General features: G+C 40.7%; 2 protein-coding genes across 2 annotated transcripts; one reads left to right on the top strand and one right to left on the bottom strand.

The window, feature by feature from the left end:
- Positions 1-13,763: 13,763 nt before the first annotated feature.
- NDC80 (NDC80 kinetochore complex component) lies at positions 13,764-31,819 on the bottom strand. The gene is made up of 17 exons (XM_075415280.1): positions 31,733-31,819; positions 30,484-30,594; positions 29,943-30,029; positions 29,085-29,208; positions 28,786-28,958; positions 26,274-26,376; positions 25,342-25,431; positions 24,559-24,652; positions 23,314-23,420; positions 22,310-22,454; positions 21,822-22,027; positions 20,449-20,601; positions 20,085-20,174; positions 19,153-19,245; positions 17,560-17,690; positions 16,912-17,014; positions 13,764-16,567 (listed from the first exon to the last, which is right to left on the bottom strand). Exons 2-17 carry the CDS (start codon positions 30,582-30,584, stop codon positions 16,445-16,447), a joined length of 1,923 nt encoding a protein of 640 aa, XP_075271395.1. The 5' UTR covers positions 30,585-30,594; positions 31,733-31,819; the 3' UTR covers positions 13,764-16,444.
- A 69-nt stretch (positions 31,820-31,888) lies between these two features.
- Positions 31,889-53,467, top strand: METTL4 (methyltransferase 4, N6-adenosine). The gene is made up of 9 exons (XM_075416388.1): positions 31,889-31,962; positions 32,604-33,115; positions 34,018-34,080; positions 39,824-40,190; positions 42,415-42,484; positions 44,344-44,518; positions 44,732-44,838; positions 45,434-45,522; positions 52,207-53,467. The coding sequence occupies exons 2-9, from the start codon at positions 32,687-32,689 to the stop codon at positions 52,350-52,352; spliced, it is 1,446 nt and encodes a 481-aa protein (XP_075272503.1). The 5' UTR covers positions 31,889-31,962; positions 32,604-32,686; the 3' UTR covers positions 52,353-53,467.
- Positions 53,468-71,873: the final 18,406 nt, after the last annotated feature.

The following is a 71,873-nucleotide window of genomic DNA, read 5'->3' as shown; positions in this document are numbered from 1 at the left end:
GTTCTTAGGAATATGTCTGACAAAGTCAGAGGTGCGACTCTTACCAAAAAGGTGTCCCTTCTTTGTTGGGGTCGATGTAGCTTGAGAATTAGCACGACAAGGCTGCTTAAGCAAAACAGCATAACTGAACAGGCTGCTGGAAAAGACAGCTAAGAATAGCCATTGAGAAAGTTCTGATAGTGCACATGGTGTGGGTTAGCAAAAACAAGATGTGTTCAAGGATGTGGAGGCAGTCTGTTGCTACTGGCGTTAGTGCATAGTTACCAATCATAAGGGAATGTGGGGCATGTGAACAGTGTGTGATTCATGTCTGTAGCCTATCCAAATAAGCATAATCGCATGTACAGATATGGAAAATGTATATAACCGCACAAGCGGAATAATAAAGGAACCGACTGTGCATCGTATCAGTGTGTGTTTGAGAGTCGTTCCTGTCCTTGCACGGATGCTGAAACTCGGCATTGTGGTGACCCTGAGGATTTATTGCAGCCGAAGAATGCAGGGGACTGCTGGCTGGCGAGGTAAGCCGGGCTGCCCGAGAAAAGCAGGAGCGGATCCGCGGCACACCGGGGGGGTGCGTGAACATCGGCAGCATGGGTTCCACTGTATCAGCGTTGGAAAACACGGCGCTGAAAAGCCTGTTGGAATTGGTGGATCGAAACAACGCTAAGTTAACTGAAGGAGACATATCGGGACTATTATTGTGGTGCCGCCGCCGAAAGCTGATAACAACAATGGATCAGTTGTTCGATCCGGATGCGTGGCACAGAGTTGGGATGGACTTGTGGGACTCTGTGCAGGTTGGAAACAAAGAGACGCGACAATTAGCCCCTGTTTTCCGAACTGTTAAAAATATGATTGCTGATACGAAGGACGATGCTACTGTAGCTGCAGCCACCGCGAGAGCTGTTTATGCAATCAGCCAGCCTGCTGGAGAGTATCAAGATCCCTGTACGGCGCCTCACGCTTATCCCGTTCGTCCTAGTGAAAAGGAGTTCTGGGGGGGACCGAGTATTGAATTGGGAGACTGGGCACCAGTGCCACCTACAGCTCCACCACTGCCAGAGAACGTGCCGCTCCCAGACTCTGATTTTCAAGAAGTGGATAGTGACTCGCCCGAAAGACCAACATCGCTATTATACCCAAAGATTCATAAAAGTGAACTTACGGACACATTGAGAAAGCAACAGGATCAAATGACAAAGCTGTTGGACGAGATGCAACGACTAGATAAAGGATCCCGTAACGCCACGATTAAACAGGCATATCGAAAGGCTCACCAGGCCACAACGGATGGTTTGCGAGTAGTCGAGCAGCACATATGTGGGGAGTCAGACGGGATGGGGGAGGTGATTTCAGGGGAGTCAAATAATGGAAGCATTAATGAAAGTGTGCCACCAGAGCATTCGCAAAGGCGCTGGGTTAGGCTGATGCTGGAAGATGGGGAAATGAGCTTAGCTGACGCTGATCACTATTTATGAAGTAAATACGGTAAGGGGGTGGGGGATGACGAACATGAGGTGTGGAAGAGGGGCGTGAAGTGGAGAGAGCAAGGAGGGGGGTTATCCGCTGTTCAAAAGCTTGATTGCGCGCGTGGTGGGTGTGGTCTGCAGGGACCCGGCAGTACAGAGGGGGGTGGTGTGGCCGCTGGAGGTCGGAGTGGAGATGGGACGCCCCCGATACGCGACCCTAATTTTAATATGGGACAACGATGGAGGGGGGTAATAGAAAATGCTGTAATTGAAGGACAAATGCTACCAAACAGTTTAACAGCATTCCCGGTGTTTACGCAGGGGAATCAACGGATATGGGCTCCTTTTGACTGGAAAACAGTGAGTCAGTTACAAAAAATCATAATGAACTATGGTTTGGATAACAAGCAAGTTATGACGCTGGTTACCACCTTTTTCAAAAATCAGATATTAGTGCCAGCTGATGCCCGAGCCTTGTTAGAATTGGTGTTGCCCCCCACTGCCTTTATGTTGTGGAAGGATAAGTGGCGGAATAAATGTGAGGTTGCAATGATGCAAAACCTTCAGCTAGGTGCCGATGATCCTTTACGTGTAGTTACACTAGACCAGCTCATGGGTACTGGTGCTTTCTGCGAGGGGGCGGCTCAAGCAGCGCTACACCCTCGAATATTGCAGCAGTCACAGAGCTTAGCCCTGGTCGCTTCAACTGAGTTACCACAGATTGGGAAGCCTGTATTACCTTATACGCAGATTCGTCAGGGTCCTGATGAGCCGTACATGCACTTTATAGACCGATTAAAGGAAGCATTAGATGCGGCACCAAATCTGCCAAGTGAAGCAAAAGGTGCAGTAGGAAAGGATTTAGCTTTTCAAAATGCCAGCACTCAATGTCAACAGATAATTGCGTCCCTACCTAGTGGGTCTACCCTTAGTCAGTACGTGGAGGCTTGTTCCCTATTACCTCGCTTAGCGGAGGAAAGAGAGAAGGCCAGAATACATGCGGCTGCTACGGCCGCTGCTTTACGACCTGCCATGCAAACGGGGAAAGGGGATCGAGGTGTTAAAGCAAAAACTGGTTGTCTTATTTGCGGAGAGGAAGACCATTACAAAAGAAACTGTCCTCAGATCAAGAAGCAAAAGGTGGTGGCTGACAAATTTGTAGGGACATGCCATAGATGTGACAAGTTTGGGCATAAAGCAGCTCAATGCAGGTCGCAGTTTAAAAAGGATGGTACCCACCTGTCGGGAAATGGGCAGAGCAGCGCCAGGATGGGGGGTGCGAGGACAAGAAAGTTCCCCACAGCTATGGCTGTCTCGATGAGCTCCGAGCTGCCACAAGCGGCTCTGCAGGAGTCGATCTGGTCGTGGGACAAGGCATCACTATAGAAGACGATAAGGTGCATGTCGTCCCCTCGGTAGCCACAGGACCTTTAGGTCATGGGCTGAGTGCATTGTTGTTGGGGCGATCCTCTGCATCTAGACAGGGAATTTTTGTCCTACCAGGGGTAATTGATGCAGATTTCACAGGCCCAATAGGGATTATGTTAAAGGTATTCACACCACCATTAACCATCAAACAAGGCAGCAAGGTTGCCCAACTGATTCCTTTTATTGTTCAGGTCCCCCTAACTGACCCTAACTATAGGGGAAGTGACGCCTTTGGCTCAAGTGGACCCCCCTTGGTGGCATTTGTACAATCTCTTTCCAAAGAACAGCCCATAAGAAAGATCACTATTAAAGGACCGAACCGCATTGTACTAAAAGACCAGAAAATGTTGTTAGACTCTGGAGCGGATGTTACTATAATCCCGAGGGCCCAATGGCCAGAGTCATGGCCATTGACGGTAGTGTCAGTCATGGTGATAGGAATCGGTGTTGCAACAGCGACATAAATGAGTACTGAGTTCATTACCTTTGTAGACCAAGATGGTAAGTTGCTGGCACAAGCACACCCTTATGTCTTGAATACCACTATTTGGCTATTAGGCAGAGACATACTATCACAATGGGGTTGTGTCATTCAGATGCCTTTTTGACAGCGGCCATTGAAGCGAGCACATCCAGGCCTACACTGAAGCTCACGTGGTTGACAAAAAAGCTGATCTGGGTGGACCAATGGCCGCTGTCTACTGAAAAGCTCACCCGTCTCCAAGAATTGGTGGATGAACAAGTGAAGTTGGGGCACTTGGTCCCGTCCACTAGTCCTTTGAATGCTCCTGTGTTTACCATTCAGAAAAAGTCCGGAAAATGCAGACTCTTACAAGACCTAAGAGCACTTAATGCAGTAATGCAGGATATGGGGCCGCTAAAACCTGGACTACTGTCGCCAGCTATGATACCTGAACAATGGGATATCCTGATTCTAGATTTGAAGGATTGCTTTTTTACCATCCCGTTACATCCGGATGATTGTGAAAAGTTTGCATTTACAGTACCCGCCATTAACAGACCATCAACCATGAAGCAGTACCAATGGGTAGTGCTACCACAAGGTATGAAAAACTCACCAACAATGTGCCAATGGTATGTGGATTTGGCACTGCAACCTTTCTGGCGATCTCATCAGGAACTAATTTTGTATCATTACATGGATGACTTATTATTGGCCTCACGATGTCCAATCCAAGATTACATTGTTCTTGAATTAAAGGGGATGTTGGAAGATTGGGGTTTAGTGGTGGCTCCTGAAAAGATTCAACGACAACCCCCATGGAAATATTTGGGCATGACTTTAACTGAAACCGTGATTAGGCCGCAAAAGTTGACTATATGTGCTGACAACGTCAAAACCCTTAATGATGTCCAAAAGTTGGTGGGACACCTTCAGTAGATTCGGAATGTTTGTGGAATAACCAATACGGATTTACAGCCCTTGTATGAACTATTGCAGGACGGAAAGGATCCTCACGAACCACGCCAATTAACACAACCAGCAGAGGCAGCATTTCAAATTATCACGCAGAAGATTTCACACGGTTCTATCTCCCGGATACTTGAAGGCTCCCCGATCCAGTTATATATATATGACTTTCGGGAAGAGATCATTGGGATATTGGCTCAATGGAGGGAGCAACAATCAGACCCATTATGCATCCTGGAATGGATTTTCAGTCCTAGCCATTTCAAACGAACTGTGACCACAAGGATTGAGGCTATTGCGGCTATAATCCATAAAGGATGCCAATGAGCAAAAATTATTGCTGGAGCTGTACCACACCAAGTAATAATGCCACTTATATCCCAATTGGTCGTACAGTTTTGTCAAACTAATGATGAATTTGCGGCGGCTGTATTGAACCAACCGTTTGTAATAGATAATCACTACCCGCATCACCCATTGTTTAAGACATGTTTACGGTTGTTGCCACGGAATATTGTGACTGATTGCCCGCTAGACACATTGACAGTGTTTACGGATGCGAGCAGCAAATTGAAACGTGCTGGGTTTGTGTGGCAACTACATGGCTACTGGTACTCGCACAGCCTTGTGGCGGAAGGATCTGCTCAAATTTTAGAACTTTTAGCAGTAGTGGAAGTATTGAAACGGTGGCCTCAACAACCTCTTAATATTGTGATTGACTCACTATATGTCGTTAGTATCGTACAAAGGTTACATTTTGCATTTATGGGTAAGATACAAACCCCATTGCTGTTCAGTGCCATAACTCAGTTATGGCACATGCTTCAACAGCAGCAAGAATCACTATTTGTAGCTCATATTAGAAGTCATACTTCCATTCCTGGGGGCCTAACAGAAGGTAACCACCGTGCGGACCAACTAGTGACAGCCACTCCTGTACAGCTGTCCACAAGCTTTGATGCTGCATGAGCAGCGCATGATTTTTTCCATCAGTCTGCGGCGGCGCTGCAACGACAGTTTTCATTATCTAAAGCAGATGCGCGTGCTGTTGTTGCAGCCTGCCCTGACTGTGTGAGACTCACTCCTATACAGGATGGTGGTGTAAATCCTCGAGGTCTACAGCCCAGACAAATTTGGCAAACCGATGTGACCGAGTTCCCCCAGTTTGGGCGTTTGAAGCACATCCATGTCTCTGTCGATACGTGTTCGGCTGCCATCTGGGCAACAGCAGCTATTTCTACCAATGCCAAAGCAACCCAACGACATTGGGCGCAAGCCTTTGCTGTGTTGGGAGTACCTGAACAAATTAAAACTGATAATGGCCCAGCCTACAGGTCTCAGGTGGTGGCCCGTTTCCTTTAGCAGTGGGGTGTTAAGCATGTACGGGGCATCCCGTACAACTCCACCGGTCAAGCTATTGTTGAGTGTTCCCATCGCTTACTAAAAGATCATTTAAATATTTTAAAAAAAGGGGGGAGAGCAATCCCCGATAGACTGTCTACACAAAACCCTTTTTGTCCTGAATTGGTCGAATGTTAGAGGAGGTCATAGTGACCCCCTGTGGAGTCCTGGCTGGACGAGGAGGGACATAGTTTGGTGCCGTTGAACAACCCAGACTTTCGAACTAGAAATGGGCCTTGAGTGCGGCGAACACAGAACCCTGTTGGGAAGGTAGAGTGACGAGCTCGGAACACTGGAGCAGTGGGACTGTTACATTGCCACTTCCTGCCATGCTGTTTCTTCCTGTCATATCACTGCTTCCGCATCGAGAAATGAAGCTTTGCACCAATCGCAGCGAGTTATAGCAGTTTTGCCTATATATGGTTAAGGGTATCTAACCAGTCAGATGCTGTTATTGCTTTGCTATATAAACCCTGTTTTGCTGACTAATAAAAGAGAACGATCGTACTCATCGTGGGATTGTATCGTTACTACCGTTTTCTGTCTCCCACGCCAACAACCCCCCAGCTGTTCGGCACAGGGGAACAAACAAAAATGTCTATGACAATGATGTAGTGTTAGTATCGGTATTCCACCCGGATAAAGGGGTTTGGGAAGGTCCAGTACGACTACTCACTTGGGGGAGGGGATATGCTTGTATTTCTGCAGATAATGGACAGATGGAGTGGGTGCCGGCAAAATCGATCAAACCCATCTTGAATGAACAAGGAAGAAGAAGGGGAGGTGATAAAAAGACAGTGGGCCCGGTTAACAAAGATGCTACATCCTAACGATGTATAGCTGTTATCTGTACTATCTGACGAGTGTCAATATGAGTGCCTGCTTTCTAGGGCTCCGGGGTTAAGTTTTGGAGAGTGAATTATTTTGCTCCTTTCTGTTAGTAGAGTTTGGGTACCCAGGTAGGACCCTGCTCTTGAACATCAATGGTCCCAGGGATCGCAGGACCTTCAGCCGGCACCGAGGGATTCTCGGGGAGAACCTCTGATCACTGGACCAAAAAGTTCTGAGCAGGGACTATTAATAAGACAAAGGCATTCTTCCAGTATTACTTTTGTTGCCTGCCTGCTGTCTGTTCATAAGTCTTTGTAATATTTGGATTTATGTTGAAAACTTGGTGTGCCTCTGTGTGTGTGTGTGTGTGTGTGTGTGTGTGTGTGGTCGCGACCATAAATGTGTGATTTTGTGTTATGGTGTTTGTATTTATGTGACCTGATGGACTGATTTGGTTTTTGTGATCTAATGGATTTGTCTGGACTAAGTAACTGCCTTTGCATCTTCTGGTTTGGTAAGTTTTCCGATTTTTGACTTTAGACTATTGTATCTGCATTCTGATTTATTGGGGCTGCGGAAGTATTTGAGGCAGCAGGAAACAGATGGGGAATTTCTGGCTGGTTAATGTCACTAATGAAAATGTTATTGCTTATTGTTGTAATGATTATGGCAGTGATTATGTTGGTCCCGTGTATAATACGCATAACACAAAAGGCACTAGAGGTAACTGTGAAGAAAATTTTTGTGATGCAACTAACACAAACTGAGCAAATGTTTTTAAGGCAATGATAAGATAGCTTAGCTTTTTTTGAAAAGAAAAAGGGGGAGATGTTGGGGTCGATGTAGCTTGAGAATTAGCACGACAAGGCCGCTTAAGCAAAACAGCATAACTGAACAGGCTGCTGGAAAAGACAGCTAAGAATAGCCATTGAGAAAGTTCTGATAGTGCACATGGTGTGGGTTAGCAAAAACAAGATGTGTTCAAGGATGTGGAGGCAGTCTGTTGCTATTGGCGTTAGTGCATAGTTATCAATCATAAGGGAATGTGGGGCGTGTGAACAGTGTGTGATTCATGTCTGTAGCCTATCCGAATAAGCATAATCGCATGTACAGATATGGAAAATGTATATAACCGCACAAGCGGAATAATAAAGGAACCGACTGTGCATCGTATCAGTGTGTGTTTGAGAGTCGTTCCTGTCCTTGCATGGATGCTGAAACTCGGCACTTCTTGGGGGGGGAAGAGAGTTTCAGGCTCGTCAGCCTGTCCGTCAGGTAAAGTTCTCACTTGGCTCCTCCTCCCAAAGAGAGTTTTCAAGTGCCAATTTTTATATGTTTGAAAATCTTTTTGCGAGGTGGGACTAAGTCAATTATTATGTGTTGATTGGCTCTTGGCATAGAATGTTGTGTCGTCACAAGCGGGACTCAGCAGCTTGACACACCTATGGAGCGGGCATCTTGGTATGCGCTTCCGCAGGCCGTCTGTTCTTTATCTGAATCAATCTCTGGCCTCCACTGCCCCCCACAGATTACTTGATTTACAGTGATGGGCTATCCCCGCTTACTTCTGTCTGATAAGATAAGCGCAAGTTAATTGCTCCATTTGTTAACTCTTTGGCTCTTGGCACCTCAGTCCAAGCATGGCTTTCGTCTTGCATTGACGAGTCCAGCAAGGCCATTGATTACACTCTGTGAGAAAAAGAAACATGAGTGATTCCTGAAAAAGTACATGAAAACATGTATCTGGCAAATACATGTTGGGAGGAACCACAGTTTTTAACCTGTGAAAAGGCTGCTAGAGTATAACATTAATGTCTTCAAGATTAATGATTTAATAGAACACTATTGCTGTTAAGCTTGCAAAGATACATATTTTTAAGACTGCATCTGAAAAAGTCCCTCCAATCACACCCTTACAAGTCACAAAGACTGTGAACAAATGCATCATTCTCCTCTGTATGATGTGGAAGAAGTAGGAAAACATAAATACACTGTCACAGAAAAGGTCCTACTACATGTGTGGGACATTATGCTTTTCGATTCAAGATGATATTGCTGCTACAGGGTGTAATTTTAGTATCTTCCAGCCTTTGTGTAGCTGAGCATCATTACTACTTGCTTTTTCTCTGGAAGGCTGCTTCCTCCTCTTACTCTTTCTATCATGTTGGCTTTTGGCACTCTTCTCATTCCTCCTCTTACCCCAGCTGCTTTCTCCTGAACCATCAAGCAGTTCCTTCATCCCCAGTTCCAGTAGCAGTGGCACCATGGAGTCCAAGCCATTAGGCTAGGAAAGACCAATTGACTGCTTAGTCATTTAAGTTTCTCTGCAGGGTGTTGCCCCATGCTCCGGATTTTGGGATGGTGTCGTGGTTTAACCTGTCTGCCAGCAGCTAAGCACTAGGCAGCCGCTCACTCACCCCTCCCCTTCCCCCACAGCGGGATGGGGTGGAGAAATGGACAAAAGGTAAGACTTGTGGGTTGAAATACAGTTTAATAAAGCAACAAAGGAAATACTACTACTACTACTACTAATATTAATAATAATAATGCAAAACAAATTATATACCATATAATTTTCTCACCACCTGACGACTGATTTGCAGCCAGTCCCCGAGCAGCGATCGTGGAACCCAGAACTCTTGGATTTCACCAATTTTGTGAAACTCCTGAAAAAGACTGAACTCTCGGAAAAGTTCGAAGTCCTGGACAAGAGAGAATTCAAACTCATGGAAAAGAGAACAGAAAGCCTGCCCCCCGACCAATGCCCATTCATAAACAGAGGATGAAGTCCATGCTATGGAATATTTCCCTTGGCCAGCTTGGGCTGGCTGCCTGGCTATGCTCCCTCCCAGGTCCTGCACACCTGCTCATTAGCTGAACATGGGAGACTGGAACAAGTCCTTGCTTTTATAGCAACAACTAAAACCAGCAGTGTTATCAACATTCTTCTTGTACTAAATCCAAAGCCCAGCAGCTACTGGGAAGAAAATTAAATCTATCCCAGCCAAAACCAGGACAGATGATGACACAGTAACCACTACCCTGTCTTTCTCACCATGGGCATCTTTTACTGTGTAGAGATTCTGTAAGCACATATCACTGAGTTTTTGTGGTAGCGCATGCAAAAGACAGCTAGGATTTAAGGAGCTACTAGACTAAGCATTTGTGTGCTCAGCACCCATGATAAAACACCTGAGGAACATCTTCTGAGTAATCAGTCAGGCGGGAAATGTTGATCTTTGCTGGTTGCTGGAAGAGATCCTCAGTGATGCTGAATTTCCATTCTGTGATTTCTTGTTTATTCCTTTACAAGTTTATATCTTTCAAGTTGATGGCTTTCCTATTAAAATAACTACACTTGTCTGAACAGTGCAACCTCTGGTTGTAGTTTTCCCTTTCTTATGTTGTGTGACTGTCGTGGTTTAACCCCAGCCGGCAACCAGGACCATGCAGCTGTTCGCTCACTTTTCCCCTCTCCAGTGGGATGGGGAGGAGAATGAAAAAAAAAGGTAAAACTCATGGGCTGACATAAAGACAGTTTAGTAGGAAAGCAAAGGAAGAGATAATAATAAATAGGACAAGTGATGCACAGTGCAATTGCTCACCACCCGATGAATGATACCCAGACCATCCCTGAGCAGCGATTGCTGCCCCTGGGCCAACTCCCCCAGCTTGTATGCTGAGCATGACATCGTATGGAATAAAATATCCCTTTTGCCAGTTTGGGTCAGCTGTCCCGGCTGTGTCATCTCCCAGCTTCATGCGCGCCTGGCAGCATGAGAAGCTGAAAAGTCCTTGACCGCCTAGCAACTAAAAACATCAGTATGTTTTTCATCCCAGATCCAAAACATGGCACTAGACCAGCTACCAGAAAGATTAGCTCTATCCCAGCTGAAACCAGGACAGTGGCTCTAATTTACAGCTTTCCATATGGCTTTTCTACAACTGATGGCCAAACCCTTGGGAGGGGGAGAGGACAGTAAGTCACTACACTGTATTAGTCAAGTGGATCCCATTACGTTGGTGTCCTCTCTGCGCTTCAAATGTAATGTAATGCTCTGTGCTAATTAAGACCGGCCAGATAACTAGAACTGGTAACTCCAGATGCTCTTTTCCAGGCAGAATAGCGAAGGACTTTCCTCTCAGCTAGGTGCACAGTAGTCACACACAACTGTGCTGGTGTTCAGTGTTCTCAGCAAGGCCATGTGATTTCTACTGATACAAAGGCATTGACTATTTTGAATCCTGGTGTGAAAAGTGAAACAAAATTCAATACAGTTTGCTAGTTTCAAAATATTTATACATATTCTATCACCACCTTTCTTCTGCTTTAGAGTCTTGCCAAACTAATGAATATTTCAGTGGAGGTGAAATTGGAGTAACAGTCAATTTCATGTGCTTTTTAAATCTTAGCCCTGTGCAAAGGGTTCCTAAGACTAAAACAGTGATCAGATAAGACACTGCCAATTAAAATTGTGATCTCACACATGAGGGAAAGTATCATACAGACCACATATCACAAAGACTCCTTGTTATCATGAAGCTGTTGATAAGGACTTCAGGAATGGAGGGACAACACAATCTATCACTATGTAGACAGACACGTGATCCTATCTACTTCGGGCAAATGCTGAGACTGGGAGACCCTTATGAACAGGGGTTCCCAAAGGGTCCTCTCTCCAGAGGGGAGTAGTGCAGAACAGACCTGGCAAATGTAATGTTAGATACAGTACCCTGTGGTCAGACCAGTATCATCGGATTGTCTCAAGTGTGAGCTGTGATCTAGAGCATGTTCTCTGCTTGCCAATCGTGAATGTTGCCTGACCTGTGAGAAGTAACAACCGCCTTTTCTTCCTCTAGCCATTTTTCAATCTGAAAATCTGAAAAACAGCGCAGAACAGTATGCAGATACTCTTCTGCCACATCTTGCTGTTGTACTGATGCAAACTGACATCTGCTAGAAAAAAAACTGTAAACAAATGAAGTTCTACAGACAAAGCCTGCAATATAATTTGTTTTCTCAGGCTGACTGAGCAGTCTCTACCAACCTCCTGATACAGGACTGAAGATGTCAGTGCGCTTCTCTGAGATGTAGCATTGGGTAAGGCATCACTCGTCCCTTATCCAGTGAGGACACTGAGGGCTGTGTGAGTCTTCTGTGCTCCTTCCATTCCTGAAAAAGGAATGGATACCATCAAAAACTTTCAACACGCACCTAAAACGTAAAACTCCAATGAAGATAAAATAGGCCCGTAGGGTGCAGATCTTTGCAAGGAAAGGGATCTCAACGATACATGATTTCATCATGTCGGGACCCTATCACAGCCAAAAATGTGAAGAGCAAGAGTTGAAAAAACAGGTCAATTCCCTGTCCTATACCACTGCTGAAAGAGAAGGGTTAACTGACTCAAAAGGAAACGTTAAGGTTTCTAGTATGAAAACAAAACAGTGCTCCTGAGAGGAGTGGAAAGGTAATACATTTAGTCTCTTCAGATTCTTCACAGTACCTAAAATACTTACATAGCAAATAACCTATAGAGTAGAAATAGGCAAGTAGTAGCCAGTACCCTTGTCTGCAAAATCTCCATTGCTTTGCATGTCACTTGGCATGACAGAGCATGGACTTCTTTCTTACTGTAAAGCATTGCTGCAAGGAGTTTCCACTCATCTTGTTGAAAAGGGAGTGTCTTCAGCTGTTGGCCTGTTGTTCTTTTGTCCTCTTTCCACAAATAAGAAGATAAAAATACATACAGGGTTTTTTAATTCTATCACAAAAGGTAGAGCAGGGATGAGAACTCCAATTAAAGGCCAACGTACGCAAAATATTAGAAGTATTACAGAACCAACAGAGAACAGCATATTGTTAACCAGGCTTGGAACTAAAGACTTGTGTAGACATTCAGTACTGTACCTTGGCAAAACCAATGAGCAGTGTCTGAGTAGCCTCATGCATGTGAGTTGAATAGACACTGCAACATTAAAAAATCCTTATCAGGCTCATACGATGCACTCAAGAAGTACTCAAAAAAAACCTTACCCAGTTCTTGACATTGATGTGAGTTTTTGACAACAAAATGTGAAAAATAACATACTCCATAGAACAGAACAAAGGTATACACAGAGTTCTACAGCATCAAGTGTTATTTTTTTATAACTAGGTAAAAAAAAAAAATCAGTTGGAAGAGTGGTGATGTAAAGGAAATAATCTTTTGATGCTTAAGACAGCAAAAGGCTGGTTGGGAAGATTAACGCCAGAGATACCTATGCATATAAATGTCCTGGTTTCAGCTGGGACAGATTTAATTTTTCTCCCAGTAGCTGCTGGGTTTTGGATTTAGTGCAAGAAGAACATTTTTAACACTGTTGTTTTTAGTTGTTGCTAAGAAATCAAGGACTTGTTCCAGTCTCCTAGATTCAGCTGATGACCAGGAATGCAGGAGGTGGGAGGGCGCAGCGCCAGGCAGCCAGACCAAGCTGGCCAAGGGAAATATTCCATACCATAGACATCCGCTCAGTTTATGAATGAGCGTTGTCCTGGGGGCAGGACTTCTCTTTTTCCCCCGAGTTCAAATCCTCTCTTGTCCAGAAGTTTGAACTTTTCCAGGAGTTTGGTCTTTTTCAGGAGTTCTGCAAAATCTGCGAGTTCTGGGTTCCACAATTGCTGCTCAGGAACTGTTGTTGAATCAGTCGTCAGGCAGTGAGAAAATTGTATTTCATATAGTCTGTTTTGCTCATTCATTATTATTAGTAGTAGCAGTAGTATTAACTTCATTATTTTATTAAACTGTCTTTATCTCAACCCATGAGTTCTACTTTTTCCCATTCTCCTCCCCATCCCACGCAAGGGAGGAGCGAGTGAGCAGCTGCATGGTCCTAGTTGCTGGCTGCTGGGTTAAACCACAACGAGAAATCGGTTGTCAAAGTAGCTTGCACTTCTGTTCCTTGGAGTTTCTAAAAAGCCATCTATTTTTAAAAAGGTTAAGACAATTTTTATTCCTTTGCAGTTTAGAGAAGACTGATGTTTCTATATTTATTTTTCCCCTATATAATGCATGTTTAACAGCAAGAATAGCAGCAGATACTAATTCCCTAAGAGAATCATTAATTACCTACTTCCTCCAGGAAAATCAAATTAAGTGCGCTTTTTATGTCATGTTTCTATACTTGCAGTAAGAACCTGTCCTTCAGAGAAACAGGTTTAAGAAATTTTATTGAGCATAAAAATACATAAACTTAAGGCATATTAAGTAAACTGTACAAAAGATACACTAGCAATAAATGAGGCAACTGTATCCATACAAAGGCCAAAAAATTTACAAATTACTTTTACTACTGAGATGTGCAGGTGTCAGTGGTACATTCTGATTAAGACTTTACATTCTGGTAAAAAAAGAAACAAAACCAAAATCAAGAGTAGTAACTGTGTTCTAATGTCTATTGCCTAAATTTAAAAGCCACATTCCAGAACACAAATCAAAAATAACTGACTACCTGACTTCAAATATCTCACAGAAGCCATTTTCAAGAAGCATTGAAAAATTCCCTCAGTTTTAAAATGTGAAGACATATCACCTAGTAAATATTGGCCGATGTTAATCTATGTTATACTATGACATAAAAATCCCCACAGTATTTTACAGTTCTAAAGTCTATTCAGTTTAGCTGACATACAGACCAATAGTTCAGCCCAATAACAAAACCATGTTGCCAACATTACAAATGTGGTCTTTTTATTACTCAGACTACCGAGTCTTTAATTTCACAATATTACATTTGCCAGGACATGAAGGAAAGCTGTTGTGACCTTTATTCTTTAACCAATTACCACTGGTTTAGTATTAGTCCTTGGAAATAATATTTCTTTTGCTTTCATTTACTCAGTCAACCGACTACTCCACATGGCAAAGAACTTACAGATGCTAATAAACACACACACAGTCAGTTATATAGCCAGAGACAAAGAGGTATCAGGCAGCCAAGCCACAGCATAGCCCCTAAATAAGCACATATTTTAAAGGAACATGATTATTCTGTATGGCCTACGGTTTTGCTTAATTAGAAGAATATTGCTTCAGATAACAAAAATATTAGAAAGATCACAAAATAAGAAAGCTTCTAAAGGAAGGGATGGATAGTTGATAAGGATTAGGCTGTTACAAAACAAAAAAAAAAGTAAGAGTTTGTAAAGGTAAAATGAAAGAGGACAACAGAAGAAAGCAGAAATACTACCCACCTGTCAGAAAACTTTTATAGCTGTCAAATTAAACTTCTGAGGTACAAAAGAGCAGAAAGTTAGAAGCTTAAATAATGCCATCAGTATCATAATATCCTAAACAAAATACTCATAACCAGAGCCAGAAGATTCACACACCATATTAAGGACAACTGAGTTTTATGGCCTAGAATTAAAGACTACTCAGTTTTTATTTGCAGTCTGTGTTCAGACAGTCCAGTTTAAGTTTTGTTGTGTATCCTAGGGATCTGCGTATCATTCAAATATTTTGTCTAATTATAGAATTAAGGATCAACTCATTTAGCTATCAGCTGCTAAAAACTTCTGAACAGGCTGCAAAGTTGTTTTTATTGCGTATTTGAATCAGTGATATTTATCACTGAACCCTTTTAAAAACACTCAAATACCTCAATGCTTTTATAAGGAAATACCATCATAAACTAAACTATCCAAGACACAAATGCTGATTTTTGTTTTTTAATATTTTTTTTTTAAACACAAAGGTATATATAGAGCAGATAAGAAGATGCTACTTCCACATAGCACCGAACAAAGAGAAGTACATGTTCAAGAGATGGGGATACATTTTCTTCAATGTATTTGGACTGGAGTTCCCCATGCACAAATTTTACTGCTACATTCCCACGGAAGAAAAAAAATCAAATAGAGTCTGTCCTGCAGGTCTAACAAGAATGCAGACTCATTTTAGACTATTTTTATGTACTCGACATTAGCCAAATCTACAACTGATTAGCTATATTGCCAGAATTCATATGTTGTCCTACTTAGAGCTATCTCTAGTATATATATTCAGAATTACAGTGAGGTTTCATCTGGGACTATGAGCAGTTGGAGACAGAACTTTGTTTTCAAACTGACTATCCTTCTTTCTCTAGACTATTTACAAGACTACTGTATAACTACTACTGATCTTTTCAAAGAGGTTTTTGTTAAAAAAAAACCCCAAACTTACTCATGTAAGAGAGGTCTCTGGGCAGTTTCACAGATAACTGAATAAGTGGGAGACCGACATTTACATTTGGTCTTGCTACTAAAAGAAAGGCTTGGGGAATTATGTGCCCTGTCATGGATGTGCACTGAATACGTATGTATATTATGAAATGCACAAACTATACTCCAGAAAGAAAAGTGTAACTCTCTTCTGAGTTAGCAATCTCACAAGTTTACAAAAACCACTAGTTATTTTTAAGTGGCAGTATTTCAGGTTGTCAGTACCCTCTGCATTTGTGGTGTCACTTGCAGTTCCATCTTTAAGTCCACTCTGGCTTGTTATTTTAACAGGTTAACTGTACTCTTGTCTTAGTAATGTTCCTACAAGAGCACAAATTATTTGATTATAAAGAAAAAACAAAAGTAACTTGTTCCACAGTTGTCTTGTCACAGATGTTTGTAAATATGTATAATATATTGCAAGGAGGAAGTGTAAGCAAAGCCTTTTTTAGGAAAATACAAATATATTGTTTAATTCTTTAATGTATTTGCGGCAATAAAACACAGGTAGTTCATAAACATTTCCTTATGCTTAAAACCAGTTTCACTGCTCAACACAGGAAGTACCTGTCCGTTTAGCAAGCGCCATACCAGAGCTTCAGAAATGCAAAGTTTTCATCTTCACCTTTTTGGCAATTACAAACTTCCAGCCTTCTTTTTGTAACTGTCTAGAATTCTGGTCAAGACTGACATTAGATCTTCAGACATGAATTCTTCATAGTCTCTGTCAATTTTTGCATTCTGTTCATCAAGATATTTCTAGAAAAGTTACAGAAAGTTTATTAGAACTATCATGATCTTTATTGTACTGGTTCTGTGAAAGCATTTTAAGCAGTCATTGCACAGGTTAAGTGATTTCAGTTAAACACTTCTCTGAAAGACGTCTACCAGAAGCAGATTAAACCTGACAGGATGCTAGTGCCGAAATTTAGTGATCAATTCTGATTATTTATACCAAAGCTTTTGTCAACAAATTTATTTAACTGGAATCCACAGACTCAGTGCAGCAGCCCTAAATAACTGATACTTTATTGGAAAGAGTAAGTTCTAATGTCCATATGTTTAACTGCGGATTTAATTCTGAATATCAAATTTTAGCTTACCTCTATAGATACTACGTGAGTAGCAACCACTTCTAAAAGACGATTCAAGTTATCACCAGCTTTCCTGCTCTCTTCTGTTGTTGTTTGCATAACAACTTGATATCTAAAAAGTAAAGACACTCAGAAAGTCACGGCCATAATTATAAAATTCTTGACATCTAAAACAACCACCTCTCTGATATATCGTCATGCTTAGCCATATTTTTTGCTATTAGTATTAACTTCAACCAATTTAGATTTGTATATTAATACTCAATTTAGAAGAGAAAGGACCATATCGTGCTAACCTGTAAGAAACAAAGTACTTCAGAGCCAGAACAGAGTGTGAATAGTCTTTCCAGACTTCAGGCCGTAAAATGTAGTTGTCACATAAGTTTGGAAACAAACTAATTTCATTACTACAACCATATACATGAAAAAGAATTACGTGGAAACCTGGAGTTCTGATACAGCAGACAAATATTCTAGCAAAATATTAAGTGTCAAGGAGAAACTTCTTTCAACTGTGACTTAATGAAATTAATATACTGAGATGGATACCCAACTCACCAAAGAATTTTACGTTAGGATTCAAGAAAATATCTTTATCCTTAACACAGATAAAACCCAAAATAAACTACACAAACAACTTGAAGTTATAGGCCTTACTGTCGTTGAAGATCATGCAATTCGTTTGTGGCTTCACTGAGACCTTCATTGATGCCACTCTCAAGTAATTGTTTATGCTTCTCTAACAATTCCAGTTCATTTGCACATTTTTGCTCTTCCTCTTCTGCCTCCTGTAAACAGAAGAGGAAAAAAAATATTCCATAACGCAGGAATAATTAGGATTTTTTTTTCTCCTTGTGTTACCTGATTACATCTTGATACTTGAATTCAGAATTCACACAATTAACTCCAAACTCAGAACTAAAAAACCCCAAGGGCATCCCCCCAAACCTAAAGTTTCAGGTATTTTCTGTATCGTCTTCCACCCAAACCCAGCCTAACATTCCCTTTATTTCTCTAACCATATTTCAAGCTATTTTCACTTCAAACTTCATCTCAAAAAGTGTTATTCACATACTTTAAATAGTTTAGAAATGGATCATTATAAACAACTGTTTCTAGGTTAAAAAAATAAAATCACATTTGAGTAAGAAAAGTGCTTTCCCTTTATTGAGTACAAAATCTAAGTAATCATCTCTTCAGGGAGAATGACACTGTTGACACTATACTTAGCACAATACCAAACTAAATTCTGCCATCAACTAAACATGCAATTCTGGTAAATTACTGAAACATCATTCTTCAAAAATAATTTTAATACTGAAATCTTATGGATTTCATGATAATACGAGGAGTTATATGACTATGTCTTATTATAACCATCCAGTTGCAACTGAGTATTTTATGATCTCACCTTAAGAGAAAAGCATATCCAACAGCATAGATCAAAAGCTAAATTTCAGGTGTTTTTGAAAGCAATAAACTAAATGAATTGCCTTCAGCCATCTAAGCAGGTATTAGCAATGAAATAACCCTGTTTTGTGGTTACAGCACAGAAGTCTGGATTTCAAAGAGCAGATATATCCAACACTAGCTTGGTTCAAAATGCATTTTTCTCCTGGGCACCACAGCCCCACAAAAGCCATGCGGTTAGACAAGTTGGGAGGTACTGAAGCAGCTGCTTAGTTGTTAACCGAGGAGGCTGTGTTTTCTTGCTAAACTAGAAGTGAGGAAAAGGATAGGGACTGCTCCCCCACTGGGGAAGAAAAACAAAGAAAGCAACAATTTTATATCATTAAAATGTTTAATGTGCTTTTAGTCAAATAATGTTTTCCTTATTTATTAATGTGATGGAACATGTTTGCTAAAAGTGGAAGTGTATTTATTATATACAAACTGAATAGACAAGGCAGACACCGTTAACTCTAAAATCTCCTTCATGCACGTGATTTGAGACATCCTGAGGTCAGGAGATGATTCCTCCTGCTTTTATTACTGGATGTAGTAGCTTATGATTTACAGGATCTGCCAAAGTATGATGCCAGATTCCCTTATGAGAAAGTGAAAACTGACTCACTTAAGGTAGCACTCAAACGTTTCTGAAAAGAAAGAGAATCCTGCAAGGGGAATGGAAGGAGGCAAGGGCAGAGGTCCAAACAAACAAAAAAAAAGGCAAACGAAAACTTATGTATAAATACTAGGATTAAGGATACCATTAAAGATAAATTGTCATCAATTATTAAGAACTTCTACCTTAAGCTTCTGATGGTAAAGCTCATCCAGCTTTTCAGCTTCTTCATTCAGCGTTTTCACACTGCTTTTCTTGTCCACTACCATTACATTCACCTAGAATGAAAACATGACCAAGAAAATATAATTGAAAAAGGATTCTAACATATAAATCCATGCCATCACAAGCAACACGTGGTAGCCCAGAAATATTTAAACCGGGCCAGGCTGGGATGGCATTCACTTTCTTCGTAGCAACCCGTATGGTGCTTTGTTTTGGTTAAGTGGCTAAAACAGTGTTGCTAACACACCATTTTGGCTATTGCTGAGTAGTGCTTGCACAGCATCAAGGCTTTCTCTCCTTCCCGTGGCCCCTCAGTGAGTAGGGTAGGGGTGGGCACGAGGCTGGGAAGGCGCATGGCCAGGACAGCTGACCAAAAGCATATTCTGTACCGTTTGCTGTCATGCTCAGCAATAAAAACTGAGGTAGGGGAAGAAGAATGGGAAAATAAAATTCTGCTTCTTCCAATCCATCCTGAACCCAATATTGCCAAAAATCTTCCTGATAACAACTTGTCAGTGATGGTAAGCCACGTGGACTGGAATGGATGACTTATTAAAAACAAATCTTTCCAATGTTTATAGTCAAATATATGTAAGATGCATAATCTTCAATGCAGGGAACACACATTATTTCAACCAACAGAAGGAGACCCTAAGTCTCACAAAACCTGTTAGGTTCCATCATAATTAAAACAATCTTCTCACAGATGCCCCCCTGTCCCACAAAAAAACCCCAACCCAACAAAAAATCCCAACAAAACCAATGCAAACAAAAAACGTATACCCAGACTAGAAACAATGCACCACACCACACTTCTCCCATGCAAAAGGTCAAATGAGACCAGCAGATAATATTATGGTATCTTAGTCCTAATCTTCATTAACCAACACACCTGTTCCAAAGTGTCTTCCAAAGTCATTTTCCGCTGAGTAGCGTTCCTAATTTCTTCCTCAGTCTGGTTTATGATCTCCATAAGGGGAGCCTGTAATACACATACAAGATCTGGCTAATGCAGTTTGTTAGTTTGAACTAAGAAGTACCCCAATACATCTTTTCCTCCTCCTGTTTTTATTTAGGCTGCTGTATGCTGCAATACCAAGTTTCCTTCCTATACTATAATGTAGTTACGGCAATGCATCACACAAGCTTTTCAATGAAGTTTCATGGGGAGATTAAGAGAGACCTTTCCAACATTTCCAAAGAAACACATTTTTTTGTGAGTGGTAACAGAAACATTCAGTGCTGACTCTGCTTACCTTGATCTGAGTTCTGTATTTGACTAGGCAATTTGGTCCTGCTTCAGGATTAAACTGAATCTCAAAGTCGTGGCCTTTAGAATTCTCAGCACTTACTGGAATTAATTTCAGCTTTCGAGCCAGTTTATGATACTCTGCCAGTTGCATTTCGATCTGTTCAGAGGAGAAAAGGGCAAAAATTGTAGAAGAAATACTTTGCAAAAAGTATTCATACAGTATTTTAAACAGATTTCCGAATTGCTCTGTACAAACATGATGCCAAGTCATACCACAGTATGCAAGAGCTGTATATATTGACAGTCCAGTAGTCTGCATTGTTTAGACTAAATGCTGTTTTATGATTCTTTCAGAGATTGCTCTGCAAGGTTTCTCAGTCTTTATGGGTGAGACTGAATGGTTTCACACCTGTGGTTTTCCCTACTCACCTGCCTTATTTTTTCCTGCCTCAACTTTTTGAGGATTAGTTGATAGGGAAGGAAAAACATGCTTGGAAATAATACATGTAACTAAAACAATAATCAGTCATCATGTTGATATGTCTTCTCTTACTGGTTTTGGCAGGAAATGCCACATAGCCATATCTCCTATTTATAAACTTTAATTTGAGTGTGCCTTTAGAAAAAGCTTATTAAATGCTCTATTTATCATTAATGAGTGCCATTTATATGCAAACACCAAATAACATAAGTATTTTTTCCAGTTCTACGTGCTTCATACTTGCACAGTATTAGGAATTTAATACCAAGTGCTGGATAAAGCATAACCCTGCCAAATGCAAAACATATTTGTAATTTTTTTTTAGTTCTCCATCTAGCAAAGCAGAAGCTTTTAAATCTCACCATTTACAGGACCACGTATTTTCATTCTGTTTGAGGGAATTGAATTTCACCCTTGAAATCTATCAGAACTTTCACACAAGGAACCAGTCTGGCCCTAAATGCATGCAGAGATAGTGATTCAAAGTACTAGTCTTGCATTACTTTCTTGCTATGAAATCTTAACATTAGCCTGAAATTGCTTGTGTTATCAAAGCAATTTCAAGCTAATATTATCAAAGCTCTTGATGCTACAACATTGAGGCCTGACAGTGGTGCATATTCTAGCTATGTCCCTTATGATACAGAAAAAAATTTAAAGAATACATTTCCATTATGCTCAAAACATGACAAAAGGGGCCCCAAAAAGGGGCAAAAAAAGAGAAACATCTTTCAGAGAGATTAGAAACAGCAGCTGTTCTTGTCACTTTTGTCTGTTAAGACATATCTATGCTGTTATTATGTAGGAAAGAAGTTAACAATAGTCCAAATCCCAAATTTAAGCTTGCAGGATGAAAACTGATAGCCACCTCTCAGTGTAGTAGGGTTTTCACATACCGCTTCTTTATTCCTAGCATATTTTAGCTCTTCATTCCACAGCTGATGTTCTTCTGCTTCCACTTCCTTAGTCAGCTTGTTAATGGTTTGCTGCAGCTCATTTCTCTCATGATTTATTCTCTCAATGTCCGCAACTGAGTACTTTTGGTTATCAAAGATGTGCTGGAGCCGGGCATTCTCCTGCTTCATTGCTTCTACTTCCATTTCTAAGTTCACAAAACATTTGTGAAATAGATGTAAAATACCAGCCTATATAGTTAAACCTAATCTCTCTGTATTTTTATGAGTAAATAATATCTGTATTTCATTACTGTAGTATACAAACAGCTATCAGCCAAAAAATCTCTTTATTAGCAATCCATTTTGGAAAGTTTACTTGTAGCATCATCCTTCACTAAGTATCTCACTCTGTCCTGAGGTTCAGAACTACAATTAATTTAAACCTGTTTCTAGCTTCACTATCCCATTTGTGGCCAAGGCCTTCTTACCTGCTGTCTCAACTTCCTCATTAACACCCTCCATTTTTTGATCAAGGATGACTATATGAGATTCCAGATTAGCCAAATAAGCCTGGTATTTCTGGACATCTGCTTGAAGAGATGATTTCACGTTTCGTAGTGATACTCTACGATCCTAGTAAATGGATGGAAAGATCAACCACTATTACATTAGTCTAAAATAATGATCTTACTTTCCAGACAAGACAGAGTAATTGGTCAACTTCAACAATATAAATATAAAATTAAAGAACTTTAATAAATTTTTATTTCTGTGATAGATGAATCATGTTAAGTATCTTTAAAATAACAACAAAAAAGGATGAAAAGGTGGTTTGTCCCTTAATTCTTGCATTTCAACATTTATTTTTTGTTTTGCATTAGGCACTGCATTAAGAAAGTTCTTACTACAGGTAATTCACAATTTAAGTGTAATAATACACAAAGGGCATATAAAACTAAGGGCAAGGAAAGCTGGGAATACAAGCAGCACATTTTGCACAGTAGGCAGGAATCTCAATTTCCCAGCTGCACAGACACTAAACCATTTTTAAACTCATGATGTATCAAATCATATAGCAAAATCCATCCTTTCAAACAAAATATTTTCCCTAAAATGTATTGTTAGCACTGAATCCCATGGTCTCATCCCCTAAGAAGTTCTCATACCAACACTTTTGGAAAAGATAATGTTGAAGTTCAATTAAAAAAAGTGGTTTAAGTATTTTATTAGTATTTCAGTCAATGCATGATCTCATTACCTGGAAATATCTGCACAATATTAAACAGTGACTGAACACTCCACAGTAAATGCCTTGTACTATAGTGGTATAGAGTCTGTAATACCCTGGCCTAATTAAAATCTCACAGAGCACTGAAAATATTTTTCCATTTGTTGTAATGTATCATCAGTATCTTCATTTAATAATGACAATAATGGTGAATAATAGAAAATTCAACTCCACTGTATAAATAAGCATAGACAATTTACTAACCGGCTCGCTTTCCTTTTCTTTTTCTAGTCTTGCGATCTCTTCATGAAGTCTTTTGTTGTCAGCTGCTAAAGCTTCTATCTGGAATTCATCTATATTAAATAAATCCTCTGGGGAAGGGGAAAGTAAAAGGGTCATGGGGTGTTACAAAATCATCTCACTGAATATCATCACCTAATCCAAGCATCTATGCTTTAGCTTCAGCACAGTAAACACCCATTATCTGGACAATTATTTTAAACCAGAAAAAAAAACCAACAAAACCAACCAACAAACCCATAAAACCCCCCTTTCATTACAAAGGAAACAGGCAAAAAAACAAAACAAACAAGAAATGAGTTTTTCAGTCCTCATGTCATAAAAGAGCTCAGAATCACTCCTGTGAGGTCAGAGTTGCCAAACTCTCATACAGCCCATGCTATAGCTTAGTGGTTGTTAGGTAAGTTTCATCTTTTCCAGCTTCACAAGGCAGTTTGATTTGTATAGTCCTTTCTCATCCACATAATTCCTTGCCTCTTGGGACGTCTTTCCCCTTACTTCCCTCAGTCTTTACCAAACAATGGCATGATTACTTTTTCCCTATTAATATCTAGATACAGTCTGGTAGCTTATGTTTCCTCTCCAACTGATGGCTCCAGCTTGCAACAGAAGTGTCCTTAGTCTGACTTTTCATAGGAGGGCACAGAAAGCGAGAACAATTTTTCATCCTTGTTCTCATATTCTATAGCTGATGAAATTAATAAGTCAAAAAAAATTAATAATTTTCCATCTCCCTGAAGAAAAACACAGGCACATGCTGAATCACATATGGGAACCTTCACAACAGAGTTTGGAACTCTTGCAGACTGTTTTCAGAGCTTTGAGAAGCTGAACTTTCTTACTTATCAGATGTGCATCCTCTGATAATATTTTTCTTTTTTTAATCATTAACTTTGTCAGACAGAAACAAGAATCATCTGCATAGATGGAATTTGCATTTGAAGAACTGTATACTGCTTTTCTGTCACAAAGCCATTGGAAACAATGGGGTTACACGAGTACAGCTGACAGCAGAGCATGACACGTCTGTCTGTACTAGTAACAATACAATAAAAAGAAGAGAATTAAGTCAAAGTGACCAAGAGGTACATGAGAATTTCAGGTTCCCTTACCTCAGATCACTTTCAATTGTAAACTGAGCAAAACTGGTGCTAGGAGAAAAGAAACCAGTAACACAGTGAAATACTTCATTAAAACATGAAAACTTACTTAATTTTGACTGCACTTCTGCATCCAATTCTTCAAAAGTATCTCTCCCTTTCATGAAGTGCTCATAGCACTTCACACAGTAGTCCATGAAAAGCTGAAAACAATTTAAAAAGTTTTCATTTCAACGACTCAAAGGGCTGTAAAATATCTAGATAGTCCAAATCTACTCAACCAATGGAATTGAACAGGCACCAAAAATATCCTTCATTGGTTTGACTGTACTTCTGTAAAAATCACCCTTTTTTCCTCTCTTTAAACATAGAATGTGAACAGATTACTTCCAGGCAGAAGGAGGGTTCTAGAATTCACATTAAGAAAGGTCTGGAAATACTTGATACATTTTTCTGGGATACCTAACAAGGACAGTAGATAAAACATTTAAGAATTTATTATCTTGAAGCGTATTATCCTTTCCGGCTGATTTATGGAAACTGTAGGCCTGTTTAACAGACCTCTTCAGTAAATATGACCACTATACTTCAGATGTCAGAGAACTGAACTCGAATTCAAGAAAGGTTACCCAAAAAGCATTTACTGGAGACTTTAAATCACAGATCTTTCAGAAACAATAACAGCAGTATTGTAAAGTTGGTTTCAACACATATGCATATGTATCAGGATATAAACACATATTTACTTTAAAAGCATTTTTACTTGTCAACTGTTAGGTTTGTAACCTTAGTCCAAAATTCTGATTTAATTTCATTTTTGCAATTAAATGTTCTGGTACATATGGCAAAATTGAGTTGAACAATTCCAATAATAATTTACTTTTTATGGTACCTTATTATGTACAATTCCATCATCTGTCTCTCCTCCCCAGCTCTGTCCATCATCAAACGATGGTGCATTTTCCCTCATGGCAGTATACAACTGAAAGGCACATGTGTACATACAAAGAGCAAGTGTAAAGATCCTCATTAGTTTTCATATTAGTTTCATATTCATGACAAAAAGCAGAGTAACATTAGATTAGGAGTTCAGCAAGCAGAGTGTAATGGTTCTGCTTCAGAATGTGACCAATCACATCAGGCTAATGAGCCTGTGTTTAGTTGACTAAAAGCACAGGCGAAGCGGCATTAACTGGACATCTGACACTGCCAATTGCCTTGCTAAGACAAATGTGTCTTTTCAGCATCAAGGATGGGATTTTCTTGTGTGCCCAATTCAGCAGTGGTGAACCTCTGTCACCGATTCTAAATTTTGCTCAGATCTGAGCTGGCAGCAACAGAGAGTTACTACCATTAAAAAAACAAACAAAAAACCCACCCAGAACACCCCCCCACACTCTATACAACAATGACAGGATCCTTGAATAATTGCTATTGAAAATTCCATTCTTAGACTTCAAATTTCAGAGAAGATGGCAAATGTCACAAGAAGATATGCACTAAAGATACATGATTATACTCATTAACTTTACATATTTTTATGTATGTATAAGTTGTCATTTTTCTCCCCCTTTCTCACACACAAATTTATCCAGTGCACACAATTAAATAAAATATTATCACAGCATAACATTAAAAACTCGGTTTAAAAGTTACTAAAAGTAAAGCTAAGGGCTGGCTCCCAGGTGGCAGGTAAGAACACCTACCTTTTTCTTTACATAAATGTCAAACAGAGATTTTAGAAAGTGTTTAAGAGATCTGTATTGAAACTAACTTTCCAGCCTGAAAAGTGGAAATATTTGGCTTAAAGAGGACAAATGTTACCTTGACACAATCAATTAACCAAACCAAAGCTGTCACAATCTGAGGCCACGTGTGTGGTGCTCCCACTGTGTACATAGAGCTTTTTGACAAAGGAAAGGGGTACCTACAAGGCAAAAGAAAATGCATTTTTAATAGCTGCGGCAAACAGTGATGAAAACAAAACCACACATTTTTACATGTAGATCAAGGCACAGAAGGAAGAACAAACTTAATAGTACTTTATACTGTACATCAAAGGGAAATAAGCTGAGTTCTTACAGCACTATTTTATTCAATTATTGTGTGTTTCTCATTTTGTGATTCATAGAATAGCTCAAATTGGAAGGGACCCAGAATGATCATTGAGTCCAACTCCCCATTCCTTGCAGGAACTACCTAAAACTAAATCATATGACTAAGAGCATCGTCCAGATGCTACTTGAACTCTGACAGGCTTGGGGCCATGACCACTTCCCTGGGGAGCCTCTTCCAGTGACCGAACACCCTCTCAGTGAAGGACCTTTTCCTAATGTCCAATCCAAACTTCCCCTGACACAGCTTCATTCCTATCACTGGTCACCAGAGAGGGGAGATCAGCACCTCCCCCTCCACTGCCCCCCTTAAGGAAGGTATAGGCTGTGATAAGGTCACCCCTCACCCTTCTCTTCTCCAACCTGAACTAACAAAGTGACCTCAGAGGCTCTTTGAAAGTCCTGCCCTCAAGGCCTTTCACCATCTTAAATCGCCCTCCTCTGGACACACTCTAATAGTTCGATGTCTTTCTTATGTTGAGACACCCAAAACTGTACACAGTACTCAAGGTGGGGCCACACCTGTGTGGTGTAGAGTGGGACAATCACCTCCCTCGACCGGCTAGCTGGTGAAGAAATGATTGAAGAAATGGATTTTTTTTGCGTATCCAAAGATTCGGAACAATTAAGGCCTCATACAAAAAGTGTAAATTATTCATTCATATGCTCCTTCGCCCCTTCCTATTCATCTTAGTATGTTGCCTTGGTCTTGGTGGCATCCAGATCTGTCTTTTTCCTTCTGAAGCTACTATGGGAACAGAGGCGGGCACTGCAGTACTAAGGAAAAAGGAGTGGGTGCCCTGTGAGCATGAAGTGATTCATGATGCGACGAAGACCTCAAAGGAAAGGCAACAAATGCAAAGGAGGGAGTAGTAGTCCAATGGATGATGTTTAGACTTCCAAACTGGGTGTGCAAGCCTGAAGGATTTCCTAACATACAAAAACAGACACACAGGAGTCCTGTTCTTAGAGGGCAGCATCCTTGCTTCTTGGGTCAAATGCACTTTGAAAACAGGAAAGCAACTGACAATCAGCTTAATGTCATGCAATTACAGAAAAGAATTTCAGAACAGCTGCATAAAAAGTATTAATATTACCTATAAATATGGAACACACAAGGACTATACAGCTAATTACAGATATCCCCTCAAAATCTTGTACAAAACAAGGAACACAGCAGTGCAGATTTTATTCCGTCTTTAGACTGACAACTGCCCAAAGTTATTTTAAGAACATAGGACACGACGCTACTGATAAACTGACAATTCTAAATAAGAGCTCATGAGCCATTCAGCCTGAGAACTTTTTAAAAATGAATTATTTAGGTCCCTTTTCTAACTCTCAAAAGGCAACGTAAAGTGAGTTTTCAAAATAAGTCTTTTTATCCAGGATAACACTCTTGGTGCAGCAGAGTAAAGCCTCTTGAGAGCAACTTATTTTTCAACATTTCAGCTAGGTCAGCAGTTTCAAATGTTGTAGGTTAAACCAATTTTTTTTTAAATACTGAGAAGTGAACAGAACAGACTTATACCTATATCTAAGGAGCCCTGGTCTTTTGACATCATCATGGGCTCAAATCTACAGAAGTAAAAAAGAAGCTAAGTATATTGTAATGAGACCAAAAGTTCACTGTTAACAATAGGCAGAAGATTTTCTTTCTTGGAAAGTAGTGGTGCATGAATGATTCAAAACACTGACTGAACAAGATTAGAAATAAACCTCCCAGCTATTTAGCGGGGTTTTTTTCACCTCAGCGGTCATTTTTGTTATTTCCACCCCCTGCTTTGAAAGCAGAATGACAGAATTACAGGAAAAATTATTTTTAACTAAATAAACCAAATCCAACATTCTGAAACTGTTTTTCAGTTCTTGGATTTTAACAGAATGAACCCTAAGAGTCTGTCAAAAAAATTTTTGTCTATCTTTCAAAGCTTAATACAAATAAACATGACTAATTAGATCTTACATTATGAAGCAAGCTTCCAAGAGCTTACAGTTCTGGAAGTTCAAATATAAAATGTATAGTAGGGTCTGAGAATCAGAGACTAAACTTAGAGCTAAACAAAAGTGAAACAAAATAATCACAACATTGTAGTTTCAGAGTCTCATCTGAATAAAGAAGCCTATCTGTTCTCCGCAGCCATTATGCAGAATTTTTAGCTTTTAAATTTCTAGTGATATCGTATCTATTTAGCACAACAGACTAACAATAGTGATCTTACCCAAGCTCTTTGAAAACTTTGGGAATTTCCTCTTCAAATTTTGAGTCAGGCAGTTCGTAAGAAGGGCAGAGAAATCCATAGATAAAAGTGAAGATTTTTAAAAAGTCCTTAACTGATGGAGACTGTAGTGATTTCATGGAAACATTATGGGCGTAACCATTCTCAGCAAGAAACTGAGAAAAAGAAACATGCCATATTAGTCACTAAAGAAAATCTGAAGTTGAAACCCTGAAAAATAAATATTTTGTTTAGTATATTTATGCTTAGTAATGAATGTTTAGAGTAATTTAATAAGTTACTTCACAAAGCTGCTTGATACATTGTTGGATGAATGCCTTGTCATGAAGTGGCCTGGGATCCTTGATCTTCTCTGTACCAAACACACCATACTGACTGTTGCGTGAACCTCCAGCCCCACTAGTTCTAAGGACAAAAAATAAATATGGTTCTTGTGACAATACATACAAAGAAGAACTCTCTTCATGTTTAGATCACTAAAATTGCTATTTTTATGTTTCTTATGCAAAGAGATGCTTGAAGGTTTCTCTTCGTCTAGGATGATTTTAAAAACAACATTAACCTGGAAGCCATGATGCAGACATAGAACAGATGGATTACTGCATCCTAGATGATTATTTTCTTCAGTTTATTTGAAGAAATAAATGTTTATAGAGCAGAAAAATACCCCAAAGATGAAGAAAGAAAATTATGTAGGTGACTGAAAACAAAGGCTAGAATGGATCCCTGCAACAGTGGGGTCCTATGAAAGAAGATACCCGCAAGACATCAAAACACGGAAAGCCACGAAATAAGCTGAAAGACTATAGAATTTTGGAAGGTTTGCATCTTAGAGAGAGGAAACTAAGGCAGAGTGTACTGGAGATACCATTCTTCCTTAAATAGGCAAATGTATCTAGGAGCTCTTAAGGTCTGCAGTGCACATCATTCCCAAGAGGAAGAACATCTCTCAAAGCAATTCCTGCTTCACAGCATTATTTTTTAGTGATCAAAGAGTGGAGGAACGCAGACCCGAAGGTCTGCTGGCCTCACATCCATTATTCCCTATAATGAAAATCTGTCAAGAGAGAAAAATTACAAAATGATGTGGGACTATTATTGTTTTAATTTACAGTACAAAGGTCTGAAGCTATTAATACCTCTTCCCAAAAAAGCTGACTTTTCTTTCCGAAGTTCCAGGTGTAGGCTTGCTCATGCTCAGCTTCCCAAATGTACCTCTGTCCTTCCTGAGGAACAGGGAGAAGGATTCAAGTGACTATTTCTACCATTTCATCTTTTGCTCATGTAAGAAAACTATACACACACACATATAAGCCTGAGCATCTTCAGCACAGCAGCATCTTAGAAAAGTCAGATTTTAGTATGTTATTTGTCATTATCAAAACTACTTCTGCAAGAAGATTTGTAAGTATACATTTTATACACTCACGCACCCAGCCACCTAAGAAATATGTAAGAAAAAGTGTTACAATTTGAAATGTGTCATGGGTATCCAAACACATTAAAGAAAGTTTTTTGCAGAACTGGAGCACTTGTGTATATATGCTGGGTTGCAAGTTTTCTTCTCACTGCTCCCATATTTTTTTCAGTTGCTACTCACGCACTCAAATGCACTACAGTAAATCTTTTCGGAGTTAGTTTTATATACCTATTCTTAGCAAGATGATCAGCAACACTTACATCTGAGGTGTTTGAAGACCCATCTTGTTGTTGTCCTGCACTCTCAGTGCCATCATAGATTGCCGACCACAGCTTCCGGCAGTACTTGAGCTTCGTCTCATTGTGAATAAACTGTAAATCACAATCTGTCAGTATTGGAAAATCCAGGATCTAAAAGTATTTGCTTTTTTAAACACCACAATGACTTTCTAAGGGTCAGAATAAGCAAGTAGAACTGTACTTTGGACCAACCAGTGCAACAGAGTTTCCAGAAATATTGGGTTCTCTTTAACAAAAAAAAAAAAAAAAAAAAGAAAAAAAAGAAAAAAAAGAAAAAAAACCCCAATGTGTTGTATGTTGGACTCCAGAACTACACAGCAGCGGCCACAGCCTTTCAAACTAATTATTTTATTGATGAAAGTGCCAGTGCTTGTTCCAAACCTACTATTTTGTCTTTGTTTATACCTGGTCATTTCTAACCCACAGGTTCCAAAAGCAAGACAGCTTAAGAAGTTTTTCAGTCCAGTCAGCTGGGAGGACAGCCACACTAACATGACTACTGTTTCTAGCACTTCAGCCATCCCTCTGTTCCTTAGCCACTGATTCTGAGCCTGCTTATTGATTTGGCAAATGCTCTCACAGTATCATAGCACAATAACTTGGAAGTCTACCCTGAGGTAATACTATAGCTATCTTCAGACTACGCATACAAAATATATATCAAATAGCAAGTATTGAACCGTCCCCGCAGTGGTATTAAGTGCGGTTTTGAGGTAAATAGAACTTGGAAAAAAAGGCAACTTTTGCCCTCCACAGAGGATCTATTTTATTTGTGGAGTGGGCTCAAATGACTGAATTATAACGAATCGAAAAACATTCAGTACAAACATTACCAAAACGCATCATCAACACAAATCGCGTTTGACGGTGACACTTCCTAGTTCCAGCTGTCGCAAACCATGACAGAAGGTGCCGCTTCACGGGGCAGCTTCTCCGTCACCTCCTTCTCCCTGGCGAAGGAGCCGCACTCTTCCACTACCTCACCCGGGCTCCACCGCAGGCAGAGCGAATTGTTTCCACACACGCACCAGGTGACGAGTTTAAGAGCAGAGTTCGCTAGAGCCAACAGAGAAAAGGCCTCTTTCCCTCCCCCCCCGCCGGTGTGCGGCCAGCAGCTCCCCGGAGGCCGGGCCGGGCCGGGCCGGGCCCCCCGCCTCGGCGGGGAAGGCCCGCGCCGCAGAGAGACCCATCCCCCCAGCCCAGCCATTACCGTTAACAGCGCCGACGCCTTCTTCACAATTTCAAATCCGCGCGCCGCCTACGTCACAGCGGAGCGGCGAAGAAGCAGGCTGAAGGAGTGAAGCGACGCGGGGTGTGTCGTCACTTCCGCCTGCCCTGCCGTTCGCCTACAAACTGCCCGATTCCCCCGGAAGCTTTTAGGAGGAAAGGTGGTGGCCGTACAAGAAGATGGCGGCGCTCACGGAGAGCGGAGCAGCGGCGGTAAGCGGGGTGTGAGAGACGTCGCTGTGCTATGGCAAGCCACGGGGCTTTTCTCCGCCCGCGGCGAGGGGCAGCCGCCTCCTTACTCAGCCCTCATAACGGCTTGGAACGGGCGTGCCGAGCCCCGCGCACAGGCCTCAGCTGCGCGGGGCTGGTGCCCGGCGCGGCGGCCAGGAGGGTGCTGCGCTGTGAGGCCGCGCTGCCCGCCAAGCGGCGGCGGGACGTGGCGGGGGGTGGCTGTCGCGGGGGAGAACCCGAGCTCCCGGGCCCTGCGGGCACCGGGGCCCGGCCTCTGGTGCCGCCGCTGCCCCTCTGCGTGGGTTCCCGCTCCCCAGTGCTGCGGTGGGAGGTCTCATTTGGCGTCGTTGCAGTGTCACAGTGCTGTTTTCTAACTTGTGAAGAGAGCCGCCTTGAGTACATCTATGCTGTATAAAACTACAGAAACTTATTTAAAATTTGCTTGCTATAAAAAAAAAAGCAAAACAGGGATGACACAGAAGTCACAGTGGGGAAACCAGCTGAAGTCAGAAGTTTCTATAGCGCGTGCTGTGCGCGCGTGGAAATTTCTGTGGGAACACAGGTGCTGCTTGATCAAACAGTGACAGTTCTGAAAAGTGAACTCTTAAAAAAAATTCCCACAGGAGGAGCTTGCCTCGGGAAGTGCGTGTGATGACTGGCTACGGTTTCGGGGAGTTGATCTTTTTCCCTGAAAAGGGGAGCTGTGATGTCTGTGGTACATCGGCTGGCAGCGGGGTGGCTCGTGGATCATCTCTCCTTCATCAACCAGTGTGGCTATGAGATTTGTGACTCCTTGGCATATCCTGGTGGTGTTGCTCTTGATACTTCTGTCGCATCTACTGGAGATTGTCATGCTGCTTCTGCCTTTGCTGACACCTGCCCGTCAAGAGATGGTCTTGTTCCTGGTCCTGGAGATGCGATAGAAACAGAAGGTGAAACAGCAAAAACGAGATATGTGTTTCGAGAGGAGTTCTTTGATGTTTGTAAGCCCCATATAGCTGCAGCTCCCAAGCAGCATCTGTGGCAGGGATGCCCTGAGGTGAGTCTTGGAGAAATAAAGGCCGATGGCAACAGAGAGGAACACCGAGAAGGAACCAAGAGTGGCGTTGGAGATTCTGTTGCCAGTACTAGGAAGGTATGCTCTCAGTAATACCGTAAGCTACAGTAATCCCCTGGCAAATAATATATCACTAACATTGTGTTGCACTTTTCAGTTTCCTGAGGTTAGGTAGGAGAGCAGGAACTTTTCCACAGTAGATTTCAAGATGCACGGATGATGGAAGCAGTCATGAGGATATTCTTGTGTCCTTCGTGTCAGTAATATGCATCCTGTGACTCAGAAGTAGTGGGCTGCTCACAAAATCTTCTGACGTCTGTTGTGGTCAGGCACTTGAGCTGAAACTATGGTACTTACCAAGATAGTGCAGATTAGCAAGGAGGGAAGGACAGTATGAATTAACTTTCAGTATGTGGATTGTTCAGGACTGTCCCTTGTGGACCAAAACAAAAAAAGTTGCAGGTCTAAACCAACAAAATGTAGTTGTGAAGACATAGCTAATTTTCTCCTGTTATTGGTAAACTGCACTTGGCAACTGAATGAATACCTTCTAATATGGGCCCAAAGGAGGGATGAACATGAACTGTGACATGCACTATGTGCCTTCAGATCCCAGTGCCATAAGTAACATAGCACAGCTTGAAGCCCATGTGCCTTGAGAATGCCTACAGTAGCCTAGGTATTTTGAGATCGTCTTTTTGCTTATGGGACTTATACTTGTGATGGAAAGAGATGGAAAGTTTCTTTTGTGGAGTCTCCTTCTCTGGACATATTCAAGACCTGCCTAGACGCAGTCCTGTGCAGCCTGCTGTAGGTGACCCGGCTTCGGCAGGGGGCTTGGACTAGATGATCCACAGAGGTCCCTTCCAACGCCAGCCATTCTGTGATTCTGTGATTCAAGTATGTGTGGTTACTTATTTTTTTCCTTTCATCATGGAGTCATACAGGTTTTTTTTTTTCATTGTTTGCTTATTCTGCAGAAACGTAAAAGGAAGTGTATATTCAACCAAGGTGAACTGGATGCTTTAGAATATCATTCAAAGGTAAGTGTGAACTAAAGTATATTTTGCAAGTATATGATTCCTGACTTTGGGCATGTATGGAGTGCAAGGCAAGGTTGCAAACAAGTTCTGCTCTTGTAGCTTGTTCCGCACATGGGGAAGGTAGTTTCTGTAGTCCTTAAATGAATAAGGGCATACGGAGGATGTCTTCTGTGTAGATACATGTGGAAAAACTAGACAAGAAACTGCATTGGAGATGTTCTGAAGAGCTGGAAACTGCATTCACTAAATATCTTTTACTGTGGTGGATAACTGAGCATTATATATTTATGAGTCAAATATTAGTTGGACAGGGACTGACTGATTTGAAATAAACGGCATAACCTGTTCTGAAGATCAACTCATCTTTAGTGTACCAGGACACTCTGCTGAAGTTATTCAAAGCTTCACTGACCAAATATGCTCCAAGATGTCTCACTTCTGCTAATAAGAAAGAATTTTTCCCTCTCACATTTTACATTGTTGTACTAAAGTGTCAGGAATGAATGAGAATTCAGATCTCTAGGCTCACACCAGTGGCGTGCTGATGAAGTTACAACTGAATTACACTGAAGCATGTTAGTAAATCCTAGGAATGTAATCTGTGAATAATGTTTGATGTATTCTTACTGCTTTCCTAAATAGTGATAGGACCTGAACTAGGACCTACATTTGCTTTCTTCCATCTGACAAAGGTGTCAGTCATAGCGGGCTTTTTGTTTAATTCTGTTCCTCTTGCACTGTATTTAAATAACTAAATTTTTCATCTTTTACATGGCAACAATCTTCATAGAATGCTTTGGGTTGGAAGGGACCTTTAGAGGTCATCTAGCCCAGTCCCCCTGCAGTGAGTAGGGACATCTTCAACCAGACCAGGTTTCTCAGAGCCCCATCCAACCTGACCTTGAATGTTTCCAGGGATGGGGCCTCCACTACCTCTCTGGGCAATCTGTTCCAGTGTTTCACCACCCTTATGGTAAAAAATTTCTTCCTTATATCTAGTCTAAATCTACCCTCCATTAGTTTAAAGCCATTGCTCCTTGTCCTATCACAACAAGCCTTGCTGAAAATATTTTCCCCATCTTTCCTGTAGGCCACCTTCAGGTACTGGATGGCTGCTATAAGGTCTCCCTGGAGCCTTCTCTTCTCCAGGCTGAACAGCCCCAACTCTCTCAGCCTTTCCTCACAGAAGTGCTCCAGCTCTTGGATCAGCTTTGTGGCCCTCCTCTGGACCCACTCCAACAGGTCCATGTCCTTGTGCTCGGGGCTCTAGAGCTGGACGCAGGAGGTGGGGTCTCACCAGAGCAGAGCAGAGGGGCAGAATCACCTCCCTTGACCTGCTGGCCACACTTCTTTTGATGCAGCCCAGGATACAGTTGGCCGTCTGGGCTGCGACAGCACATTGTTGGCTCATGTCCAGCTCTTCATCCACCAGTACCCCCAAGTCCTTCTCCGCAGGGCTGCTCTCAATCCCTTCATCCCTCAGCCTGTGTTGATACTGGGGGTTTGCCCTGACCCAGGTGCAGGACCTTGCACTTGGCCTTGGTGAACCTCATGAGGTTCACACAGGCCCACTTCTTGAGCTTGTCCAGGTGCCTCTGGATGGCATCCCGTCCTTCTGGTGTGTCAACTGCACCACTCAGCTTGGTGTCATCTGCAAACTTGCTGAGGGTGCACTCAGTCTCACTAAGTCATTGATGAGAATGTTAAATAGCACCGGTCCCAGTAAGGACCCCTGAGGAACACGACTTGTCACTGGTGTCCATTTGGATATCAAGCCGTTGACCACTGCCCTCTGGTTGCGACCTTCCAACTAATTCCTTATCCACTGAACAGTCCACCTATCAAATCCATATTTCTCCAATTTAGAAAGAAGGATGTTGTGAGGGACTGTGTCAAAGGCTTTGCAGAAGTCCAGATAGATCTAATCCATAGCTCTTCCCTTGTCCACTGATCTAGTCACACCATCATAGAAGGCCACTAGTTTGGTCAGGCGGGACTTGCCCTTGGTGAAGCCATGCTGGCACTCTTGAGTCACCTCCCTGTCCTCCATGGGCCTTAGCACAGCTTGTAGGAGGAGCTGTTCCATGATCTTCCCAGGCACAGGTGTGAGGCTGACAGGTCGGTAGTTCCCAGGGTCCTCCCTTCTATGCTTTTTAAAAAGGGGCACAAAGTTTCCCTTTTTCCAGTCACCAGGGGCTTCGCCTGACTGCCATGACCTTTCAAATATCATGGAGAGTGGCTTGGCAATTACAGCAGCCAATTCCCTCAGGACTCTGGGATGGATCTCTGTCAGGTCCCATAGGCTAATGTACACTCAGGTTCCTCAGGTAATCATGAAGCTGGTCTTCCCTAACAGTGGGAGGGGCTTTGCCCCCTGGACCCCATCTTGCAGCCCATCAGCTGGGGAGGGGTGAGGGGAGAGGTTGCCAGTGAAGACTGAGGCAAAAAAGTTGTTGAGTACCTCAGCCTTCTCCTTGTCTGTTGATACGAGGTTGCCATTCTTGTTCATCGGGGGGGTATGCTTTCTTTAACCTTGCTTTTCTGGCTGACATACCTGCAGAAACCCTTCTTGTGTTTCTTTGCATCCCTTGCCAAGTTCAGCTCCAGCTGTGCCTTGGCCCTCCTGGCCTCATCGCTACACAACCAGGCAGCATCAGTATACTCTCCCCAAGATACCTGTCCCTGCTTCCACTGCCTGTGCAGTTCCTTCTTGCCCAGCAGGTCTTGACTCAGCCATGCCAGTCTCTTCCCTTCATTTCCTGATTTCTTACACCTGGGGACTGAGAGCTCCTGCGCTCTATGGAAAGTGTCCTTAAAGATCTGCCAGCTCTGTTCTGCCCCCTGTCCCTGACGACCGTTTCTCAGGGGGTCCTACTGATTAACTCCTTGAAGAGCTGGAAGTTGGCTTTCCTAAAATTTTGGAGTCCTGACTACACTCCTTGCTTTTCCTGTATCCCTCAGACACTGAACTCCACCAATGCATGATCACTGCATCCCAGGCTGCCTCCAGTCTTGACGTCACTGATGAGCTCACTTGCACTGGTGAGCATCATGTCCGGTATTGCATCCCCTCGGGTAGGGGTGTCAATTACCTGGCTTAAAAAGTTACCCTCAATGCATTCTAGGAATCTCCTGGATTGCCTACAGCTCAGCGTGCTGCTTTTCCAGCAGATGTCGGGGTGGCTGAAGTCTCCAAGCAGGATGAGAGAGTGCGAGCGCAAAGCCTCCGGGAGCTGGAGGAAGACTGCTTAGTCATTTGGCTCCCCTTGATCAGTCAGCCTGTAGTAGACACCCACAACCAGGTTCCCTTTGTTGCTTCTGTCTCTGAGTCTTGCCCATTGGCTTTTGACCTGCTCGTGACTATTCTTCAGGGACAGCTCTTCACTGTATTGATTTCTTGATGTAGAGGGCAATGCCACCACCCCGCTTTCCCCGCCTGTCCCTTCTGAACAGCCTGTAGCCGTCAATAGCCACGCTCCAGTCATGGGATTCATCCCACCAAGTTTCAGTAAGGGCAATCAGATCATAGCTTTCTAGCAGCATGGTAGTTCCAGCTCTTCCTGTGTATTTCCCATGCTGCATGTGTTCATGTAGAGGCACTTCATCTGGGCTTCTGGCTGTGTCACCTTCACGGAGGAACACCGCTTGCTTCCCTTGGGGTGTTCACAGAAGCTTCCTTGTTGGCTCCGGCTGCTTTAGGAGCTCCCAGCTCACCTCTGCAAGACTTTGACTGTGCTGCAGTAGTAGTAATTTTGTAGTAAACGTGTACAGTTTGCTATGATACAGTGTAGAGGTCCTGTAATTATTGTAGTGAATAAGCTATGCATATGCAGAATCACCTTAAAGGAGAGAACTTTGAAGTTCAACATCAAACAGAGTTTTATGAGTATGAAAACCTTTAAGCTAAAATCAAGTCATTCAACAATGGGAACAAGGGAAGAAACGAAGAGAAGTTTGATGTTGTGGCAGCATGCCACAGTAAGTTACGGCAGTCAAAAAGCAAGCATGCAAAGCAAAAGAAAGCAGACAGAAGCAGAAGCACTTTATTGGGTATCCATAATATTTTTATATTCCTTTGTCCCCCACTCCCAGAATCTCATTGGTGAGGGTCTCTTGACACACAGTTGCTTTGTTCTTCTGATTGATCATCTTGCGTCGTTCACCCGACCTTCTCGCTTGGCTAGGAGTTGGGGTCTCGCATCTTTGTTCCTTTCCTCCTGTTCTTCAACTACAGCTGCACAATATTTTTTGCTCAAGGATATAGATGAAATTCATCAAGATCATAAAGGCTGCCTGCGGCCCAGCCGACTCCCACATGATGTCTTGGAGGCCTATATAACCTCAAATGATTTATGATGAATATGCAAAAAAGACACAGTTTTGAAAAACCTGTGATCCCAGTTAGCCTCTGATACCATTCACAGATTAGAATGTACTGGGTTTTTACTGTATTTGTAGCATTAAGGGTTGTAGCTCTGCAAGTCAATTCAGATTATTTGGGCACTTATATCTTTAGAATTGTTTTTCAAAAAAAACCCCAAAATTTGTGTCTGCCAGTGAAAGTAGGTGTTGAATCCATTTATGAATTTCAGTCAGAATCAATATAGGAGACAGTAGAAAATACGCTAAATTCCTTCAGCAGCCATTTGTTAAAACTACTGTTTACATTCCTTGATAGTCAAGAGGCTATGTCCACCTGTGAATTAACGTATGGGTGTAAGAAGAGCTGTCTGCAGCTGTACAGTTTGTAGCATTTCTAAAGATATATTTATTAATTCTGTTAAAGCATTTTGAACTTGTACTATCACAAACCTAGGTACTAAAAAATTACAACTATCCCCTCAGATAGCTAGATGGTGGTGCTATTAAAGAAATTATTAAAAAAAAAAAGTTGTTTTCCCCCGTTAATTTGGAAATTGCAATAAAGAGTATTTTGTAAAAACTTCTTGTAGAATTTGAGGATTCCATAATCAGGAGGTTTAGAAACCATAAGAAGTATTTGAAACCTTTGATAAAGCCACCATAACTGGCAATATTAGTATTCTAAATGATCAAAAGTGCATCATTGATAATTAAAACTCATAATGGCTCGATGCTCTAGGAATAAAGTAGATCTCCATATTTTGCAAAGGGAGGGTGCTGAAGTGAATGAGAGCTTATATAGATCCAAGAATCTTGTCTTCCTGGACTCTCTGGCAGATTGAGAGGTGTGTCACTTAGAAAAGTTGCAGAAACAAATTCTAATAATTTAGTTTGACTTATTGTATTTCCATATTACTTTAAAAACCAATAGTTTATGCATTTTAGAAGTGAATTAAAATGTGGAAAAATACTGATTTTTAGATCCCAGTATACCTCTCAATTAAAAATATGTTTATGGGCACAGTAACTTGAAATTAGATTAGAATTTTAAGTTATACTTCAAATTATTGCTTTGAAGTTTGTTTGCTTGGAACAATAATATTCCACCTCTGTTGTCAGTGAAATGTTTTATTCAGTAGTCTCTCACTCTTTCTTTCTTTAGGCTTCTAATTATTTTCACTTTACCGAAAAAACAACAATAAAAGTTAGCATGGTGTCACTGTCATGCCCTTGTAGCTTTTGAGTCAATGAACTCAATATTTGGCAAGGATCCTTTTCCTACTCTGCAGATGGAAAATGTTTTAATTTCTGGTGCGTTCCCTGATCAAGTAGATACTTGAATGATCATCTCTTATTCCCTTGTTTCTTCGTGACTGTACAGGTCAGGAAGCTCATTTGGGAAGGCACTTTGCATTTAGTTCAAGAAGGACTCAAAAGTGGTTTTCTTCACTGCACTACTCCAGAACTCAGTTGCAGGAGGAATGTTGTTCCTGGACACGTTGGCTGTGGGTTGGCTGAATTATGTGAAATGGCAAAGCAGTTTCCAGCTGTGAATGAAAGTGACCATCAAGCTGTACATGTGCTAGATGATGAAACCTCCATTCCAGAGCAGGACCTCCTTTCGTGTGTTACAGAAAACAGCTCAGAATGTGCGAAGATAGTTGTGTTAATGGGGCAGAAGTACTTGGTGCCACCAAAAAGCAGTTTCCTTTTATCTGATATTTCATGTTTACAGCCCCTGCTGAACTGTAAGTATCTTTAAGCATTAGAATTTACCACTTCTCTCCTGCCTGAGAAGGGCAGTTAATGTCAAGATGAACATGTCAGTGAACAGATTTTAATACACAGCATCTCACTGATAGGAAATGCTGCTGCCAGTTTTCAAACTGGTATTTCCAACTTTGTGCAAGTAGGTGAGGATTTTCAAAGGGATGTTGAGTGGTTAGGAGCTCTTGTCGTGGAGGGATTATCTGTCTCCGGGAGGCACGTTTGAAAATCTGTCACAGCATTTTGCATGAAGCCCAAAATATGACGATTTGTCAGCATGTTCTGAGTCACTATCAGTATAGAAGTCATGTAAATGCATTAAATTGGGACTAGCTATGCTGCTGGGTTCCTGTCCCACAGGATGAGGCTTTAACGTAGATAAGTCCATGCTACTGCTGGGGTGGTGTTCCTGCTGTCTTGGTTTTTAGCTAGATTAGATCATGGGAGAGGGATGAGATTATGTACCTTAAAGGAGGATTCCCTTACAGATTCATCCTGTCCAGCAGCAGGGTCTATTTAGATTGGCATAAACTGATTGTGAAACCAACCCCAGTGTCCCCCCTAGAGGAGATAACAGTTTGAGAGGCTGCTGCACCCAGCTGGAGGTGAACACCACTTTAGCAAGACTATGAGTAGCAAACATGAGTTGACTTCTCAGCTGCTGCATTTCACAACTGAGAGTATTGGCTTAAGCCAAAATCAGTGGCAAGGAAGTGGTGGGATTGTAGAATTACTCCAAGACTAAATCAAAAGCTATCCAAGCCAGTATCTGCAGCCTTAATGGCTCGTGCAGAAAGGTTTAAGCTGACAACATCCAACAGTCGTCACTGTATTTCACCATTCCGTTAGCTTTCAATTTGACCTTCATCATTATTATTATTAGCAGCAGCTAAGCTTTGTCAGTCTTACAGGAAAGATGTTGCCTGTGAGGAAGAGCTGGGGATTACTGGTCTAACCTCTAATCACTCGTTTTAGATTTGGTAGTTACATGTGTTTTCCTCCCTTCTACTATTCAACTTAGATATTCGCTGATTTTTAGGTTTTTTTCATTAAGATGGTATGCAGGAGGTGGAGACTTCTTATCTAAATACTACTTTTATATTTGAAGTCCAGATTTTAGCCAGGTAGCTGCTTTCAGCTTTATGAAAGAAGGAAGATCACTATTTTCTAAATCACAGCTGTGCATGTAGCAAGTTTGGATTCTCCCAGAGGTCAGAGAGCAGTCCAAGAAATTTGAGAAAATGCTTTTTAAGTAATCAACAGTGAATATTAGTATAATATCACGATTTTAGATTTTTTTTTTTTGAGGATATCTACTGTTAATTTTAATTACTTTTTTCTTTTTCCCTTTCACCTGCCGAAAGAGATGTATTTCTTGCTGGTTGGGCCACTGTTAGGATAACACCTCCAATGTTAATAAAGGAAGAAGATGTAGAAAGCACGTTTAATGGAGATTAAATATTAAGCTGTTGTTCTTATTAGCTATTTAAATAATTAGCATCAGAATCAATGAAGGAACAAATATGTTCTGTGGAAACAATAAAAATTGGAGAGTCCTGTTTTTTCATGGATGTGTCCTGTATCTTCTGTCTTTTAAATAAAGTAAATCAGCTTCCCCCGTGAAAACTCTTTCAGTTCTTTTCCTCTTGTCCATTATTTTCCATTCCACACCATGGTTCTAGCTCCCTGTCTCTCTTCACCTCTAGCAGTGCAAAACACAGTTCTCCAGGGCTGGTTTGGAGCTCTGCGTGTCCCAGTTGGCCTGCTGAAAGATCCAACAGGACAGGAATCTTGTGTTCAGGGCTGCAGCCTTTCGCTCAGCTGAGTGCCTTATTACATAGCTTCTGTTGGGAAACTCAGAGAAATGTTCATCGTTGAGACTTGCACTCTGCTATCAGGTTTTTTCTGAAAGTCCCCAAGATGTTCAAAATTTCTTGGAGGGATCTGGCACAGATCACATAAATGTCCTTTCCTTAGGTAATCAGTCTAAAAATCTCTGAAGTATATGATTGTCTGAATTAAAACAAGCATGCTAGAAGCCTTTTAACTTTCTTATTTGGTAAGAACAGAAGGAAGTTGCAGCATAGTTGACTCATTAAATGTTGCCTGTATGTGGGTAGTTAAGCCTTTATCAGTTGTAACTAGTAGATTTATTTTAAAACTAATTTACTGGCTTGCTTTCTTTTTGGTAATTCCACTTCCCAGACAAGAAAAAATATGATGTAATTGTGATTGATCCACCATGGGAGAACAAGTCTGTTAAAAGGAGTAACAGGTAAATTTTATAGTAAAATCAAACTTTGTCATCTTAGCTTACAAAGGGTAATTAACATTTTAATGTACTGATGGAGTCAAAGACCAATAGAACTGTGAGACTGTAGCTTAAACTAATAAATATTTTGGCACATGCCTACCTTCAAGTCATGAAATGTCTCCAGAATTTCACTGAAGTGGCTTGGATACTTTACATACCAAATATTTGCAAGAGTAGATCTTAATCTAACTGGTGGGTGAATGTGAATCCTTTAGATTTATAAGGAAAGCCTGGAGTCAACTGTTTTGTAAGGCCCAGATCATGCAGATATTAATTTGAAATTAATAGAGTTACTGCAGTGGGCATAAAGTTAGGTAAAAATGTAACTATTTCTAGGACTAATGTCCTATTTAGAAGCTTTAGGTTTTGCTTGTTTGTTTTTAATTTGAGCTGTAGTTTGAGCTTCAGTCTGGTGGGTAGAAGAGAGAAAGTGATAATGCAGCAGTAAAATCCTCAAGTGCAATAGGAACTTTCTGAGTACTGTAGATTATGAAGTCATTAAATTAAAATTTTATGGGCTTCCTTCTCCACCAAGTAACGTCAGGTTTATGCCAGTGGAGCTCTCCTGATTACCATAGAATGGTATCCATGTTGAAAGAGGGGCAGACGAGAAAAACAGCCTTAGAACTTTCTAGAATAATGTCTACTGTAGCTTTTGAAGCTTGTTATGAAGACATAATTTGAAGATGCAGAGACTGATTGGTAGGTTTTACTTCGAAAGCCCTACAGAAACCTTTAGAAACTGAGTTAAACTCACGCAAGTGTCTTGCTTAACTATGTAAGTTACTAAAAGGACAATTGTAGTTATTTACAAGCATGAATTAGCCAGTGAGGCCCTCTTCCCCCTTCCAAAATAAAGACAAAAGGTGGAAGAGCTATCACTGCTGTTAGTTACCTTGTTGATGGCTGATCTTTGTTAAGCATTTCACCTCTGGGTTGTGAATCTTGTTTTCTCTGGGCAGTCTGATCCAGGAGGTATTTTGCGTTCTGTTCTTGTCACCTGTTTCTCACTGTTGTCCCTGTTGCATTGTATAGGGTTCCCGGGTACCCAGACAGTGGGTTTTGATTCCAGTAGGCAGTGTGCCAATGTTTTTGGTGCTGCAACATGTAGGTTCCAGGAATTGTAATTTGCTAATAGTGTAGAATAGCATAACGAGAAAAATAGTAGAGCAGGACAGAATCTGGAAAGCATACTGTATTCACCAGTGTAGCATACAGTTAGCTCAAAAATGTGCAGAACTGTTCTGAATAACCTAGAGAACTTTTACCATGAACAGTAATTTAACAATAATGAATAACTTCTGCAAATAATTGGAGAAGTCATTACTCATTTATGACCTTTTAACTTGCTAGTCAAATTAGTGTTGCCTTTGCACTTGTAATTTTCATTCAGAAGAGAGTTTGCTTATTATGAAAAGTGAAGAAAGTTACATTGACTAAAGAGCTACTTTTCACTAAATGGCTTTGTTCTGGTGTAAAGATGAGAAGATTGAATTACGTATGAATGTTCTTATATTAAACGTGGGCTTTTAGACTTCTTCAGGATTGGAATTTGTAATAATTGATTTGGGGGAATAGTAGAAATAGGTAATTAAAGGTTATGCTCAGTGAACCTCAAGTGCATAGAGTAATGATTTTATATTAGAATCCATCAGCTGTAGCCACTGGGTGTCAGTCTTGGTCCGTTTTTTAGGACTGGTGTCATCAAGAGCTAGTTCTTGAAATGTCTTAGCTGTGTAATTTCTTTATCCATTTGTGTTGCTGTACAATTTTTGTATTTGGTATATGCTAACTTGCTTTCTCACTGTATTGACATATAGATACAGCTACTTGTCTTCATGGCAAATCAAACAGATTCCTGTACCAGCACTAGCTGCTCCAGATTGTCTTGTAGTCACCTGGGTGACTAATAGACAGAAGCACTTACGTTTTGTTAAGGATGAACTTTATCCTCATTGGTCTGTGAAAACACTTGCTGAGTGGCACTGGGCAAAAGTGAGTTCTCTATTTGTTTTGTTACTTTTTAGGAAAGTGAGAGGACTTCACTGCAACACTTTATAGTCTTATAATTTGTCCACTTATTGCTATGTGCTTTTGTGTTTGGAAGGTATGGTATCATCATTATCTTCCTTTTTATCAAACAAAATGTCTCAATAAAAATACACAGTGAAAGATTTTTATGTCCAATTTTTAATTCCTTTATGTCAGATTACTAAAGCTGGAGAATTTGTATTGCCTTTGGATTCTTTACACAAAAAGCCCTATGAAATGCTTGTACTGGGAAGAGTTCAAGGAGGTGAAAAGGAAGCCTTAAGGTATGCCAGACTATTTATGGTAAATGTCTTCTTTGAGGCTGCTAGGATTCTCTTTGTATATATCACTTATTCATTATAGAATATAATGTCCCCAAATCTTCTCTTGATGTCATCTTTTGGCTGATTTTGGACCTAAAAATAGCCTTACTAACTTTGGGATGAGGGAGCGCTTTAGTGAGATTAAAGCATGGAAACCTTTGTTCCTTGTATCTGTCTGGGCTGGGAAACTGACTTAGATAAAAGCCTCATGGACAGGGCTTCCTTTGCTGACAGGTTATCTTGGACCATGAGTCCTTGGCACAGGCTGACACCATTTTGGGGATGCTGGTGTTTTTCCACCCATGAAAACGTACAGGACTTAACGTTGTTTGTATGGCTGTTGTTAACCACATTTTGTCTAAAGCCTCAGTGATTTCATAAACTGTCCTTATATATATATTATGACTGAGCAACATTTAACTTCCCTTAGACCTACCTGAAGTTTGCCTGAACATTCTGTGTGTTACTTCCCATCTGAAGTAGCTCTGTGAGAGCTACAGCATTGCATTTGGTGGTACTCATTCTCACACTTTTCTTGTTCTGATTTATACGACAGGAAATCTGAAGACGTACTTCCAGTTCCAGAGCATAAGTTAATTGTCAGCATACCCTGCAGTCTGCATTCACATAAACCCCCTCTTGCTGGTATGTTTTTGTTGATGTGTAATGTTTCTGTAGGGCATTGGACTTGGATGTCTGAAATGGTGTACCTAGAATGAGATATCTTTATATATAAAATGCCTTAATTTCCTATATGCCAAGGAATTTTGCTAAACAGGACTTTTGGTTCCTCAGCATTTCTAAAAATGTTATCAGGCACTTAAGTCCTGGTCTCTAAAATGAATATGAAAAGTAGAACTTCATGCATTATAGTGTAAATATTTTGGGTAAACACGTAAAAAAAAAAGTTGCATTTTTTAAATTTGTTTTTGAGATGCTGCAGGAACAGTTTACACATACTCTATGCATGAAGTTATGCCAAATGACCTAAAGTGCCTTTAGGGGGAGAGGAACTTTGTAAATACATAAATCGGGATATCTCCTAATTAGTTAGTAAAAGCAGAAACGTCATTCTGAAATAAATGTTTTTATTTCTGCACGAGTTGCTTCCACACCAGCAGTACAGTTGTGCCTTTAAATCCAAAGCCTTAATTATTTAAAAACTGTCAACAATAGGCGTCAAATTAGGCATGCCCTCCTTGTTTCTGAGAAGTTGTATTTAATTTACTGAAACTGATGCAGTAACTCAAGCCAGCCGGTTAATGTGGGTATGAATTCAACTTTTCAGAGTTCAGACCAGAGGGTTTGGAGATTTCTGTGTGATATGTTACCTTTTGCACATTGTTCTGGAGGACTCTGACTAATTTCATCACTAGAAGGGTTTACTTGTTTTATCATTGTAACACCTAAGTGCCTTACAATGCTGTGGTAACAAACATATTTAATACCTCTCACAAAAACGGTTTCATCCTCCCCCAAGGGGAAAACTCATGATGAATCTACAGATATTCCAGGTGCATGTGGTGCTATGTACTCACATCAGAAAAGGCAGGTAGAAGAAATGCATAATGCTGTTGGAGAGGAGAGCCATCACAGTTTGCTTTGCTGACATGCTTTCCTTTTTCTGTTCCCAAGGAACTGGACAACTTCAGTTAGAAAGCTGATCAGGACAGTTGTTATACATTCAGGGAGGCTCTAAAATTTGTATTTTGGACTTGTATTTTTTAACACGTATATATATACACCTGTTCAAAAACTAGTAGAAGACACATACTTTGGTTGGTCAAAAACAAAAAAAGGGCAATTCTAGGAGGATCTTTTTTCAGTTCTGAAGGCACATCTTTAAGAATTAGGGCTACAGCAGGAAATATATGTGCTGATTTAAGCTAATGAATGGTAGGGTAGTGATTGTGAGGCAGCCACCCAGGACCTCTTCAGAAAACCTGTACTTAGCAGTACACTCAGACACAAACAGGAAACTTGTGAGATATCCAGGGGTGCAAAACAGCAGTTTGTATGTGTTACAGAGAATTCTAGTGCCAGAATGGTCCTCAGAACAATGCTTTTGCAGGGCAGAATTTAGAAACCATGTTGAACAATCCTTTATAAATTATGATTCTGAATGGGTTTTGAAAGAGATTGTCCGTGCTAATTTATATATTTCTTGAGTCTTTGCTTGAATGCTGGGGTTTGATACCATGGTGCAGTGTTTATGTTTCTGTTGAAAAGTGAATTTATTGTTCAGCAGTGTCAGTGTTTTACAAGATTTTTATGAAAATCTGTGTGCCAGTTTTGGCAGCTCCATTCACAACATAGTTACACAATGAAAAGATAGAACATAAGACAAACTAATTGCTAATGCTTTAACTTCAGTGTTGCAAAAGGGTTATCGCTTTCATGATTGGACAATATTCTCAAGTGGCCAGTAGAGAGCAGCTGAGCTACATCCTAGCGTGGTTCAGAAGAAATTTGAACAGAGGCAGAGATTTGGCAGTGGGGGAAAAGGACACTTGATGAGTCACGAACATTCTTTATGCTTTGTTTAAGTAGTAACAAAGCCAAAAATATTAGTATTTACTGATGCTGTCTGGCACTTTATTTCTTGTTACTACTGTAAAGGCTGTATATTGGTACATATGTAGCCACTTAAACTGCTATAATCAGTCATTATCTCTCTGGGGGAAGAAAAAGATGTAAATTAAAGTAAGCCATCAAAAACAGATATTTGGGTTCCTACAGTGCAGTTAACCATGAAATTGCAACTGTAGGGGTTTTTGATGATGCATGTGCTGTGTTCAATGCTTAGAGCTTTAATATGTCATTGTAAATGTACTTAAGCTTCTTTATGCAAATGAGTTAAAATGAAATTTTGTTACTCCTGGGTTTGATTCAAATAACAGCAGGTTTTCGTTCTACTTCGATTCAGTGTTGCTCTAGAAGATGTAGAAGGTATTCGGTTACACAGACAGTGTGAAGTAATGTAGAACTTCATACACCTTTTTTCCTTTTCCTGTTTTGTAGATTATTCTTGTAATAGCCATTTCTCCTCCAGTTTTTAAGTATGTACGATTACTGTGAGAAAATGAGATTGTCATATAGGAGTATGCCTAAAAACATTGAAATTAATTTTTTGGCTTTGTTCTAGCTGCTTTGCATATCTCTAGCAGAAGAATGCCATGGGAAATCATGGAAACTCGCTTCTCCTGTAGCAACCCTGGCTTGTTAGTTCATGTTGTTAAAGTGTTGGAAGTAAAAAGAAGTAAATGCCTTTTGTTTCCTATACACCTTGTGAGCCCTTACTGTTAGACTAATTGATAGGTGCATCAAAAGGTTAACTTGAAGCTCAGAAAAGACGCAGCAATGTAAAGCCATCTTTGCACTGAGTTTCAGATCTTTTTCTGGTTCTAGTCTGTTCAGGGATGAGACACACGGGGCAATAAGAACCTCTACATTGCAAACTCTTCAGAAGGGTTGCTATGAAATGAGTTCAGTCATGTGCTTTGCATGGTTCACAAATCAGACAGTGAAAAGCCGACAGTCATTTTTACTTTAGGTATCGAGTTTGCAGTGCAGAACTTGCTATTTAGGTAATGGAGGATCAAAAGATAAGGTGAAACTGTCGCTTGTTTCAAAAATCATTCCTTGTTTTGCTTATTTAAACATTTCTAGCAGAATGCATCTTCAATAGATGTTTGGGATTAAGAGTAGGCAGGTATGGCAGGTATCCTGCCTGACAGCTGGATTGCGCTTCAGAAAGAAGTGGGTTTTCTGGCAGATGAGTGTTACATCTACCAGCTGGCTTTGTGCTAGCTTTGTGTGTCCTAGGGCATAAGATGCCCAAATATGTGTGCCTGAGATGCTTTCATAGTGTTTATGACACCTTCAAGTGATAAAGAATAATCTATTTGTTGTCTGTTTAAGCTGTTTATTGTCAGTGGTATCTGTAAGCGGATAGAAGTAATTGTGTGTGATGTTTTTTTTTTTTTTTTAATCTATTCCTATGATAGGAAAAAATATTTAATCTTCCTACTGATGTAGATCCTCTAACCTGTTTACAGAGGAAAACACTCCAGAGTGTGCGTAAGGGCTGCGAGTCAGATCCATGTGTGTTAAGATAGCCTTCTGGTGATATAAAAGCCTAACAAAGAAGCTACAATTTATAAGTTGAGTACTGACTTTTCCTATTTTAAGGAAACCAGTGTAATGAGATTTTATGCCAACAATATACAGTCACATTATTGCCCTCTTGATATGGTAATTTCCACTGAAGAGCAAGTTACTGCCTGATGTGATTATGTAAATACCAACATCCTAGCGATGAAAAATCATACTATAATGTGATCTTGAATTATATGTAATGTGTCTCCATTTAAAAAAAAAAACCAAACAAAAACAAAACCTCTGAATTTAAAAAAAGACCCTCTATCTGACAGCAGAAGAGGGGAAGATTCCTGGGACTTCCTTTTTAAATTCTATAACCAAATCGACTGAAAGATTGGCACAAGTTTCCTGCTTCTGCTGAACTGACCTGTTTTTTTGGCTACCTCTTTTTTGCTTTCTGATGAACCAGTCTTTGAGGTTGGTTCAATCTCCTAAGTGTGCTTTTAAAATTTGTTCTCTTAGGCATGGAAGTTTTTTGATGCTTAGTAAAACTGCTTTTGATTACTGGACTTAGTGCTGTGATATTTTTAATCTACACATTTTAAGAACAAACGTCAACATTACTAATGTGCTCTTAATGAAATTTTGTCACCTAAATAATTGCTTCCTCTACTTAAAAGCCTATATAAAGCATAAAATGCTTATATTTTGTTTTTATATGGAGAGGGGAAGAGTCATATAAAACCTGGCTCTGCAGTAAGCTCTGTATGGTCTTATGCTCATTAGGGTCAAAAACATATCCTACAGATGTCAGGATCTGCTCAAAGAGAGCTTATTCAAAGCTTTGGAGCTTTGCTTTACACAGTCTCTCCCTTCTCTTCTGTGGAAAATGTGCAACCTCCTGCCACGTGGGCTGTCTTAGATGATCAAGAGAATAGATTTTTGGAAGACCTGTGATAAAACCATAGAATGGTTTGGGTTGGGAGGGACCTTTACAGACCATCTAAACCACCCCTCCTGCAATGAGCAGGGACATATTCAACTACACCAGATTCTTAGAGCCCTATTCAACATAATGTTGAATATTTCAAAGGGTGGGGCATCTACCACCTCTCTGGGCAACCTGTGCCAGTGTTTCACCACTCTCATTGTAAAGAATTTCTTCCTTATATCCTATCTGAATCTGCTCTACCGAAAAAGTCCATCCCCATCTTTCTTATCAGCCCCCTTTAAGTACTGAAAGGCTGCTATAAGGTCTCTCCGGAGCCTTCTCTTCTCCAGGCTGAACAGCCCCAACTCTCTCAGCCTGTCCTCACAGGAGAGGTGTTCCACCCTGCTGATCATGTTGGCAGCAAATTGTGCACAAGAAAGCCTTAACCAAATAGAGCATGGAAAAAGAACAATAACATTTACCACATTTTTTTTATATGGTGGGTTTGAAAAATGGTATAAAAGCAGCTCCTCATAAGTGGTGTCTAATTAGATAAACTCCCATGATACCAAACAGCAGTGTTCATTGCAGCAAGTTTTCTGTCAGAATGTACATTTTCCTCTAAACCTCCCAGACTTCTCTGCAAATGTTAGATTTGTTTAAACTTTTTAGCTTGCCTCTAAAAGAAGCAGGTTTTTAAAATAAGATTCCTGCTGGTAGCAGTATTTTTTAGATTAAAAGCTGCCTTGATGATAACCCATCTGAGACATTCATTTGACATTTGTTAAAGATTGAGGGAAGGAGAATAGATTTTATATGCCATGCCAAAATACAAGAAAGTCTGGAAACACCCATTACAAAATACTTATGAAAAAGTTTTGAAGAGATTGAAGCTTTGGAAGAGGTGATCATGTAGGTAGGAAATGCATCTGGGGTTGGTTAACACTCTCTAAAAAGTGAAGTGGGTGCTCATCTTTCTGCAGCAGGAGCAATCCATGACAGGATCAGCTGGGGTCTCACCCAGGAAGCCTATGACTGACAAACTTGATGCAAAAAGTCAGAACTTGGGATTGCACCAAAAAAAAAGCATTCCCTCTCATGTTTGATGTATGCTGATTGGATATATTTTTGCTTTCTGCAATGATCATATCTGAAGAGACTGAGTCAAGCAACATAACGTTGGATTTATGATCTGTATTTTTAAGCTGCAGAAATTCAGAAATCACTGGGAGATCTGAATAAAAATGGAAAAGGAAATGGTTTCATAGCTTTTGTTCTTTTTGTCCTCGGCAACAAAAATTTAAACTCAACATGTTAATTTTTAATATAGATTTTTTTCAGTCTTTCTGCCTCCTTTGTGTTGGGCACTCCGTAAGCCTTTGCTTTTTCTCATGCATGTTTTTATAAGTAATATCTTTGTAGCTATTTCTTGAAACCTAGTTAAGAATTTGTTTGACTGAGCCACAAACTAAATGGCTCTGTATGACAAGTAACATGTTTAACAATAAACTGTTTGCAACAATACTCTTCAGGAAATGCAAGATCTTTTTCTGCCACTCCCAAGAATACCAGTTGTAAGCAGTGACACAATTGGTATTGATGACAGGCATCTATTGGTTTCTGTTTAAGTAGTAAAAACGCCCAAATGTAGAAGAAATTTGAGGTTTATGTTACTGAATGAAAGAATGCAGTTATAAATATTTCTTCAGTTGCCAAGTTGGTATTGGGGGAAAAAAAAAGTTCCTGCATTTTTATGGCTGTTTTAGTGCTATGCTTATTTAACTGGCATTTCTTATTTTACCTTTTAAAAGTTGTAATCAAAAAATGTTTTTATCGCCTTTAAGATGCAGAGGAAAAGTGTGTGATCTTAATTAAGGAAAGGTTTATTTATTTGTTTATTTTTAGAAATGTTGCCCTGTGTTACAGGAATGAAGTGAGTCTTTAGGAGGTGTTTGGTTGATATTAGTGAAAAATTCAGAACTAATCTATGTAGAGGCTGAAATAAATCCTCATTCTCTTTCTCTAAATGAAAACCAATAAATCAAGACTACTGAAGGCCTTGACAGTATTGTTCAGAATCTCAAGGGCGCTTACTTAAAATGGCTTTCTCACTATAAATAGTCCAGCTGTTTGATGAAACCCCTGAAATTAATTTGCTGCGTCTCTCTTTTTTAATGAAACATTCCAGTTTTCACCCACTAGCAGCACAGGGGAAATTTTATTTGTTTACTATTGTGATTTTTACCTTTGTCCTTTCTCACTGTTGTTATCTTCTTTTTTTTTTTCCTCTTGCACAGATGTTCTGGCAGAGTTTATCAAGCCAGATGTGGAATGCTTGGAGTTGTTTGCTCGCAGCCTACAGCCTGGCTGGACCAGCTGGGGAAATGAGGTTTTGAAGTTCCAGCACATTGATTATTTCACTCTTCTGCAGAATGCAAACTGAGTTGGGTCTGGTAGCTTAATTCTGAAATTCCGCATTTTCCCAGCAGACTTGCAAACTTCCGTTTATTACTGATGGTGGACTCAGAATGTAACAGAAATAAAACCAATTGCACTTGGGTTAAAATTCTTGAAGCAACAGGAGATCTGTTTAATGGTATCTCTGTTTGTACAAGCTGTTCCTTTGTTTTGATTATCTTGAAATAAATACTGATGTTAACGTGTAAGTCCATCCCTGTTTTTCAAACCTCATGAACAGAAAGATATTTTCAAGTATTCTCACTGCAGCTGTCGTAACTGAGCGTCATAAGTACTACAGTATTGTGCTTGTATTGTTTTTAAAGAATGATAATGTATTATTTTTAAAGAGTGGCAATGGAAGTAAAGAGTTCTGAATTACATAGGTTTCCTTAAAGATTGTTTTTTGCAAAGCAGTGGATTTTGACCTAAAATAATAATGAAGGTAGTGTATCTTCCTGCATGTTTAGAGCTGTCTGTACCTCAGAGGAAGCAAAAGGAGCCGTGCTGGTGTTAATTGGCAAATTAATTGTTGAATGACTGCATTCTCTGTAAAATTTCACTTAAAAATGGTCAGTAATTCCCTCTTTCAGTATATGGTGTTAATTCTTTAATACATTGTAAATGATCTGTCTCAACATCTTACAAATTCTGCATATGAAGCTGTTAGTTTTAACTGAACTTTTAACAGAATATAAGTATTTTAAAAATTCTTTCCTTATGTTGTTGGACCATTAAAAAAGCAATGCCAGTGAGCTGTATTTTTCAGCTAGCATAAAAATGATCTTTTTTTTTAAGAATGGTACACTTTGTGTCCTTTGCTGCCCTTAGATTTTCTTTGAAAAATAAAAAAAAAAAGGAGACTTAATGAGGCCTCTGCCACTTACTCATTTGCAGTAGTGGAGGCACAGCTGCTGTGCAAAGCTGATTTTCCTGATGGCAAGCTCCTGAGGTCTGACTATAAGGTGGGACAAAATGCATTGCATGCGTTTGTTACATTCATTTCTCTTTTGGTAGTCTGAGCTGTGAGGTTTTTAAATTAAACTTTGAATGTTAGCATATTGTTTTTAAATAATTTTGTAATAAAAATTTAAACAAAAACTTGTCAGTGTCTGATTTGCAGACCTAGTTTCTATATTACTGTTCAATTTCATGCTTTGCAAGTTAAAGAAGTGGAGTTAACAAAACAAGGAAAATACTTTTTTCTTTTCACTACCCTGAGTTAAACATATACTCAAAATAAGGAAATAATGTAACAGTGAAGGTAGTTACAAGGCAAAACCATTCTTGCTGCATGATTTTACTTAGCTTACATTTTAAACTGTATGTAAGCAACCTTACCTACAACTATAAGGGACAAGAATGTTCTTTATTTGCTTTCAGTTTTACAAGACATTCCCTACATGGAGCTCCTGAGTTCCCAGGCACAATTCTCCTCCCAGGGTGGTCTCATCCAGTACTAAATGAGTGTAAGAGACTCAAGTACGGAATAAATAATAACTGCTGTACATATCTTGGTTTTTTTTGTACTCTGTGAAACAGCACAAAAAATGATGATATTGTCTGTTCCACATTCACTGCTGTGAATGGCTCTAGACTATCTTTTAATTGCAAATAAAGGGATGAACAATCTTAGAGATCATGAAACTACCTTTCTCCTCCTTGGAGCTAGGCAGCAGAACCCTTCTAAGGGAATAACCTTCTTCAAGCTGTTTAAGATTTGATGACCTATTTAGTCTGTCTTTTCTGCAGAGTCCCTTAGCAAGTCCCAGCCCTGTAGCTCTTCCTCTGTCTTCTGAGCTGCTGGGCTCAGAAGCTGAGCAGCTAATTCCTGCAGCTGGGAATTCAGCCTCCTGAGTGTGGCTTGTATGTAGACGGCATGTGCAGGCAGGCTCTAAGCTTTTCAGACTGGAAATCAAAAGTTGAAGACTGGAGTCTAAATAATACCTGATCCTGTCGTAGTTACAAAATTGTTCCTTGGACAGCTGTTTTCTCTGGTGCTTTTCCAGCGCTCTGGCTGTGAATAAAACCTTGTGAATGTGACAGAAGTGGCATTCTACATCTGCAGCCAGCCGGAAGCTACTGGCTTTTCTAGGGAGGAGGGTCAATATATTTCAGTTTGTTGCTAACTCAGAGAACTCATGGTGGTATTAGCAGTTTATAGTTTCAGGGTCATCTTTAAAACACAATTTTTGGCCTGTTATGCTTAATTAATAATTTAAATAGCCTCTTACACTTTTCTAGCTGTCCGAAATCCCAGCTGTCACTAACCAGCCATCAGCTCTTTCAGTGTCAGTCAGATGATTCCTCTGAGGCAGCATCTGAAGCGTACTGAAAAATCAGTGACAACTGAAGCCAGCTAAGATAAAAGGACAATTTAAGATCCAATTTCCTGATATAAAAGAATAGTATTATTTACATCCATTGCTCTGTATTGCTTTTGTGGTGGAAAGATGCCCTCTGTGGTGCCAAGCCTTGTATAAAAAAAAAAACAGCTGTGAAGAGTTTACAAACTTGCTGGTGAGAAATGAAAGAACGAGGGGAGAAGATAAGGATGGAGGAATACAGGATAGTAATGAGATGTTGAGGTGAATATGGTAAATAGCAGAATACATGTTATGCACATCTCCAGTGTTCCTAAGAAATGATAGGGGTTTTCCCCCCCATTTTTAAAGAGATTTTCTCTTCTGTTTTGATATGTTAAAATTCACACATTCCAAGGAGAAAATAGGTGAAGTGTGTGTTTTACTAACAACAATGACGAAAGAGAAGGGTTTTTTTCAGTTCAAAATTCTTTGTTTGGCTGTTTGGTGAAGTAAGAACTGTGATTGCTCAAGAATTTCAGCGAGTACTTTATTTGGTACATCTGCTGTTATTTTAGCAGGAAAATGATAAAATTCTTTGGCTAGGTGTTCTCTACTACTGAAGGGCTTTTAAAATCATGTCTTCTAGCAAAAAAATCTCAGTTCATAAAGCAATAAGAAGTAATTGTAAGCTGCTCCTATATGTAGACTACATCAAGTGTCATAATCAAACTTTTGTGAAGCTTCAGGTTTGAGTATAATTTCGAAATGTCAAATTAGCATGTGACCTTTACTTGTATTTTTAAAGTTTTATAAAGTAAAAAGAATTATACCAGTAAGATATGTTTTAGGAATAGTGATTGCTAGGCGTAAACTCCTGTGGAAACAGGAAAGTTTCTTTTGCAAGATTAAATGTTATTTAAAAAGTGAAGTAAGTGAGCAGCTCTTACCTCTTTATAGGATTCTGCTCAGGTAGGTGTCAGCAGCAGTAAAGATTTGACTTTGAAAATTTATTTCTAAACTATGTAGACGATGACAAAATAACAAAAGGAAGATGCTACTGTGCCTCGAGAATTGTGTTCATTAACCTCAAGATACCATTTGAGATTTATCTACTGCTTGCTTTGGGATGAACACAACGGTAAGGGAATGGAAGATGGCTGGAGAATAGCCAAGGGATAAAGTTTGTTCAAGTTGCTGAAAGAAGTCTTGCGGTGTCCAAGCTGGCAGGTGTTTTCCGAATGGTCTGATGGTCTAGTGGAGCTTGCTTGACTTAACAACTTCTACCACTGTAACGTGTTTGGGCTGCAGTGACTAAGAGCGTCCTTGTGTGGCAGCACATTGCTGTCCCATGCTCTTCAGCCCTTACCTGGACGGGGATTGCTCTTTGCGGAGAACATGGCTGCAGAAGGAAGCTGCTCTTTCACAGAGCTGATATCTAAACCTGAAGACCTAAAAAATGCTTCTCTGATCTAGCTGTGTGCCCTGGATACACCTGGACTCCATAGGAAGGACTCCCAGGATCAGCAGAAGCCCCACTGTGCTTTGGTCAGGGTTGGTGTGGGTAGAAGAGATGCATGCTATGACCTAGCGTGATTTAAGGGCTCTGCCGTTACAGGACACAACATCATATAGTCCCTTCCCTAAAATGACTAGGTGTTTTCCATTAGAGCTGATAGTCGAATGCTGACGTTAATTCAGGAATAGTGGAAAGTTAGAAAAAACAACCAGGAAGAGAAAAAATAAAGGTATGGCCTTTGCCTTGCTAGGGACAAAATCTGCTTTGTTGCGTTGTCAAAGCTTGAGCCTGCAGTTGTCAAACAGTTAAAAATTGCCGTGCTGGGAGGAGTGAGTAGAGATTTTGGTTGTCAGAAGCAACTTGCATGGACCAGCCTAACTAGAGACCTTTTGCAGAGGATATTCCAGCAAGACAGTCATCCTAAATAAATTGGGTCTTACAGGTTGTTCCCAAGGAGCTTCATACCGGACAGTATGATGGAAGTCGTCTCGCCCAGAAAGCTGCTTCTATGGCTCAACCACAAGTGCTCTTTTCTGCTGGAGAAGGCATCTTGGGTACTCCAAACTAAATGGTGGTCACCTGAGAAGAGAACAGATATAATCCTGTTTGTGGTCCGGTGGTCACAAGTGGGAGGACATGGCAACAGATGCTAAGTCTATGGCCTGGTTTGAGAGAAGAGCATTTGTAAAGCTGTGATCGGACAGCACTGGGGAGTGACTGGTCTGCCAGTATTATGTGGGGAGAATTGCGTGGGTGTACGTGTATTTGTGTGTAAGTGCAATGCTGCTCTGTTGGAGTAGTGTGAATCAGGAATATACGGTCCTTTGAATAAGAACCAGAGTTGTGCATTGCTAGACATTTAATACCTTTGCATTTTTACTTGTCAGTGCCCTAATGTTACTAATTTATGGGGAAAAAGTACTTTTTATTTGGTTAGAGATGCCCTGATAATGCACACTGTTTAAAAGTGTGCCCCAAGGACTGCATGATAGATATGTTTTTGGTTGGTGTTTTTTCGAAGGCCAAACATTGACAGATAAATGAACAGCAGAGCAGCTGCCATGGTGGGTTCCCGTGGCCCTGGCCACATCTGAACAGCTCAGGAAGCATGCAGAGGGCTGGGCAGATGGGTGGCTTCACTGGTCCCACAGCAGCTTCGATTCGCCTTAGCATCACTAAAATGCCATCAAAGCAGCTCTGACTAGGCTGGGTCACCTTGCTGGGCCTAGCTATGAGGATTTTCGTTGCTGGCGTAAAGGACATGAGGCCACCACCTCATCAGGGTGGTTCTTTGGGTGGATTGATAATTTTCTAAAAAAAATTTATTCTCACTTGCAAACATTTTTTACTAAACTTTCTGAACTCCGATGGTGTGCTTCAGAGCCTGGGCTTTCAGCTTTGGATCTGCGCCTTCCATGTGGGCTATCCGGGGATTGAAGATTTATGGGCCTTGCTCTGTGGGGCTGAGACCCAAAATGCTCAGGGTTTCGAAGCATCCTCTCCTGGAAGTACTCTGGCTGCCAGACTGCAGGTGGTCCTCCTCAGTGGTCCTCCCTCACGGCTTTTTGGCTTTTTGGCTCCCTATCAGTCCTATGAGCAGAAGTGCTGGGATGCACCATTGACACTGGGGTCTTGGCACTGGAATCCCAGTGTTGTTTCTGTAAGAAAAGTGGCGTTTTCAATCTTTTCCCTATAATAAGAACATTTGAAATTTCTGTTACTCGTTTCAGAACATTTACACATTTTAGTTAGTAGTTGCCATTTACTGAAGACAAAATAAGTCTGACTTTCCATAAGCTCTGGTTATTGCTGTTTGTTCTTCTTCCTTTTTGCTTTTCCATCTTCTGTTTTGCAACTGATTTGCTTCAATCAAAAATCCATTTACACACATCAGTAACTTTATTTTTGTTATATCAGAGTGTCATTGGTGTTACTGGAATTGCCTTGGATTTCGTGGAACTGTTGGGAAGGCTTAGCCATAAAATTGTGTGGTTTAGGAAAACCCGATTTCAATTGATTTGTTACCTGTTCACACAAACAACTGTGCATTGCAGAGTGTAACATGGGGTTGGAAACAAGTACCTGGAGGTGAGGGAAGAAAGGGGCTGCTTAGTAAACGCGAGCAACAACATCATTGAATGTGCAACCACAGCCGTCCCGAGGCATCTGAAGTACCACATGGCCACAGTCCTGCAGCTGAGGACTTGAAATTGTGGACGTAGCTGGAAATTGGCTGCTGTCACAAGGACATAAAAATATACAAGCCACGTGAGAGAAAGCTGTGATTTCTCCAATAGTTGCTGTGTTGCCTAATTTGTAGGAATGAGGATAGAAAAGAATCAGCAGTAAATAAGATAAACAGAACAACAGTACCGTAGAAGGTTTGTTTTCCACAACTGGAATTTTATTTTTCAGTTTTCTGGTGCTACGTGTTTGATAATAAAAAGACCAAAGTGAGGCCTCATTTGATGACCTTAATGGAAATAACAGCCCTGCCTCTGAATATAGGTGACTTTTTTTCAGAATAGCTAGGGAGATAGTATTCATGGTTAATGTACTACTGATAAAATGCTATGAAGGCAAATATTTGAGTAAGATTTTTTCTCCTGACATTCAATATACGGTGGCACGCCTTCCTTTTTCCCCTGTTGTCAAGTAAATTGTCTTAAAATAAAATAGCAATATTGCTGATGGCTAGTTGGAATATTTGGCATCCTTATTCAGTTTTCCTTTACTTCTGTAGAAGCCAAACAACTTCTGCTGAAGGAAATGGAGGTTGACATTCTTGTTTTGTCTATAACTTTGCTGCTATTTGCCTTGGATTAAACCTCGTGGAGCTGACAGTACTGTAAGCACCCGGAAACAGTAGGATATTCCTCACCCTGGCACGTCTTAGACCTCCTTTTTTTTCCATTCTCTTTCCCTCCTTAAACAGCAACTCTTTAACAGTTAATGTGTAAGAAAATGAGGGACTACAAAGAGGAAGTAACAAAGTGGAAACCAATGCCCAAAATGCAGTGGAATAATAAGAAGAGAATTGTACACTTTCGTAGTCTAGTCTGCAGCCAGTGGCACTGCAATGCTCATGGCTGTCTAACCCACCATTGTGGACTAGCTCATAAAGTCTTTTGCAACTTTACAATCTGTAATGATCCATCTCTCAGCCTTTTTGGAGATGGTAGCATTTTTCAACATGGAAGAGTGAGGGCAGTTCCGCTGGCCAGCATCGTTCACACAGTGGACATTGCATACTGCTGGTACAGGTCAGCTGCAGAAAGTACAAAAATCTGAATTTCGTTTCTGACCTTTTTTCCCCTATCATATTTTCCTTTTTTAAAAACTATTTTGCTTAAAGAAGGATCCATGTAAACAATTGTGTTATTCACGCAAATTGCAAGACAAGGGTTGCAAAGAGAAAAATGTCATAGTTTTCTTGTCTGCATAAAGGAGTCAGAAATTATTATATATAAGTTAGAAACTGAAAGAACTGCTAATAAAGTAATAGGCTAAAAATATCAGCAACTCAGGTCATGATTTTACAGGATCATTAACTGAAGTTTGAAGCTGAATTTTACTGTTTTATTTAATAATATTGTCTTGTAACAGTTATATGCTGTTAATTCAGGAGACAGCTTATTGAAAATATTTTTATGACACTCTTACTGCCCTCAAACTGTTCAATATGTGGTTTTAACTATGTGACCTTTGTGTATTTCCTTGCTTTGTGCACTCCAAAAGTTAGGCTGAGTTCAGAAAGGAAGTATGTGTCTTTTTCTGAGGTTCATGGTTCATCTATTGGTTCATATGACTTCAAAGAAACACTTCTGACATAGAAATGACATTTTCCCCCATCAAAGTGACGCAGTCAAAACTTCCATCTAAAATTTTATGAGGCCTACAGCCTAACTCATTAAAAAAACCCGAGAGGGTTTAGATTACAAAGAGCTATTTCTGACCAACTAATGGGCAGGCAAAGTTACAAGGTTTTCTAGATTTCTAATAAGGTCACAGAAATGCAGAACATAGACGGAATCTAAATATTACTACAATTTTCACTGCATGGTGCAACTCGCATATATATTATTTTTTGGTCCTGTGATCTTCAAGGTTAATTGTGAGAACCCTCAAGGTAAAAAATGCCACAGGAAGCAACAATGTTAGCGTTCCCCCTAACATTATAGGAGGAAACTTTCTGTTTTTATAGTGCTGAAAAGCCTCATTTACAAAGACTGGTAACTATCTTACACAACAATTTCATTTTGTTGATATAATCATGGCTTTGTATAGCCATTTACATAATAACATTATAGGTTTGTAAGAGAAACAGGATTATATTATTCCATAACAAAGTTACTGAGGTTCTGGTATTGTACCAGGACTCTACTTTTACATATGATTTTCTTGAGAATGCTATTTAAAGGAAATGATTTACCCATTATCACACTGCTCTTTTTGAGGTCTTCAGTAGACTTTCAAAGCCGAGGCCTTTTACTAGCTGTCTGCTGGTGATAGTTGGCAATTTCACTCCAAATCACTATGGTGAACAAACTTTTCTTTTAAATTAGTAACTTATCTATTCTTGTCCCCTGCACACATGTATGAGAAAGGGAAGCCAAATAAAACTGGATATCTGGCTTTGTCACACCTATTTCTTTACAGAAGGATTTGACTATTTTCCAAAGCGGTGTGTGCAAAAGAAGAAGATATCCTGCAAATTTGGAGAGGAATGATGGGCAGTGAATAGTGATCAGGCAGTGGGACTGGTCCTCTCCATGGGGGATGTGCTTCCTTGTAGTTGATCCTTCTGCAGCGGTGAGTAGTCTGCTTGGAGAGCTTGAGTCAATAACAAGGGGCTCCCTTAAAAGGAAGACTTACTTCTGAGTTTTTATTTTTCAGGGATAAATCTTTGATGGAAATCTAAAGAAGTCTCTGAGTTTTCGAGATCTGTTCATTATGCAAAGCCTCTTTGCATGACAGTAGTAGCAAAAGCAAGCGAAAATAAATCCAAATGCACTGGTAGAGTTAAGACTCCCTTTGAAGCCTGGAGATGTGAGATGGTATCTGTTGTCTTCATCATTTTTTACTGTCTAGCCGTTTATGAAATGCTTACCTACTGAAGATGTAATAGTTTTCATTTAAAATCTTGGTAGTAGATATTTAGTCTGAGACAAGCTGTGACACTTAAGTATTTCCTGCTTTGATGAACCAGATGATGAAATAATCTAAATAGTCACCTCATGAGAAGCAGTCAGAAGTATGATAGCTTTCCTATTTAAGAATCAATAAAATGGCAAGATGGTAAAATCTGTCAGGGCATCTGTAACATGAATGTTTTATTATGAAAAAATGGAAGCTTCGTACAGATCTGATTACAGAGGATTACTTATCTTCCTTTGAAATAGGAAGATAATTATCCTTTTGCATACTCTGTGTGTGTGTTTGTGAAAGAAGGGGATACGTAAGATTTACAAATGCAAGTATTTACTTTTCTTTCTCCCAGTGGGTACTGTAGGTGATGACTTCACTGTTGCACGACCTTTATTCTTTCTCATCTTTCTGCATAGCAGTTCTTTGAAGTACATGTGACACTGTCAGCTGGTATGAACTTAGGAAGCTTCAGTGAAGTTGATGAAATTGTGCTAGTTTACATGAGCAAAGCTGTAGCCCTTTGCCTGACAGTTCCTGGTGTCCACTTTCCTCATCATTGATGGTCCCTTCTGTGAATTTCGCAGCTTATTCGGACCGTAGAAAACAACAGACAGCTCCCTATATGGCAGGCGTAGTATTTTCTAAACCATCTGTGAGTATTTTTTGACTCATCTTTTTCCATGTGACCCCAGCCTTTTTACTCACTGCATCAGAAGCAGCTCCTTCCATGTCTTGCAGGAGAATCAAGCCAAACCGTAGTTACAGGCTGCATGTGTTTATGCTTAATCCTTTGCCTTGAAGGAGCTGAGCTGCTGCTAGCAGTTAAGGGTATTTGCAGTTAACTGTCTTGTGAATATTGCAACTTTGTGTTATAATCTGTATTTGTACCCCACCTCTTGTAGAAATGAGCTACAGCTGCTCATGCTATCTAACATTTTTAACGTCTTTTATATCTTTTAATGACCCTTAGAAACATCACAGACCACAGTTTTAGAAATACTGAGCTAAGTATCTCACAATTCTTTCTTCGAAGTCACATGGTCTGTTGGAGCTATGCTCTCTCTTTTATGGTAACACTTTCACCTGCAGACATTCCCTTTTATCTACTTGTCCTAGTATAGCTTGTTCATGTTGAGATATAAATCTGTTCAGATTGAAAAAGACCAAATATTTCAGGAAGCTTTCTAAAAGCAGCCGAAGCATTTATTTACTTTGGTTACAAATATTCCAGCTCTACCTAACAGAATTCTATGTCTGCGGAGAGCTTAATATCATACACAGATCTCCCGCTGGATGGGGATCTTCAGTGTATCATTTGTGAGCAGGAAGTTTCTTCTTTGACATTTACAGTTGCTGTTGCCGTTTCTTATCTTCTAAAGTTTCCAGGCACTGAGTCTTCCAGGAGGGCGTGAGCCGTCTCAGGCTGAGGCTCACTCGTCTCCTCTGGGAAGTTGTTTTGCTGTTTTGAATACCTCAGCTATTCATGAAAAGGCAGTGCGACTTTGCTAGCTCTGAAGAGTACATCTGTCTCACTGACTCACCACAGAGATGCTGAAAACAAATATACTCACCAGCCCCGGTGCTTGTTTTTTTGGCTATTTCATGCAGCTGGAAGGACAAAAGTAAGCCTTCTCAGGAAGGGCTTTGGGCAGATGGGTCAGGGTGGCGGAGGCACTCAGCCAGGACAGCAGCTCAATGGGAGCAAGAGCTGGACTGCTGCATCATCAGGATCACGAGGGGACCATGCACTTAACTGTCACGAGTGGGGCCAGATGGAATCTCTAGCACCTAGCAGAAGAAAGAGAATTGTAGAGTACGATTAACAGGGACTCTAGGAAGAATTGACTGGTAGCATGCAATGAGGGAGCTTTTATAAGGATCTCCAAGAAAAAAAGTAAGAAGTCTGCATAAAGTCTGAATTCCAAAATAAAGGGTCAGTATAAAGGTTAGGATTCCTGGTGCAAACTTGTAACGCATGCCAAGCTTGGGTTAAAGAAGGAAGCCTCCACTGCTAACCTTTAAAATATTTAATGAACCTTTCATGTATTTCCTGAAAATTTTACCTACGACGTAGGTTCTGTTTAGCTTGTGTGGTCTGAGCTAATTTCTGAGTTATTTTCTCCTCCCAGTTTATGATGGAAGTATACTCAGCCATGCATGATGCAAAACACTGAGCCATGTATAATGGAAAATATTGGAAAGGCATCCCAGGCCTTCAGCTGTTGTTTTAAAAAGCCACCTTTCGCATGCTCATTACTAAGAGGCTCAGAGTCAAGTGTGCTAAGTCACTCTTCTGGTGTACTTACTTCATCTTTGGAAGCATGATTGTAGGTGAAGAATGAAAACGGAAGGTCCAGAAAAAAACAGGAAAAGCAGAAGGGAAGGTTTCAAAACACTGCAGTGAAGATAATGTCTAAAATAATGTATTTTAAAGGGACAGCATTCTATTAGACAGTGTTATGGTACATTGCGGTGGTCACAGTAATTGGTCTCATGTCATGCTAGACCTAGATTTGCTTGAGATCTATTTACACTTTCACGTGATTCTGAATGCCACAAAACATAGTCATCTGACTTGACAATCCAGCTGAGACAAGAGTATTGTATTTCTGCAGCTCTAAACTATAAAAATGCTTAATAGGTACAATTGGTACTTCCTCAGCCAATTACTAGAACAGAATAATACTTTGAGAACTTTATTTTGCTTAACAGGTAATATAGCCATCAGTCACTCATTGCCAGTCTAAGCTTATATTTACAGTGTGCATAGGTTTTTATATTTGCTCAGTATCTGGGAGAGGTTTTGTCTTTCCAGACAACCAAGATGGATAGGCAGTCTATTATTGTTCAGTTCTAATCTGGCTATCGCTTACAACAACAACAAAAAGATCACAGCAGGGAAACCAGTCCACAATTGCATGAAAGAAGACATACTTGTTACCAAATGAACTGAAAGCAGATCCAGATGTCACTGCCCGTTCTTTTACTGTGTGCTCGAGACGAGTATCAATGGCCTTGTCTTACCTAGCATGTTCCTCTAAAAACCCTCTGTTGTGGCAAAGCTGGCTGTCAACTGAAAAAAAGGAGCAAATACTGAAAACCACTGATGGTGGCACTAGAGGCCTATCCCTCTATTCTCCTCCCCAGAAAGCTAATAAAGAACATCAAAAATAGATGTTATCAGGCCATCAAGAATTAACAACATGCAGCAGATGGTAACACCTACCCTTTGCTATATATCTAATTTTAGCCCAGACTATTTACCTGCAAGTTGTGGCAAAGGTTAAGGAATCCAACACTGAGGAGTGGGAAGCGAGTAGAGGCAGGAGGGAGTGAAGAGGTTCTCTCTCACTTTTGACCCTGTTTTAGGTTATCATTTTAATCAGCAGCTTTGCACACCGTGATTACTCTCAGTGAAATGAAAGAAGGTGATTCTTTCAACCCCAAACTATCAACTGGTAGTTAGAAACTACAGCCCTCAATATCTGTGACATACCCAAGAACTTGGAGATACATTTTATGGCTGAAATTGAACCATCTCTCTGGCGGTGTTATCAGACGTGTGGTGTTACATCTCCTCCTGCCCCCCCCCCCCCCAACTGCTTTACAGTCTCAGGAATTCCCATCAAGTATTAGCCTTTGTGCAATAAGTTTGGTGATTAAGCATCCCTTGACTGTACCAGGAACTCTTGCATGGTGAAGGTGGTGAATAGCACTGACCGTACCAAGAGCCCTGGTTGCCCGACCAAGGTGGGGAACAAAAGCAGGAATAATCAGTCATCCCCGGAACAGCCTTGCAATGTATCCCACCTGGACTGTGACTCACAGAATAACAGAATGTTAGGGGTTGGAAGGGACCTCTGTGGGTCATCTAGTCCAACTCCCCTGTCAAAGCAGGGTCACCTACAGCAGGCTGCACAGGAACGCGTCCAGCTGGGTCTTGAGTATCTCCAGAGAAGGAGACTCCACAACCTCCCTGGGCAACTTGTTCCAGTGCTCCGTCAACCTCAGAGTGAAGAAGTTCTTCCTCGTGTTCAGACGGAACTTCCTGTGCTTCAGTTTGTGCCCATTGCCCCTTGTCCTGTCTCTGGGCACCACTGAAAAGAGTTTGGCCCCATCCTCCTGACACCCACCCTGCAGATATTTGTAAGTGTATATTAGGTCCCCTCTCATCCTTCTCTTCTTCAGGCTAAACAAGCCGAGCTCCCTCAGCCTTTCCTCCTAGGAGAGATACTCCAGTCCCCTCATCATCCTCGTAGCCCTCCGCTGGACTCTCTCCAGTAGCTCCTCATCTTTCTTGAAGTGGGGAGCCCAGAGCTGGACAGAGTACTCCAGATGGGGCCTCACTAGGGCAGAGTGGAGGGGGAGGAGAACCTCCCTCGACCTGCTGGCCACACTCTTCTTAATGCACCCCAGGATCCCATTGGCCTTCTTGGCAGCCATTCTGGCTCATGGTTAAGTTGTTGTCCCCCAGCACTTCCAGGCTCCAGCAGGTCCACCCCAAGCCTGTACTGATGCATTGAGTTGTTCCTCCCCAGGTGCAGGACCCTGCACTTGCCCTTGTTGAAGTTCATTATGTTCCTCTGTGCCCAGCTATCCAGCCTGTCCAGGTCTTGCAGGATGACCGCACAGCCTTCTGGTGTATCCACCACTCCTCCCAGTTTGGTGTCATCAGCAAACTTGCTGAGGGTACATTCTAATTCTTCGTCCAGGTCGTTGATGAAGAAGACGAACAAGGCTGGGCCCAGTACTGACCCCTGAGGGACACCACTAGTTACCGGCCTCCAACTAGACTCAGCGCCGCTGATGACAACCCTCTGACTTCTGCCATTCAGCCAGTTCTCAATCCACCCCACCGACCACTCATCCAGCCCATACTTCCTGAGCTTCCCTAGGAGGATGTTATGGGAGACAGTGTTGAAGGCCTTGCTGAAGTCTAGGTAGACAACATCCACACCTCTCCCCTCATCTACCCAGTCAGTCATGCCATCACAGAAAGCTATTAGATTGGTCAAGCATGATTTCCCCTTGGTGAATCCATGTTGACTACTCCTGATAACCTTTTTTTTCCTCCACTTGCTTAATGATGACCTCTAGAACTCGGGTAGATCAGTACCAGCGTTACTGGAATCTTGAGAATTCCAGTAACTGCCAACCCAAATTGTGTCCAGGATGGAAATTTATTGACCAAACATCTTGAGAACCTATAAACAGCGGTACCAAGGAAGGCCCTTTGAGCTCTCCTAGACCGCAGCAGGCTGCACCCTGTAACTCCCCCTGGGGGGAGGCCTCTCAGAGCACTTTGAACTCTGAAGTTTGAGGTTACCTGGGCTGAACTACAGGGATCCCTCACTCCTTGAGGCTTGACCTTCGCCTGCTGAGAAAATAATTTGAAGTGAGTATTTCACTGAGCTCAAGGGGAATTTCAACAAATACCTTTGTCTATGCATATTGTCTGCGTGTGTGTGTGTGTGTGAACTGATTAAAAGCATAATATCCTGTTACTGTGATTGTAGTGAATTCGTTTTAATCACTTTGTAAATACTAGGTTAACCAACAAGTAATTACTGCTAGAATTCTATGATTCTCTCTCTCTGTCTCTCTCTCTAACTGTAAACACACCTTGAATTGCTGCTAGAGAGATCCTTTAGACATAAACCGTTGTGATTCTTTAAGCGACCTAACCACTCATTTGCAGCAAGGGGAAATGCAGTTACATTATGCAGCATACATGTGGAGCACGCATATGTGCTTATGGATTTACATAGATATTTTCACTCACTGGGTTTTGTCCTTACCTGGTATTTTCTCTCTGCTTTATTCATTTTTCTTTCCTGACACTAGTAATAGTGTGATTTAGGGCAGTAAAAGCTCATTGATGTGTGTTGAATCTGCCACTCTTGTGATGGATCATCTAGACTGAGAACATATCTTCACTGCTGGCTTAAGTCAGGCTCTCACCCACATTTTAGTACAAATATCTCTGTCAGCAACACACTTAAACTTTTCACCTGGGCTTATCTGAGCTCTAAACAGAAGTCTGCTGGCCCAGCAAGGGGCACAGGCTAAAACCAAAGTGCTGCTGAAAGGCAATCTCTGAACATCTGACTTGGCAATGTAGCCGTGCTGTGCCCAGTCTGGCCCAGGGAAAGGCTGCGGAGCGCTGGGAGAGAATGAAAGACGTCAGGATTTCTCTCCCCCGGGATGAAGGATGCCACCGGTGAGGTCGATAGGCCCCACGCCACATGGGTTTGAGACCGAGTGCCCTGGTTTCTCAACCAGAGGAGAAGCTGATGCCACTGCTGGAGGGGTCCTCCCTAGACGCTGCAGCCCCTAGCAAGTGCCAAGCGGCATTTAGCAGCCTCACCTCTGCGCTCCCTCCCCACCACCATTCACTGAGGCCACACCATGCCAACTTTGCTATAGACAGCTCACGGGTGTGCATGCTCACATCCTGCAGTGCAAGACGGTCATCTTGATGCTAACCAAGGGACTGACTGGATTCTCTGTCCCAACCTCCACCCTTTTGTGGTCCTTTCCTTGCCCGATCCCTGCTAGGTCTTTTGGCCATAGGCTTAAATTTGCCCATGAGTCTGTACTGGGAAGATGCAGGCAGGTCTGCAGGTAATGGGAGGATTTTCCTCAAAGCACTGGAAGACAAAATCTTCCTTCGCTCCTCCATTGAGAGAGTCATGTATAGATTTAATTTCTTTTTTGTTTAAATGCCATATCACAAGCTGTGTTTCCTAACGGGAATTTCCATACACAGGATGTGTAAAATGTTTCTCTGACCTGGATGCTTTGTGTGAACAGTGCTTCAGTGAGAAATAAATTGCTCCGAGTTGCACAAGAGAATAAAAATGGCCTGAATCCCTGGTTCTGATGCACTGACTAACTCCTGTGAGTTTTCTGTATTTTGTGCCTCATTTGAAGTGCCTGAAAATTATTGGGTTTTGTATTTATTATTTAACAGACTTCTCCTGGGAAGACAGCTCTGGCCTCTCTAGTTGGTTCAGCTAAGTTTTTCAAGAACAAAAAGCTCACAAACCTGTTCATTTTGAAAGATACATTAGTGGAAAAAGTACTGTTGATTTTTTTAAGGTTCAGTTTTCACATTTACAGTTGGAAAGATCATTCATAAGGAATCGTTTGAGGAGTTTTGCCATTTCCTTTATAGACCTGCTGCAAATTTCACAAGAACATGACTTGAATTTCTGTGCATATTTCAGCATGAATATTTTTTGAGGGATGCAAATAGCCTTTTGTGAGTGGTCAAAAAGCTTGACTTATTAGTTAGGTAAAACACAAATCGTTATCCCTGTGTGAATGTAGTAGCGCTGGTGATTAGAAAGTTATACAAGAAGTCCCAATGATGCCAGTGATTCTTGCGTGAGTAACAGCTGACTCACACAAGCATTTAAGAAGGACAGACTATTATTTAAGTAGCGTAACTGTGTATCCCAGGATTCCCAGGGCTTCAGTAGCTCTTCAGCTTGTATTTGCATAACATCAAATCAAATAATTTGCTGGGCAAATACCTCTGTTACAACTGTGCCCCCCCCCCCCCCCGCCTTTGTTACTTAGTTAATGCAAATAGTCAATAAAACAAACAAAGAAATAACTTCAAGGGTTCTTATTCCCCTGCCTTGCTAATTAGGATCTCAAGTAGTTAATAACTTCTAATAAATTCTGTAAAAAGCCAGAGAACATCTGGCATTTGACTTCATAGCAAGCCTGGAGAATAAAAAGATACGTTTCTGCCTTTATCTGGCTGACTGCACCATCCTTGGGCAATGAGCAATGAGCCGGAGTCTGATCTGCTTCCTCAGCTGCCTTAAACTGCAACAGGCCTTAAAAAGAGACTTTCTAGCACTAATAGTGTTGAAATTAAACTTTCAGAGGATTTATTCAAGTTGAAAGTTTGAATATGTTGATGCACAAGAGGCAAATGCCCTTTCTCTAGAGGGCTTTATTTTGCAGCATGCTCAGGAACTAGCAACAGCCTTGAGTTAACTGAATGCAGTATATGAGAGAAGTGTAACATAGCATCCAGACACAATACAATATATTCAAGTATTTGTCCATATGTAAGTAGTTAATTGACTGTGTTGCTATGAAGCACAATTCAAGGTTATTTTATTCTCTTTAGCACAAAGCTGTAGAATTAAAAAATCATACAGGCTGCAAAATACATTTAAGGGCAAGGTAGGCTTAACTGCAGTGTTGAAAATTACAATGAATTTTTTTGCTTGTTTCTGCCTTACTGTACCCTTCATAGCTCAGGGACAGCACCTGGTGCTCAGTGAAATCCTCGTTCTGTTTAGTTTTTCTGCGAGGAGGAACGATGGTAAAAGAAATTGTGTGTGGTTTCCAAGGGCATGTATTCATGCTAAAAATAGTTCACATTAAGAGTCCTGATTCTTGACCAGTCCCAACCATTCACATATTATGATTTAAGCCTCACAAAAATACGGAGGAGTTAAAAAAATCTTGCCATTTTTCATTAAGAAAATCCCATATAGGGGTTAGTTTCTTTGTCCTCTCTTTCTAAACATTTTAAACACCTTTTCTCCATGACCGTGAAATCTAGAAACTTATATAAAAGCTGACATTCTCCTGGAAAACATTACTCAAAGGCCTGGGGAAGTGCTGGAATTTCAAGACATTTAATAAATTTGTTAGAGCTAGATTCTCCCTTTTCTTCTATCCAAGCATCCACCTGGACCGGGTGAGGCTGATGTGAAGATGAACGTGAAAGTGACGCTCCATCTTACATTCCCTTTCTGTAGGGCCGAATACATGAAACCGTAGAGATCTTGCTGGGCTAGAAAGTTATGCGTTTTGGGACTGGTTTTCCTGTTTTTTCTCGGGTCAGCCATCAGTGCAGCTGCAGCCGATGCTGCACTGGTTGAGGAGCAACCTGGGGCAGCAGGCAGAGGGCAGGCAGGACCACAGGGTGTGTGGATACTCCACCAACCTATGTCACTCTTGGGGTACAATGTTGGGGCGGGGGGGGGAGTGAAAGGGTCAAAGGGAAGGTTTTTGTATGTTCAGGAAAAAGCTAAACCTTGTTAAAGGCGGACAGCATTTTTACTGGCCAAGCGAATGGCAGAAGCTTCCTTTACCTCCATTCCTGTGCAAGCACAGGTACACTTCAAAATGTACAGTTTGCCTGTGTGTGTGTGTAGCTGGAGAAATGATATAAAATTTGTAACTGTAGCTATAACTTAAAATGATGAGGTAGCTACAAATGCTGTTACACAGTATTTGGCATCTTAATTCCTTGCTATTTAAGGCAGACAAAAATGTTTGTAAAACATTTCAAAAAGCTGTTATTTTTAACAAGTGACAGGCTGATCCTAGAATGTAACGGCCAGGAGCTTTTAAGCAAATTAAATAGCATGCTGCACTTAGGATGAGTGTTAGATAGGAAAAGCTTCCCAGGAAAGGGTACTGAAGAGCTAAAAATGGGATTTCACTGGGGAAGTAAAATTGTTATAAATTATGAGTAGCTTTGGGAAAGGAATTTCCATGCAGAAGTGTTACCTTATCTATCTTATCTATACATTAGACGTAGTTTGTCTGTATCTAAGAGAATGAAAGCATGCCCTCTCCAGTTACAGCGTCTGTATCAGCTAATCTCCCTGAGAATACCAATGTCATGGTTTCCTCTAATACATTAAACAAGTAAATGGACTGCCTATTACTGTGTGTGTTCTTGGACTTGTTCTATTTTTTCTTTGAATTTGATAAAAAGTTATAAGAGTTTTCACATTATTGTTGAGACTCTAAAGCACTGCACAGAAGCTAAGAAATGCATCATACCTAATAAGAGAGGAAATTGAGAAGTTGAAACGGAAAGGTAAAGGAAGAAAATCATTGATGCCTGCGTGATGCTGGAAAATGAGAGTTATGTTCTGTTACAGAAATTAAAATAACTTCAGCAGGGATTTATTATTGAAGAAAAGTAGGTATGGGACTAAAACCCAGAAAAAGAGCAAAATCAAAACACTGCAAACGAAAAGCCTTTGGCAGAGAGAAGATACTGATCAAGACACAAATTGAGTTTTTAAAGTATTTCTGATAAAAATGTTTCATTTAATACAAACAATAATATAACAGAAGTATATTTGAAATTCAAAACAGGTTTATCACCTATAACAGAGCTTCTAGATGCTAGTTAAGGAGTTATGATTTATAATATCCAAAAGTAACCCAGCTGTACAGACAACTGTCTGTTAATAGTTTTGTTAATGCATCTGCCATTTTGATACCTAAGCACCATTTGCTCTTTTTATCTGGGGTAAAAAAAAAACCAATAACCAAGAACCTGTGGAGAGTTCACATTTTTTAAGGATGTTCTGGCCCAAACTGTTTTGACACAGCCATCTGCGGTAATTGCCCAGCTTGGCTATTCATTAACCATTTGTTGAATTTTGTTTCCATGACAACTTCCTATATTATGATATCTTCTAAACTCGGTAGAATTCAGCCATCAACTTAAAACACCTAAATGTTTCTCTGAGCTGCATCTCTT

This window comes from Opisthocomus hoazin, chromosome 3, assembly GCF_030867145.1.
Source record: "Opisthocomus hoazin isolate bOpiHoa1 chromosome 3, bOpiHoa1.hap1, whole genome shotgun sequence".
NCBI classification, from domain to species: domain Eukaryota; kingdom Metazoa; phylum Chordata; class Aves; order Opisthocomiformes; family Opisthocomidae; genus Opisthocomus; species Opisthocomus hoazin.
Note: the sequence above shows the minus strand (reverse complement) of the source record. Positions and strands in the feature narration are given on the sequence as shown.

What these genes read in the sequence shown, in the direction of transcription:
- NDC80 (XM_075415280.1), bottom strand. Translation starts at nt 30,584, where the DNA reads ATGAGACGAAGCTCAAGTACTGCCGGAAGCTGTGGTCGGCAATCTATG. An exon ending in GGTCTTCAAACACCTCAGAT is followed by an intron (nt 30,030 to 30,483) that starts GTAAGTGTTGCT and finishes CCTGTTCCTCAG; the next exon opens with GAAGGACAGAGGTACATTTG. An exon ending in CTCACGTAGTATCTATAGAG is followed by an intron (nt 16,568 to 16,911) that starts GTAAGCTAAAAT and finishes TAACTTTTCTAG; the next exon opens with AAATATCTTGATGAACAGAA.
- METTL4 (XM_075416388.1), top strand. Translation starts at nt 32,687, where the DNA reads ATGTCTGTGGTACATCGGCTGGCAGCGGGGTGGCTCGTGGATCATCTC. An exon ending in CTTTAGAATATCATTCAAAG is followed by an intron (nt 34,081 to 39,823) that starts GTAAGTGTGAAC and finishes GTGACTGTACAG; the next exon opens with GTCAGGAAGCTCATTTGGGA. An exon ending in CTGAGTGGCACTGGGCAAAA is followed by an intron (nt 44,519 to 44,731) that starts GTGAGTTCTCTA and finishes CCTTTATGTCAG; the next exon opens with ATTACTAAAGCTGGAGAATT.